The sequence below is a fragment of the Cloeon dipterum genome, chromosome 2 (genome assembly GCF_949628265.1).
Source record: "Cloeon dipterum chromosome 2, ieCloDipt1.1, whole genome shotgun sequence".
NCBI lineage: Eukaryota > Metazoa > Arthropoda > Insecta > Ephemeroptera > Baetidae > Cloeon > Cloeon dipterum.
Window position 1 is genome coordinate 8,122,113 of NC_088787.1, and position 57,311 is coordinate 8,179,423.

Genomic DNA, 57,311 nt, shown 5'->3' on the forward strand with positions numbered 1-57,311 from the left:
TTACTTGTTAATTGAATTTTAGTTTGTTCCCCAAAATTAGTTTGTTTTAATTTAATATGCGGGAAAAATTAGATCAGTCGTTGTGACAGTTTTGTATTTTATTACAAGCTGATAACTTTTTTCTAGCATTAGCCCTTAATAAACGACGATATAAAAAAATTAACGAATGCGAGAATAATAAATAAATTTTGTATCCAAAATTCCTGTCTGTGATTGAATCAGTTGTTCGACAAGATATATTTTTAATTTAAATTACGATATTTCAGTTGAAAAAATAGAAGTTTTGATTTTTTTACGGATTAAAGAAAAAAATAAATTAAAAATATATAAAATATATTAATAATAAATTTAGTTATTTACGTGTCTATAAGTTTAAATAATATTCTAACAAAAAAGGTTAATTTAAACATGCTCTTAATTTACATAATATATTAAAAAAAATGTAAAGAAATCGCAGCCCTGAGCCATTTCTCGAGTATTCACAAGAGCATATATATATGGATTATGTAATTAAAAAGACATTTTGACACTCATATTTCTGTCTAATATCTTTAAAATCAATTAATTTATTCAGAAGACCAAAGTCCAAGCATTATAAGCGTTATTGATAAAGAGAGAGCAATTTTCTGCATAATTAGCGCTTCGAGCATGTGAAAGAGAGGGGAGAGAGAGCATTCTGGTCGAAGGTGTGTAGGTGCCTCAGCAAGAGAGAGCTCCGCTAGACGCACCGAGAGGCAAACGGCATAACCGCCTTCGGCCTGCCCTGCGTCAACTGCAGTAGCGGGAGTAAAACATATAAGGAATTATTTATTTTTAGCGTAAATGCGTGCTTTGCGTCAACTACCGCATTTCAAAATAAAGAAATATAGAGCGTGCAGAAATGAAGTGCATAACAGGAATATAGTGTTACCACAAATTTGTCGTATAAAGCAATTTCAAGAGTGAAATTTTGTAGCCTCTCTGCAACTGATTTTTGGTTAGAGGAAAGAACAAATACATAATATTGAGAATAAATGAACACAACCTCGAGTGGTCGCGCTTATTACAAAATTAGAAAAAAATACTGTTCACAAATACAAGCATTTTCTTCTCTCAAGTTCTTATGTAAATTCAATGAATACTTTTTTTGCTTTGAGCTGCTTGTTGTCGCTGTGGGTTTTGCAGTTGTACACTAAATTTTTTCTGTTTACTCCTTACAAACAGAATAAATAAAAAATTGAAGAAATCTAGGAATGAATTCAATGAAAATTAGAGAGCTTCTGCTATAAGCTGGGCTGACCTTGTTTTATTAATTATTAATTACTATTTACAAATTTTATCATTTACAGAAAGCAGCAAAAGAGAAGAGTCTGTTTCGCTCATTTTTGTTTAATTTTATTATTCAATTAAAAAATTATATTTGACATACGCACCACAATTTCCTCCACCACCACCACCACCCCCGCCGCCTCCGCCGCCTCCGCCGCCTCCACCTCCTCCGTTGGCAAGTGGGTTAGGCTCTACTTCGCAAGGAGTGCATTCGGCATTATTTTCTGCCAAGGTGCATATTTCATTAATTGGATCAAAGCGCATTCCATCAGAACAAGAAAACACAAAGTTTTCTCCATTGTGGCAGTGGTAGAATTTGTTGCAATTTGCATGAGGGTGAAGACCATCCAATCCTGGTGAACAATCAGGTGCTCCCGGACATGAGTCTGCCAAACCCTCAGCTACCAGAATTGCAGTAAGAATTATCCCTGAAAATTACGTTGTGTTACATATTTTAAAAGGAAAAAATAATATTGCAAGCGCTTGTCATTATTGTTAAATAAGGTATAAAAAATATGAAAAACTTACAATTCATGGTGATTAATGCTTAAGGAACGCTCCAGAAGTTACGAATTCTTGGTTGCATTTGGCAAACCACCACGAAAGGCACAGATTTTTTTATTAATTTTCCTTCATTAGCTTTATCTATTGAAAAGGGAACTCCGCCATCATTCCGTTCTAGCATGCACTTTTCGCCTCATCGTGTTTTCATAATATGTGACGTATTTTAGCCATATTAATCAAGTCACGCAGATGTGTAAAATATTCTTAAAACTTTAGAGAAATTTGGCAATAGTTGAAACATTTCAATGTCACGAGGATTTTTCTTACCAGAAACTTAGTTTTCTTTTTTGATATTTCAGGAACCTCATGTAAGCTGATATCCTGTGACATTTTTTAATAAATAAAATTTAAATCTAATAAAAAATATATATTTCTAACTGTCACCTTTGTCAAGGAGAGCTTGACGTGGGCTAGAATCTAACCTTCGATTGTCGAAACAAATATGTCCATACCCTTGCATTTTGGAGGGCGTATTTATATTTCTTGTAACAATGTGTGGATGTGGGGTTCCCTCATAAGCATGAAGTGCCTTGATCTTCATTGGACGTCCACGTGATTATTCAATTTGTTTTTAATTAAGATAAGATTTAATGCAAATTAAAGGTCTAACTCTACACTGTTCAGCGGTACGATAAGGCTCTTCAAAAGAAAAGTCAGTTTCACCGACCAATTAAAGATCTATTATTAAAAAAATTAAAACTACTACAGTTTGTATTTCACCTTGAGAAACAATTCAGGTAACTTTAAACAAAAACTTGATAAGTGTTATGTTTATTAATTTGATTATTTTTCAAAACTTTATTGCATTTGTGTGGAAAATATTTTAAATTTCCTCTCTCTTTTAAATTTATGGTATGAAATTTTGCAATATTCAGTTTTTAACAGCGGGGGCCAGATGTGCGATAAAATTGGTTCGCACTGCGCAGATCCAAGATGGAGTCTGAATGTTGGAAACAAAAAGCTCTCTTTGGATTGCCGTACGAGTGTCAAGAGTTTGTTTTTACGATCCAAAAGACACAATTAGTACAAGTAATGCAAATTTTGTCACAATATTGACGGAAACCTTGGTTCTTTTCGCGCATTTTCGCTAGACCGTTTTTTCGCGCCATACTCCACCGGACGCCATATTTGCGCGTCGCACGAATCTGGTCCCCACTGGTTTTTAATTCATAAAACTGCATTAGACTCCATTTACAAATTTTTGAGGCTGCTTCATTAATAAGATACGTACGGAAACGGAGGTTTCATTTTACAAAAAAATAAATTTAATATCCACCATTCCACATCCAAAACAATTACAGGTACAATTTCTATTATTTATTTTGTTAAAACCCGTTACTTAAATTAATTTCGGTTCCAGGCGATTAATGAAAAGTAAAAAGGCTTAATTATTTTTCTTTTAAATTTCATTAAGGGTCTTAGTTTCTCAGTACTTGTTTACGAACCACTAAAAAAACCTTTGGTGGTGTAAAACTGAAAATAATTGTGAGCCTCATTAGTCTCAATTGTTCAAACTCGAGATAATGTATTTTATGCAGACAAATAAAACGATAAAAAATGTAATCCATCATTTCGAAAGAGATGACCACCGACGGCACAATCCTTTTGTCTGGCGATGCTCAAAAGGAGAGCAGGCAAAAAGCACCTACCTATTCCACCTGAGCGCTCGCACCTGAGCAAGGTGGGGCGGCGGCGGCGGCGGGATAGTGGGGCGGCGGTGAGGTCCTCGGAGGAATCGGCCGAGATAGTTCACCGTCTCACTTGTGCCAAAAGCGATGCTGCTGATCGTAGCCGCGGCGGTGTGCGTGCTCTCGGGGGCGGCGGCCGCCCCCGAAAATGTGACCGTCGTCGTCTCGTCGTCGACGTCCACGTCCACCGACTCGAGGCCCGCGACAATCTCCACGGCCAACTTTCCAAAGAACCACCGGCCCATCGAGGAAGTAGAGGTGCTGCAGCCCGCGGGCGGCGGTCTCGCAATCGTCATGCCGGCCAGCACGCCACGCACCGTTCTCTTCAAAAAGTCCAGGTAATGAATTGTTTTATTGTATTCCTTAAATGCAAATTCAACATTGAATATTGATGCGAAATTGTTAAAATTTATTATAACTTTGACCGTTTTTGAATTGTCCTGTTTGAAAACAATTAGAATTTGAAAACAATTTTAATTTATATTAGTTCATCAAATAGAATGACATTTTATTACTTAAGGAAATTAATAGCTCGCATATTAATTTTGAAATAGTTGTGATGAGGAAATATTGCAATTATTTGTTCGAAAGTGGAAAGTTTAGCGCTAATAATCTCGTGGAGACACACTTAATAGAATGAAAGTAATCATAACATTAGCGCGGAGCGTTTTACTGCTCCCAAGGTCAGCTATGGTGCTCATATATGAGACACACTCCAGCGTGGCTTCAAAGGAAAATCGAGAATGTGTTTACTCCTAAAGCTAAATTTAATTTGTAAATGTGCTGGCAGGATTGAAGGAGCTTTTCACTTTTGTACCGTTGTGTATAAACAAATAAATGCAACTTAACTTACAATATAAAAAATAATTGCTTCAAAATCGAGATGTAAAAATACCTTTTTTGTCATTTTCCTAGAGCCGGTGCAGGCAAGCCTTTTGATATCACATGATTTATTTTCTCATTTTGGCAGTGTCGATGGTTAAATATTCAGGAAGATGGAATGAAATTTAACCTAACCCGTGGATTTGAACAAATAATAACTCTGAACAATCTTATTCGTAATTCTATGTACAGTCAAAGGAGTTGAATCAATTATCTAATTTTTCAAAGATTATTTAAATGTTCACAGATTCCAATGATATTTTGAATGAAACCGTCATAAGTGATTAAATGCAAATTTAAATACAGTATGCACTCAATTTAAAAAAATAATCATAAATTCCCATTCTCAATAATCAGTTGCGAAAATCCTTTCGGGGCCTTCAATTAGATTATTTTGCAAACCTTTCAACAGTTGCTTGGCCTCCGCGAGGCTAAAAAATCTTAAAGATCCTACAAATATTTTAGCAAAATATTTTAAAGCACAATTTGTGGCAAAATATTGCTTGATATGTTTATTGTCTTTTCTCTCCTTCACCAAAACTTAGACATAAGAAATAATAGTCAAAACCAATAGTGACCAGAAGTATTTTCCAGAAATATTTTTTGAGAACGATAGGTTTTTTTGTCTTTTGGTCTAAACGTGTACTGCAAAACGAAATAATTGTTTCTTAGTTAAGAAGATATCCTTTAAAATTTTTTATTTTATTTTCATCTAATGAGAAAATCTACATTATTTCAAAAATAATTCCAACTCAGTTAGGACCACAGATAAAACAGTTGAGGAAATCATAGAGTTTAAATAATTAATGCACGTTCATTGGTAGTGGTAAATTTAAATTCAAGTTTATAAAAAATATTTCAATCTGAAGAGTTAACTTTGTAATATTAATATTTACTTAATTATTTAAATCCAACATGAATTTTTCGAAGTTTGGTAAACAATTTGTGAATATTTTTAGTGCAAAATCTTTTCATTCAATTTAAAATAAAAATAAAAGACATTAAACACTGCATTTTATGTTAAATAAAAAAAGCACAATAACCTTTGCTTGCGTGCAAAATCAGGACTTATTGTGCGCAAAGAAATGTTAAATTGAGATGCTTATTATTTTGTTTTCATGTTTCGCAAAAGCGATTGACTCGCAAATAAACGATACATTTTGAAACGCAGCCGCAATAAAAAGGCACAGGCCGAAAAATGGCTCGTTTATTGATTGAGCAACCCAAGATATTATTATAAAAGATGAGCAGCACTGAGTCAGCTGGGAGAGAAAGAAGATCAAACCGAGATCGTGATTTTCCCACAGCATTTACTCTCTCGATAGAAAGAAAAATCGGCGTGTTATTTTATAGGTCGTTTAAACTATTGCGCCCGCGCGCGCGCTCGATCGCGAGATACAAAATGCCGATAAAATAAATATCGCGAGGTGTTGACGAACAAAGGTCGCGGCACGATCAACTTTTAAATTTCATTTCGGAAGTGTTCATTCGCATATTGCACCGTCATCTTAGAGCGTATTCACAGTTATAATATGGTTTAATTAAAGCTGCAGGAATTAAATTGGGGACGAGATCACCAAAACACGGCGTTTTTGCACGCGCATGCGAAAACTTAATTAAGCAAATCACGAAAAGTAACAATGGGAACTTTTCCAGCGGAAATATTTACCAATGTGGAACAAGAGAAATTAGGCGAACGCCGCGATTATTAAATACATCTGCGCCTTTGTTCCCAATGATCCGATGGAAAGCCACACGCCAACAACCACATTTTCCTATCTCCTCTCAATCATGTTGGGCGTGGCGATTTATAAAAACTCACTCACAATCAACATAAACAGGAGTCAATAAGAAATTGCAATCTTCGCAATAAAAATCCTTCTAGAGACTTTCACAGAATTTTACTTGCGTCATTTTTTTTCTAAACTGTGATGACAAAAATATTTGTTCTCTATTAAATTTTTGATTGCAAACACTGACAGCCTCTTTAAATGAATAAAAAATTACAGAACAAACCTAAACACTTAAATTTCTTTTAGAATTGGTCTTTGTTTAGGCTTGTGGATTGACTAATTTTTCTGAGCTTCCAATCATCCCGGAGCTCTCAAATAAACAAGAATCATTTGATTTTAAGCCCTTTGATCATTACCTTATTTTATCAAAGACTGCTAATATTATCTAAAACCATAATTAATCAGAACTGAAGTACAATTAAATCTTTTGGTTCAAAATTTCGAAGATTTTTCTAAATTTTGTATATCAGTCAGACATAATTAGCCCAAAATAATTTAAAAATATATAAAGTTTGCAGAGTAAATATATTCATTTTAGAATCTTAAACAATCTTAAGAAAATATAAAGGGTGAAAATTAAGATTTTACGATATTAAATTACATAAAAATGTACAATTTTGCGAAAGAATCTTCTGATTTTGACATAACAGTCAGAAATATTATTATATTCCTGGATTGTATTTTGTATTTGATCAATTTTGATTTGTTGAAGCAGTGGAACCGATCCGTGCAGCGCGGACAACCACGTGGTGCTGCAGGACGAGACGCTTCGCAGCTTTAACCAGCCGGTTGATGAAGACGCCGGCGCCCTGTGCGACCAGGAACTCGACCCTGGCTGGTACCAGTTCCGCAGTTTGGCGGGCAACACCATCCCCACCAGCTGCCCCGCGATGAACCACTGCGGCACACACTATCCCATCTGGCTCAGAGGTAACACAAATTCCAAATTCAAATGATAAAAATACAAATTAAATTGAGATAATTATAAAAATAAATAAAAATCTCTTAAATCGGTGAGATTGGAAATGAAATCGCAACATTTAAAATCAATTGCAATAGTTGCCCTCTCTCTAACAAGTTCTCAAGGCTGCATGAGATTTACTTATGATAACATCCAGCTTGCAACTACCATAACAAAGAGGCTGCGGTTAAACGCGTGACTAAAAATGATTACTCTCCAAATTCACAGCATTCGTTTTATTGCAAACTAAAATTTAAAATATAATAAGAAATGACAACAGCTCTTTTCGAAGAGAGTAGCCACGAGTTAGCTCGTCAATTTAGGATGAAAAATTATTTCCATAAAAAAGGCAAAATACCTATTTTCCGTGACTTTATGTGCTAGAGATAAAAACAGATCCTTGAAAAAGGCTTAATTATTGCCGTTAGTTTTTATTCAGAACAAATTTAATGACGAAATTGTGGTTATTGCTCTTTTATTGCACATTGAAATTTTTTTAATTAATATAATTTTCCAATTTTGTTATTAATCTTATTAAAATTGAAACATTAATAATTTTTCTTTAAAAAACTCTTGTTTAATTCACAGAATTTGATGGTTAAAATTTTACTTATATCAATAATATAACACTTTTACCACACAAAATTTTTATATTTAATTACACACGGTGTATCAGTGATTCTTTTAGGATTCTAAGTATCATTAAATTGATTTTGTGTTGTTTTGAAGCACCTGTAGCTCTGTAAATTGACATTTTAACTCGCATGCAAACTTTTTATTGTTGATTTTCAATCGACATGCGACATGGATATTTCATTCAAATATCTAGCATTAAATTTAAATATGTGTATAGGTTATGAAAAATTCTTGCGCACGATAGGAGAGGGAGATGCATCACAGAGAGCTGCAATTTTCTCAAAAAAAAATTCATCTTATCTCTTTTTATTAATGTGATTGATATAAGCCCATAAATAAATACAAAATTAGGACAAAGCAAATTATTGTAGTGAAAACAAGCAATTATTTCACGTGTGCAGATGCAGATTCTAATCAGGCTCCGAATTCGCCTTGATACAATTATTGCAAAGTAATGATGTGTGTTGTTTGCATTATGGTGTATTGGTAGCACACAAATCCAAATGCCAAGTCGGGCGGAAAAGCTGGCCAGCCAGCCAATTTGGAGAAGAGGCGTTTTATTTAACTATGGCCGGCGCACACAAAAGCGAGCAGAAAAAAGAGGAAGTAACGGCGCCTTTTCTCGCGCAAATGACAGCACGCGGCCCGAAGATGAGATTAGCCACACACCATTTCTTGCTCATTTAATGTCAGCGTGCGCCGCGCGGCATTCACCGCACCGCACGTGTGCGTGTCGCTCAAATGTATTTTTCACAAGTGAGCGGAACAATGAGAGACGCCTGCTGATTGAAAAGGGCGCTATTTTCTCGTCAAATTCATAACAGCAGTGAAACCGCAATTTCCCATTTATATAATATATTATATAGCCTAACAATGGCAGTCTTTATGAATAGTGAATTGGGCGTGTGCGCCGCGGTAAATAGGAAAAAATAATATCGGCTTTTTGCTCCTTCGTCACAACTTAAATTTTCAAAAATTTGTAAGCCATGTATAATTAAAAAAATGCAAAGATTTGTGTGTGAAGGATTGTTAAAAATAATGTTTAAGGTTTAATTCAATCTGAATTATTTCTCAGGAGAGAGAGAGAGAGAGAGAGAGAGAGAGAGAGAGAGAGAGAGAGAGAGAGAGAGAGAGAATATAACAATAAAAACAAATAAATTATCGTTTTCTTCAGTCAGTGATTTTTCACCTCAAAGAAACCAATTTTATTGATTATCGATATAGATAATTGAGAATTCCAATAATGATCGTCAGAACGATGAGGTTTGAAATTCCATCCACAAGATTTAATGAACTCTAATCAAGTCTTTAATGCCAATTAAAATCAATTTATTTAAAAGTTTAAAAAAATTAGAACTATATTTTCTATAATATTTCTTAGTATTGCAAATTTAATAAAATAAAAACTTTATTAAATTTTTTAGTAAAATTAAATGCTTTGTTTTTCCAATTCCAATTAAATTTGATTTTACAAAACTGTTGTTTATATATTAACTACAATATTTAAATAATTAGGCCTGTTCTCTCTTCAGTTAGATCTCTTTTAAAAATTTCTACGTCGTGCTTATACTCTTGCACATAAATAGATAACATGCAAATTTTAAATTAAAGAAAAAGCACTAAATAGAGGCTGAACGTCCTGCGAAAATGGTTTTAATTTTTATTATAATTAAAATGCCAATTTTTTCACTTCACAGGGGAGATTCCTAAATTGGACGAGGGCATCGTGAACAGCCAGGGCTGCGTGCACGTGGACGACGAGTGCTGCGGCCACTCAATGCCGATCCTGCTGAAAAACTGCACCGACTTCATCGTCTACTTCCTGCAGCCGACGCCGGCGTGCGACATGGCCTACTGCGCCGGACACATGGTGCCCTGTCCCCTCGGACTCGAGTCTGACACCGGATTCACACCCTGTCAATGTGAGTAGAAAATCTATTTGTGATTCTTAAAATTAGCTATTCATAATTTATGCAAAGAAAATGGCATGAAGCATCAATTTATTTTTAATTTTTTATAACTGGATATTTTGCCGTCCTTCTTAGCAGGAAAATAATTTATGGAAATGAAAACAAAAACGAGGAAAGTTCTGTCTGTCTTTCAACGGATCTAAAAAATGCAACAAAACAATTTGCATGAGCAAAAAAGTCTTGATGTAAAAAATAAGGCTAAAATTTCGTTATGAAAAGAAGTTATGAGAAAATTTTCCAAACGTACAAGGCGGAAATATACGCTTTTCCATGGTTTTTAACAAATTTAGATTGGTTTAAAACTTTTAAGACGCTTTTAGATGTTTTTTTTCAGATTTGGATAGTTGTCGGCGATTTTAAATGGTTCAAATATAATAAAATTGCACGAATTTTGCTAATTTGATGGTTCTGCATGGATTGGAAGCTCGGAAAATCGAACAAATATCGCAGAGCTAATTAAGCACAACTAAAATTCAATGCCTGAAAACACAAGATGATTGGAAAGTTTCAATCTCAGTGAACATTTCAGCCTCCTGCTTCAATTGTGTTACTTCTCTTTCCTCATTTCGCTCCTTGGTCGGTTTTGCAAGAGTGAGTGCAGTATACAAACACACTCAAATCGAGACAACTCTCATAATATGCGAGTAGTCCAATTAGACGCAATAGTCGTACATACGGAACGAACAGGCTTGGTTCTGCGAAGGCGTCGCAAGCGACACGCTGGGTAATCGCCACAAAAATGTGGAAGCCGCGAAACGACCACCCATCGTGCGCGCGCGGTTTTGCATTTTGAAAAGAGCGCACGAAACAAAGCGTGCATTATTCACGTGTATTATATATTTTTTATTTTTTTGTTTTTTTGTTTGCCTCGCTGCCGCGACGAGCAGTGCTAGTAACACAGTTTTATTGCGTAAAATCAATGATGCGCGCCACAATCATTACGGGGCTCGTCTCTTTTTTGCCTGCATGCTTCCTCCTTGTGAATGTGCAGCCAACTTGAAATTAGGTTATTCAAAACTGACGTGCACAATAAAGCATTTGCCGGAGCGCGCGCGCGCGCGGACCACTCTAATCTCGCACCGACTGGAAACGACAATGATTTACTGCATTTCACGCCAATCGTCGCCGCGGTTAATTAACTTTCAGTCTATATATCCTCTCGGTCTTTCCCTTTTGCTGCTCCTTAAGAGGGAAATGAATTTAAATTAGAGCTTTCGTTTCTTAACTCCGAAACGAGAAATTTTTAAGTATGGATCTCAGCTTTGTAAACTGCTGGAAGTTAATTTTTAGCTTTTACATGTTCTGAAAATGTTCACATTGCGTTTAAATTTCTAAGACAAATGGTTTAAAATTTTGTGTTAAATCATCTTATTGAAAATTATGATTATTCAGCGGGGGCGAGATCCGTGCGACGCGCAGATATGGCGTCCAGTGGAGTATGGCGCGAAAAAACGGTCACGTGAAATTCGCGAAAAGAACCAAGTTTTCGTCAATATTGTGACATAATTTGCATAACTGTCTTTTGGATCGTAAAAACAAACTCTTGACACTCGTACGGGAATCCAAAGAGCCCTTTTTGCTTCCCACATTCAGACGCCATCTTGGATCTGCGCAGTGGGAACCAATTTTATCGCACATCTGGACCCCGCTGTGATTAATTTCGCCAGAAGGGAGACTTACTTCTAAATTTACACAATTTTGGATATTATTGCGACGAGAGAAATTGAAATCAAGCCAAAAACTATAGACAAAACCGTTAAATTTATTGATAATATTTTTAAAAACCTTAAAAACTCCCTCCTAATTATGCGCATAAATTTTTTAAAGGTAAATTTCGTTTATTTTAGAAAGCCTAATTATAATTAATTGGTTGGAACATCGGCAAATGAAAAGATAGTCGAGTTGAACACGGCCTTGTTAAAAAAAACATTCACTCACACGCTAAAATTATTTCCGCAGATGATTTTTGAGACAGGAAAATCGAAGCGGGGCTGGGGAAAATGTTCCAGAGACCAAAGCCGACCGAGAGGGCTCTTTCTTAACTATAGTCCTGTCAAAGAAAGAATTAAATATAAAAAATTAACTTCCTTGTGTTCTAGAGGATATATTCATAGAGACTTTTATTTATTTCTTTTCAGTTCTGGTGCAGCTGATTGACGTCAAGATATCTGTCGACCTGAACAAGGCGAACGGCATCGAAATTCGGTGTCAGGCGGAAATAGATCAGGTGAAGGCGCTGGAGACGGTGGTGGTCGAGGTGGACTGGCTGGACAGCGGCATCGTCATCCACCAGCAGAAGTACATGCCCGCCGAGCAGAAGTACGCGGTCATCCCGAGGAAATCGTGGAAACTCGGACAAACGGTATAAAAATTAAACGCCTCACACAGAATATTAGAGTGTCCTTGCGACCATCTATTGTGCTGAAAAAGGCAAGTGATCTCTCCCGGACTGACGCTTTTTTTGCGCCATTTACAGTTGCAGTGCCGCGCCAGGGTGCGTCACATCTCGATAAACACGTTCACGCCTCAGGTGCTGAGCGAGGAATTCTTTGCGGGCATTCAAATCCTCTCGCCGAACCCGATGCAGCTGATAGAAGGTCGGTACAAAAAGACGCGCATTCACTGTCCAACCTGTCAAGGCTTAATTTAGGTGGAGCCCACATTTAATCGAAGTGAATTGTCGAAATCTTTTGAATGCAAGTGAAGGACACAATACACTGCTCGATGAAGTAATCTTATCGAAATATTAAACTCTAAACACATTCAATAAACATTTTATATCTAAAATCATATTATTATTATTTTAAATTGTTATAAAAATATAACAAAATACAAACATTTTTAAATTTCAAATAAACATGCCATCGAGTACAATGTTGAAAATGATAAAGAATAATTATGGACCTGGATCTTGAGGAACATAGATAATCATGATGATGTACTATTATTAATTTCCCATCTTAAATTTTATACGTTAACGCCATTGGCATGGACATTTCATTTCGAATGCAAGTAGTAAAAATGTGTAGGTTTGTTGCACATGATAGGAGAGGGATGTATCCATCACAGAGAGCTGCAAATATCTGGAAAAATTTCGACTTATCTCTTTCCAAAAATGGATTGATAAGGCCAAAAAAATATAAGGACGAAGCAAATTATTTGAATTTATTTTAGGCTTGAAAAAATATGCATTGCAGAGGTTTGGAAGTGTTCAAACTGTTTTGACAAAATTAAGTTGGGACTTCTTTTTGACGATTCGCAACTTTATTATTTTTAAAGAATTGGCATTTAATTTTAATTTTTTCTAAATGATGTAAAATGTTCAAATTCCATTAACATCCGCTAAAAGAAGATAATTCTAACAAATCACAATTTGAATTTATTAAGCACCTGGATAATTTATGAAAAATTTCAAACAGCATAAAATATTTTTAATGTTAAATAATTATTATTAATTTTTTTCTCTCCGGAAAATTGGCAAAATCGTGATTCTGTAAAATATCTTAACTAAATTGTTGCTAAATTAAAAAAATGAATAATATTTTAAGTTCAACAGTGCACATCTTGTAGCTTTTTCTCGTTCTACTTTTTCAAATAATTTGAAAGATATAATTATTTTACTAAGCATATTAAAAACTATAGGAAAATTTAGATTGCTTTTGAAACTCCATCTAGAGCTTATTGTTAGACAAGAAACCAAGTGATACAAATTATTTTTTCTATTCAAATTTTATTGATGCTTCGATCATATTATTATATATATTATGTTTTTTATCTTCCCAGGCGGAAATCCAGTCGAATTGGAGTTCACGTCAACCCTTCCGGTCGGCTGCATCAGAGACAACTGCTGCATCCAACTTCAGGTCAGCGTCATCTACCCTGAGAAGACCTACTTCTGCCCCACAGGAGAACCTTTGGACAGGGTAAGCAGAAGATTCCAAACTGTTTTTTTTTACTAAACATTTGTTCAGCTGGGCGTGATCGACTGCTTGTGGAACGTCTGCAAGGACGATTGGAACGAGACGCACGGCATACCTTTCAGGGTGAGGTACGACAACCTGTACCACGGCAACCAGCAGCTGGAGATCGAACTGAAGACGCACACCCTGGAGCACAAGGACTGGACCGACTACACCATGCCGAGACAACAGGTAAAAATGCGTTTGAATTTAATCGGTGAATTCCATTTTGTCATCTTGATGGGAAACTTAAGAGGTAAATTTAAAGTTAAATAAGAAATTTATTGCATTGACTGACAAAGATTATAATATCTTAAAGTATAGTAACATAAATTTATACACAATTTAAAATATTAGAATATTTAGTTGATACATCGCAGCAATCACATTTGTCAGGAGAATAGAAATGTGCTTGTTATTTTTTTTTAATTCTCCTAATGCTCAAAGTAGCACTACACATTTATCCATTAGATCAAGATCCTTAAAACTTTCAGCTTCTAAAAATAGAACGGCTCCTTTGTATCCGCGTCCGTGCGTTGCACTACTTCCTTTCACTTCCTTCACATTCCAGTCTGTGTCAAATTTTGACCGTACAAGGCTTTTCTCTTTACAAATTAAATCAATTCATAGGAACGAAAAAATCGGCAGGACTGCAAAAAGTCTGCAAATAAAGTCAATTCTCTCATCTGGAGAAAAGTGTGCGGTCATTGTTTCGATCAAAACAACAGACCGTATTTTTTGTATTATAAATGACCGACCGCACGAGAAAGTGAAAGAGTTGAGTGTGTGTGTGTGTGTGCAAATTGCAGGTTCACGTGTTGGGCGTGGACGTGAGCGAGAAGTGTGTGTCGTCGTCGATGATCCACACTTTCGACGGCTTGGTGTACGAGCACCAGCTGCAGGGCACCTTCCTGCTCTACAAAAACAATCTGCACGAAGTTCACGTCGACTACAAGCCATGCCACTACCGAAAAATGTGCAACTGCGCCGTCAGGGTCCAGTCCAAATACTCGGCCTTCGTCGCCGACTACTGCAAGAAAGGCTACCTCCAGATCTGGAGCGAGTCGACAAACACGGACGAAACCCTCCAGGACATCACTATCATTCAGCAGAACGAGGGAAGATCCTACAAGGTCTGTACCAGCTAATTTTCATTTTATTCTATAATTTATTTTTGCTGAAGAAATACTGGAAAGAGCCTAAATATTTCATCAAAAATATTTTTTTAATTTTCATAAGCAGGCCTCATCCGCAAAATGGGTTTAAAAGGAAAACGTTGGCAATGTCCTAAAATATTTGATTCATAATTATTAATTAAAAATATACATTTTTACAAGGAAACTCATGGGATGATTTATTTTAATTTTTGGAAATATTTACGGCTGTGATTTTAGTCGATCGACTATTTCCATATGGTCTTCCATGCGTACCATTAAATTAGTTCAAACCACGCGATTTAAAGCCATTTGAACAATGGTCAAACTTTTTGCAATGTGCAAAAATACACTATTTGATTTTTCACGCAAGGAATCAGCGCCTTGAAAGTAATAAAAATAGATCAAAATATTTTTTAGCCACAAGAGATACATAGTGATTTTAGCAAGGCACGAAATGTAATAAAAACAATTAAAACCCGACTTTTTGCCTAAAATTTACAATATGAAAAAATTATCGACTTTTGCTTCTTAGCACTATTCAATTAATTAAATTATAGAAGATGAGATTGGAGAAATTTTTAAATTCGATGGCGCATGCGAGTTTTGGAACTGCAAAATGGAATAAAATCATTAAGTGATATAGAATGGGAAATGATGTTTTAAAATTTTATTTCGGGGCAAATTTTTATACGGTTTTGTAATTGTGTTGAAACAGCTAACATATAAGATGAGATTAATCGATAAATTTGTTATTTCTTACTTGCTGGAAAAGCCGTAAATATTTATTTAAATAGAATTTTAACTTAAAAAATTGCTTAGAGCTTGTAAAAGGATTAAAAATAATATTTCCAAATTTAATAAGCTAATTTTAACTTGGAAAGCATGTTATAAAATTTTAAAACACTGCAGATATTTTTAGATTTCAAAAAAGAACATTAGATATATTATATCATGTTTAAATTATTCCTATAAAATTAAATTTTTAAAATATAAGAGCGCAAATTAAATCCTTAAAGGACAAAATATATTAATTTTATAATCAATTTGCTTCCAATGTTTGTTCTTTATTCTAAATTCATCTTGGACATTTTCTTAATAATTACGTAATCGCAAAAAATTCAACCTCACAGAAGAATAAAAAATCACTTAAATTACAACTTAAGTGTAAAGTTATATGAGTTTCCCTAATTAGAGAGAGCCGTAAATTTCCCTAATTAGAGAGAGCCGTAAATTTCCCTGTCAAAATAGAAAAAACTTAGTACTCTTCCTGTCCCCTTCATTAAATAATTTTCCCAATCACCAAGACAGGATGAATTTCAGAGGAGAATAATTCATCCACCCTTGAAAGAGTTTAATAGCCTTTGAATAGTGCTGCGCAAGCATGAGCAATTAATCACAGCGTGTGACATACGCATTTGGTTTTGTTTTCCATTGTATGCATATACTCTCCATTTATTTATTTCGTTCTCTCTTTTAACGATTTATCTGGTGCAGCTGGTGTTCCCGAGTGGAACAACAGTGGTGATCGGGCCGTATCTGTCTTTCGTCAACGTGCACGTCTTCGCCACAGACATGGGTCGCACGTCTGGTCTGTGTGGCTCGTTTGACAGAGATGGCTCGAATGACCTCGACTTGCCCAACGGCCAGGGCAGTGCCTGCAAGTACCAGCCACGGGCCAGCTGCGAAGCCTTCTCCCAGCACTGGAGGTAATTTATCATATACGCATGTGTGTGTCCGAATGACGCGCAGTCTGGTGTCTCGTTTCCTCATTGAAATTTCCGGCCAGCGCCAGCGTGATAGACATTTTTGGGGCGTTTCGCTATCTAATTGTCATTTGTCACGTATTTCGTTTCACTCGCTGATAAAGTTTGTATGGGGAAAATGATATTGTATTTTTCTGTGGACCTAAAGATGGTTATCGAAGGGAGAATTTTAAGCCGATAATCGTCTACGGTTTTTTTTGTATCACGAGAAGTTTTAATTTTAATATTGAGATGTTCGAGAAATGATTTTTTCGACAAATTAAACAAACGATTTTAGAGTTTTGGATCAAAAATCCACAAAATATTAAAATACGAATAAAAATGCTCTGAAATTTCGATGTTCCTTTCTAATGTTGATTTTTTATCAGAAAAAAATTATATGAAATTTTCAGGCCCATCCATTTAGTTTTTTACACTCAAAATAGTTTTAGAATCTCGGAAAAAATAATCTCTGTAAATTTAAGCCGAGCCAACAGTAAAAATGTTACAAAAACTCAGATTAATCTCATTTTTTGTCCCGAAGAATATTTCTTCCTGGTCTTTAAATCTCTAAGAAACGCATCATAATATATTTGGACCAAAAATAGTCAGCAAAAAATTGATTTTTTTGGCAGAAATGCGATTAAAATATTCAAATTCAGGTCAGCGGGGTCCAGATTCGTGCGACGCGCAGATATGGCGTCCGGTGGAGTATGGCGCGAAAAACGGTCACGTGAAAATGCGCGAAAAGAACCAAGTTTCTGTCAATATTGTGACATTATTTGCATTACTCTTAACTAATTGTGTCTTTTGGATCGTAAAGACAAACTCTTGACACTCGTACGGCAATCCAGAGCTTTTGTTTGCCACATTGAGACACCATCTTGAATCTGCGCAGTTTGTACCATTTTAATCTCACATTTAGCCCCCGCTAATTCAGGTAATATCTAGCAAATTTGAAACGTACGCGTGTGCTGTTATACTTTTGAAAATGGGAAAATTTCTTTAGCTAACAAAGGGGACATTTTTATTTATTTATTTTTTAAATATTCTTACAAATATAGAGATCATGGCAACCATACATGAAATTTTCAGCGCAGATTCTCTTGCTAAAATTATAGATCTGCTTCGAAAAAATAAAATTAGGCACTGTAGCAGTTCATAAATTTTGCATCTGGTATAATGGAAATTCCGTCTCTTAATTTCAGGGTGAAAGAATTCCAAGTTGTGGACGTGACGGAAACTGGTCAAATCGACAGGTCTGGGAAAGAAGAAGATGAAGGGCTGTACTGCGCGTGTCGCAGTCCGTACAGCAGTAAAATCTTGCCCGCAGCATCTAACATCACACTCGTTTTTCTCGAACACGAGTCAAGTAAATGTTGAACAGCAAAAAAAGTTCATTTTAAATTGATAATTTTTAATTTCAGCAAATGTGATAAAGAAGAGAAGTGACGACGACGTAATTGCGTGCGAGTCCTCGCAATGCTTCCACAAAAACGGAATTGAAATGTCTGAAGAGTACTTAAAATTCACTGCGTCCGAAGTAAGAATATGATAATTTTTGTCTTGAGATTTGATTAATTAAATTTATTTTTAATTTAAGAAAAAATTGAATAAGAATTGGTAAATTTACTGTTATATTTTTCAGTTTTTCACCGTGAAGGATGTGTTGGAGAAACAAACCGATGTGCTGCTAAAACCGTACGAGAAAATCCAATCTGACGACCACGGCGGCGGTGAATGGAATTTGCACGACGCGAAACTTTTCTGCCAGAATTACGTAGCCAATAGTCTTGCTGCCCAACAATGCGACTACGTAGCCGACGTTAAAGTGTCGGATAGAATTGTCGAATGCGCCAACGACATCCACGTAAGTCCTCTGTTTAATTTTTTCTCTTTCAAACAATTTAATTAACTTACAACCTTTGAATACAATTCATCGGGATAAAAATTGTAATACTAGACGAAGCAGTCCACATTTCTCTTCCTGCACTGCATCGTGACCGACCGTTTTTGACAATCGCATAATTTTTTGCCTGCTGTTCTGCAGACGACGAATGACTCATCTTGGGCAGCAGTGGCATTGAACAACCTCAAGTACGACTGCAAAACCGAAATCTACCGCAACCTGTCTCTCTGGGAAGAGACACATGACGGTAAAATCGTGCCGCCGTCCGACCTGCTCAGCTCGCTGTGCATCAACAACTGCAGCGGCACCGGCGAGTGCAAAAATGGTACGGATTAATATATTTTTCTTAATAAATCCGTGATTTTTTTATAAACCTGAGTTATGGTTAATTTTATAAAATTTATTTTTAATAATTTCAGGCGTGTGCATGTGCAAGGGTGGATACGTCGGCAGCGACTGCTCGATAAACCAAAATCTGCCTCCAGTTATCACCGGCCTGACCATGAACCCTTGCGACGTGCAAGAAACCTCGTGCAAGTACGTGATCGTGTCCGGACCGAAATTCGCCGAAAACAATGATCTCCGATGCGGCATTGAAGTCTTCGTCGTAAGCAAAATCACGAGAAAATTGTAGTGTTGTTTATAAAATAATTTTTGGAAAATTTCAGGTGAAAGACAGGGATCACACGGCGATTTCGCAGGGCATGACCTTCTCGACGGCTGAGTTTTTGAGTTTCCAAGCAGTGATTTGCACGGTGCCCACTTTGCCGGTACACTCCGTTGGAAAACATTTCAATAAGGACAGTACAAGGTAAAAATTTCAGATATTTTAGTAAATTAGAAAAAAGTAGAGTCATTAGAGAAGAGTAAAATTAGTTTAGCCAAATTTAGATGAACTAAATAAAGCTCCAGCTTCTTAATATATTTTCGAATTAATTCTCAAAGTTTTTCTCTTTCCCGTCAAACTCTAAATTTAATTTTGATTAGGCTGCAATTTTACCTGCGAATTAACTTAATTTTTAAACCTGTTGAATTAAATGAAAAAATCAACATTCTTCTAATCTTCCTTAATTAATAAATGATTTATCCCTTCTATTTTTCCTTCGGATAATTGTCTGTAAATTTTTATTTGTCTTTTGGTAACTAATCCTCGACAATCCTGCACAGGGCTCTCGTCAAGGTGAGCGTTTGCTATGGAAAGCAGTGCTCGGACCCTCTGGAGCTGTGGGTGATCGACTCGCGGTGTTGGCACTGCGACCTGGAGTCGCCGTGCGAACCGAAACTGCACGGCCCGTGCTTCTTCTACAACCCGTATTACACGGAACCAGCTTCCAAAGAGGCAAAGGCTCAATAGTTAGAGAATAATTCAACTTTGTCAAGCTTTTGTACATTTTCACTTCAGACTTGTGTGTTTTATTTATGAATAAAAATATAATATATAGCTTTATGAAACAATAAATTAAACTAATTGTTCTTTCGGATCGAGGGACATGAAGATGCTGAATGAGAATTCCGTTTTGCACGCGTCCACCTCGTGGGAGACGTTGAATCGGTAAAAATCGTCCGGGCTTACTTTGAACTCGCCGTCGCAGAAGTAGACGCCTTGCCGCGTGAATTTGTCCCATTGCACCTTTTCGTTTGGCTTCGGTGGCTCCAACGGGCCTCCAGTCGATGTGGTGATGTTTTTGGTCAGGTTCCATTCCATCCAGAGCGCAAATCCGTGGCAGGTTCCATTTCTGCGTGAATATTTACAGCTTTCATGAATGAATGAGGAACAAAAATTAAAGAGAAAACATAAAAATGGCAAATCAGAGTTAACTTTGTTTAAAAAGAGTGGTTCTCCTGCTAAATTGATGGAATGTTCTTTAAGGTTCCTTAATTATAAATAAAACGGAGCCTTTTCAAATAACATTTTTAAATAAAAAAAAGTTCAAAGAGCATGTAAAAATCTAACTTATTTTTTAAAACAAATAGAGTCCCTTGATTCAAATCTGGACAAGATGTTGAATGATAATGAGCTCCAGAATTAATTTTTTTTTAAATATTTATTTGTTAAACACAACGTATTGAATTTTAATTTTCAGACAAAATAATGAACACTAAATTAATTATTTGTAGATGATTGATTTTTGAGTTCAATATTTTTCTAATTGTAAGCTCTTGGAGCAGGAAGTGTAGAAATCATGAATTATGATTTAATAAATCGATATCATTAACACTTTTGATGCAAAGCTATACCAAATCTCCCATTCAGGACACAAAATTTATAATTATTTGCTTCCTAATCTTTCTTTACCCCTAAAAGCTGTCACCATTTTTGCTCTGGAAAATATAGAGCTTGAAATCAACGTTTTTCTGGCCATTTGATTCTGAGTTATTTTTTTGGAAGGGTAAAAAACGCGAAAAAAAATCATAATTTTGTGAAGAATTGCAAATTCTTGGATCCCATAATTGTATAAAATTTTAGAGCCGTCGTTTCCTGCTCTGAAAACCACTATTTCGGCCAGAAAATACAAATAAACATCGACCATGAAACTCAAGCCAGATTAATTTCATAGGCTTACGTTAAAAAGGCGCCAGAGTCGCTGTTGTCGAGAGATTCAGATTTGTCGGCAAAATCCAGATTCAGAATATTTATCGGCTTGCCGAGGCAGATAGTTTCATACTCCCACAGAGGTTGAGGCTCCACAGGCTCGTCACACTCCACTATTGATTTCTGTGAACATATTTAATTGCATGTATTTGGATTAAAAAATCACTTATCAAGACTAAGAAAGAAAATATAGTTAAGTGAGGGACTGGTGGGGCGAGATTTATGATATTAAAAACCCGTTATGGGTCCACTCTAGGGATGAGTGGGTGGCAATGAGTAAAATAATGGAAAGGAAAATAAAATAAACACGTTTTTCATGTGAAAGGTAGCTGCTGTTATGGCTCCGCAGTGCTATTTACCTCTAAAATACAATTTATACTCATTTATACTTATTGAAAAAACACCAAATATAAAAAATAAAATTTTAAATTAATGTTATTCAATCTCCTACTCGTGTAATTCTTTATTTACTATTTTAAATTGAAACTGACTCAAATAATAATACTGAAACAAATAACAAATAAACAACTTTATCACGATTTACAGAAATTCCTAGAGCTAATATAAAAATTGAAAATAAAATGTTATAAATTTCTAATCTTAGTCCTTGCAATCGGTTTCAAATAATCTAAATTAAAAATCTTCATGATTTCTTACCATTATAAGTTCATCAAAGTGGTCCATTTTGAAGCCCATGCAGGTTCCGAGGGGCGCCCGAATTTTCCAGAGGTGCGTGAACTGGACAGGCATTGCCCAAATCGAGGCCCCCAGCGGCAGAACACTCTGGCTGCCAAGCGAGCGGAGTTTCTTCCAGAAACGCAGGTTGTGCCACGGCAGAAGCGCCTCTTCAAAGTACGGTTCCGCCAAGACCAGTTGCGCCTTCTCAATTTTCGTGTTCCACTCGACCTCCTTGTCGCTGGTGAGCCTGCGCGACCAGCCGCCATCACCCTCGGCACAGACCTTGCTGCCCAGAACCCTGGCAGCCATGATGGGCAGCAGGGAGGCGCCGCCCAGGTAGACCACCGTGTCTGTCTGATTAAATTTGAGTTTCATCGCGTTCAGGGCGTTGAGGAAGGCGTCCCTGCGAGAGAGGTCATTGATCTGGCCCAGGCGGGTCAACGATAGCTGCCGATGCAGATCGCATGTGCAGGGTGGCGCGCCGTTTGAACTTTTCACTGAGTTCTGCAATTCATGAGACAAAATTAATAAAGTCTAATTAAAAAGGTATTAATTAACAGACATGCTGGTTGTTTAGCTTGAGTTTGATAGGATTGTAATGGCGAAAAACATATTTTTGATTTTAGGAATCCAGAATTAAAAATTTCAAATATCAAATATAGATTTAAAAATTAATTTTTCCCCTGTAAAAATCTAAAATTTGCGGTCGGAGTGGTCAAAATTTCCACTACTGTACTGATTTTTTCTTTAAAACTGCCATTTGCTACCTCAATTTCTCAAGAAAATATCTCTGACAATATTTGAAGTCGAGGACTTGAGCTAATAATTAGAAAAAAAATTAAGCTGAGGTGAAAACATTGCCTAAAAGAAACTGATTTGAATTGAAAAAAAACGTTTTGTTACCACTGAATTGAATTTCTTTTTTTTAATGCAGGTTTTTGCAACCCTGAAACGTTTCTTTTTTGGTTAAGATTAAAATTGCATCCAAAATAGATCAACATAGAGCTTCAAGAATAAAATATCTTAATTCTCACCTCAGTGAAGAACCAAAAGTTGAATTCGTCGTGGCAGCAGGTGACTTGGACCTTCTGCCCCTTGACAACATCAATCTCTTTGGGAAAATAGAAAAAAGACTGCATCCAGTGGTCCCTCCACTCTGGATTTCCAGCCCAATGCGGCGCACAGCTCAGAGTCACTTTCTTCTCAGGGTCCATTTTCAGGTCCCACCAGAAAAATACGCCTGGACAGGATCCGTCCGCGATGGCCTCGATCGCTACTGCTTCAGACCTTTTCATGGCCAGGGTTCCGCTGGTCAGGTCAAAGTCCAAGACGGGCACGGGCTCAGACAGGGCGACAAAATCTTTATTTGGCTCCAACATGGAGATTTGCATGTCGTGCGAGTTGCTGAAGGAGCATTCCTCCATATCTTTAGGCACCTGAAGACAGGAAAATGAAAATTGATTTTTTTTTAAATTACCTTTTAAAAACCCCTTACCGTCACTTGAACCCTTGGCTCTGGCTGCAGTCTCATCCAGTGTTGAAAAATTTGGCCAGAAACTAATTGAATGTAGATCGTCGCCGTGCTTGGAATGACAAAGCTCCCAGGCTGTCCAGAAATTAATTACCATGGAACTTTTAAATTTAACTGTCATTTTACCTCAAGCAAATGGGAATTGGCGTGGCGGAATGTTTCTATGGCCCCTTCGCCAATCAGGTCAGTATCAAAAACCTCAGTTACCAAAATGTTTGCCCGCTGCTCCAGGTCAACGCCAATTTCCATCTTTGTCGAGTGTTTGTTGACCACTTTGATTTTGTGTCCCATTTTATTCAGTTTTATTATCTTGGTGGCGCACTCGGCCATCGGACTGAAAGCCTATAAATTAAAAATATAAATTAAAATTCTGAGCTAAATCCTGATGTGATTTTACGACCTCGCAGGCAACAACCGAGTCTGCACCACACTCTACGGCCATCATGGAGAGCAGTCCTGTCCCTGTCCCAATGTCCAAAACATTGGCTTTCTCTCCCTGTTCGTGCTTCAGACGGATTGCGGCCTTCAGCCCTTCTTTGTACAGCTCGTTCTGAAATATGTATAACATTTTTTTTATTGTTCACAGGTTCAAATAATTTTTAAAAAATATTACTCTGGATGTATCGAAAAGCATGTCAGCAAAGCCGGCTCGGGCAATGTTTTGGTTCCAGTCGAAATCCTCTCCATCGTAGTCGGTGTCAGACAACGAGTCAACTCTTACTGGAGCCATTGTTAATCTATTTATCACAGGAATTGCACGTAGATCTCAAATCCAAGCCGAAATTCGAATAAAAAATTAAAATATCTTTTATCCTAGTGCCGATTTGGTCTCTCGCCGTGCACATGTGTGTGTGCTGCTCAATAAACAAGACAACGAGGGCGTAACCAGGCTTAACGCGACTAACGCGAACGCGCTACCTGGATTTGACCCATTCTAATAGTTTGAATTTGAAGTAAAAGGGCGGCAAAGCATACGCATCTCCATGAAAAATCTCCACGTGACAACTCATTCCGCGCCAAACACTCTTAATCAACATGGTCGCCAGTCGCTCCTCATTATTTTCCTTACCTCTGCAAAAGAAGCAGCGCCACCAACACCATCTATGGGCGGAAACATGTGATTGCCTCCGCAGCCGCATAGACAGCGCATAGCGGTTCCCGTATGCGTTTGTTTGGTTAAATTGCAACATGGCCACCCAAAGTGGAGTCGGTGAGAAGCATTTCCATTATTTTTACGGCCCAAATCCGGCGCAGTTCACGTCAAACGGACCCAAATACCGAATAGGCACTTACATTGCTTGTCCTGCAGCCGAATCGACTCATTTTGAGATAACTGAAGCGCGCCAGGAGAGAAAATTAGCCGCTTAAACTCCTTCCTTTTGATGCAATGCGGGCCATGCGACCCAGAATCGCGATTTCATGTCTTTTTATTCTTATTTAACTCTTTCAAAGCCTAAATATGTTTTAACATTATCAAAAATTTTGTCCGAGCTATGCAGAAATAATGACTTTGAAAGTGACCTTCAAATTGCTCCAGCTGGCCGGAATTGTTTAAAATTCGGCAGCTCCGCCCATTGGCTTCCGATGCCGGCGTAAACGGAACCGAAAATTTCTAATCTTGCTTCCTTATTTGCAGTGGTGCCTCGTAACTTCCGGCTGCTGGAGGAACTGGAGCAGGGCCAGAAAGGTGTCGGCGATGGCACCATCAGCTGGGGCCTCGAGAACGATGACGACATGACCCTGACTCACTGGACAGGGATGATCATTGGACCCCCCAGGGTACGCTTAACATGCCAATCTTCTAATTTAATTAATTTTGGCTTTTTTCAATGAAATTTTCCACCGGAATGAAGGTCTTGCTCCTCTTTTTTATAATAAAAAGCTATTAATTTTGCAAAAAATATTGTTCCCTTAGCTGATTTAAATTCAATTGATTAAAAATGTGTTATGATATTTTTCTCCTAATTATTTTAAAAGTGTTATCTTTTTGTTACAGACGCCCTACGAAAACAAAATGTACAGTTTGAAAATAGAATGCGGTCCGAGGTATCCTGAAGAGCCTCCTAGTTGTAAATTCCTTTCAAGAATCAATATCAATTGCATAAACACCTCTAACGGATTGGTGAGTAAAGCTAAATTTTTAAAAACTAAACCAAAAAAATCCTTATCCCTGCAAAATTGAAATTAATCCAGTGGAGTGGTGACAGAGAAATGCAGGGCGGAGTTCTTTCGCCACTGGTTTTACCCACCTTTTGCCCTTTAATTTGCCCAAATTCTTGCTCTAAAATCGCTAGAAATAATTTTTAATAAAAATGTTGCATTTTATCATAGTTATTAGTTTTCTTGAAATGTTACCTCAGCATGTTTTTAAAAAATTAATTCAACCCAAACTTTTAGATAACTAAATTCATGATTTCTGGCGTATTTACCTTTGCACATATATAGTTCACGTGGGTTTTTGCAGGCTTTAAGTTTCAGTTCTCCAAAGGGAGGTCATTGTTATTTAAAAACCCCTTTTGATATAAACCCTACAGAGATAATTGACGAAATTTCCCTGATTCAATTTCAGATCGATAGTCGGTGTGTGCCAGTTTTATCAAGATGGCAACGAGAGTACACGATCAAAACCCTGCTGCAGGAGCTGCGCCGACTGATGACCGTGAAGGAAAATCTGCGACTCTCGCAGCCGCCGGAGGGCAGTTCATTCTAGCCTCCAGACAGCCCTCCTCAGTTCCCCTGCCTCACCCACTGATATGAAAGAAACCCTGTTTCCCTTTCTCCCTCCCTCCCTCCCAACCCTCTCTATCTATCTGTTTTTTTTTATTCAAATCATATTTTGCGAATCCTTGAACACCCACTCACTCACTCACTCACTGACAGGAAAAAAAAAGAATTAATGAACGGTGGTTTTGGATCTGTTTCCCGGTTGGTTTCAGACAAATCTCTTGAAAGAGCCACGGCGGCGCACGCCAATGGCGACAATGGCGCGTGTACATACTTGTATAGGTTCTCGCTTCTATTGTTAGACACGCTCTCACTGCATGCGCTTGTTCACGGGCGTGCGCGTGTTGATTTTTACTATTAAGATCGATCATTACGATATATTATTATTATTATTATTATAGCTACGGTATAAAAAAAATGCAGATCGTGACTAAAAATTAATCGTGCAAGGATGCATCTAGCTGCCACACCGGCCATGGACAATTTGTTTAACGTGAAGATGGAAGGAAATAAATTGCGAGAGTTGAACTTCTAAATCAGCCTTTTTGTCACCCAAACTACCTCATTTGTGAAGAGAAGTGCGATGTGTTAACGTTCAATTTAAATTAACATAAAGTTGCGTTTGGAAACTACAATTTAAAACTATTTTCTTGTCTGTTGGTGCAATAATTATTTCAGAGTTTTCAGATATAACAAAAGAAGTATTGTTCTACGGATTGCAGGTGTCTGTCCAAATCTAAAGAAATAATTGTCTTCAAATTATATTTTCCTTACCAAAATAAATGCTTTTAAATCTTCATTTTCTTCCCAAGCTATCGTTTTCGCTCTGGAAAAATTTAATACACGTTTTCCTGATCTGAATCCATTAAATAATGTTTTGCCACGATATTTTATCTTTTATGTTAGCCTATCGGCACAAGATATTTCTCCTGAGCGACTGCAGTCACTTAAAAAATATTGCACCTCCAAATTTCACAAAAATTTAAGAAAAACGAAATATGTTTTGCCCTTATTTCACTACATGACAGGAAGTAGCGTCAGAATAAAAAATAATGATTAAACGGAAATGTTCCAAATGACGCATTCGAAAGCGAAGAGGCATTTTTTCGTTTTTTCACATGGATTGAAATATTTGGATCGTTTCAGTTATCGCAATCAGCAAAATTTTCTTGGTGAAAATAATTTTATAATTAATTCCCCATTGGCGAAAACCCTTTCGAAAAAAAAAATATTTTCAAGAGTATTGTTTTGCCAAAAAAATGGAAAATATCTTAATTACTTAAAATTGAAATTCAATGTAACAGTAATGACTGACCAGCTGAGAGTTTGAATTTTGAATTTTTTTTTTTTCCTGAAAAACAATGCTATGACACAGTAAGACAGGAAGCAACGTCAGTTTGGACGCCACGGAAATGTTCCAACTATGACGCACTTCAAAAGTGAACAATGAGTATACTTTTTGGGTGGTTATGCTCTTTCCACAAGTAAAAAGCGATGGGCATACACGTTTGGACCATTATTTGTATCGCAATATGCATGGTAATTATCTTAATTATTATTCAATGCAATTAAAACAGCATAAAAAATTTAATATGTTTGAGGTTGCCATAAGTGCTGACAGAAGCAATGCTGCAAGAATTGTTTCAAAAGGTATATTTCTTCCTGATTTAAGTTTAAAATAATAATAAAGTAATACTGCACACTTTTTCTAAAATGAAATCATGAAACTAGCATTATATGATCAATCCCGAAATTTCCGAATCAAAGGGATGAGAAGAAGAATAATAATTGCTTGCTGTGGAAGAAATTCGTGCATTAACGTGAAGGCAAAGAAACGAGTGGGAAATTGGACAAACAATTCACCTCCACTAGTATATATAGAATATAAATTTCAGGACAAATAATAATATTTTAATTTAGACAACACCTGAAAATGTGACTGGAAATGCAGTTTCAAGAGGTTCAGAAGATACAAATTTTGGGAAAAGGCCGACTAGTATAAATTTATAATTTTCAATTTGTATCTTATTTCTTCCAAAAGAAAATATCTTTGAAGGTCATTTTTTTTTTTTTTTTGCTCTTTTTATCCTTGTCCGTCCGAGGACCGGGAAGGGCGCGCACTGCACTAGCACGAATGCTGAAACCCGGGTCCCAATAACACCGCGAACGGATAACATGGGTGCACCAGGCCGCACAGGGACCCAACCCTCTGAAGGGCCACTTGCCTCCGCACCGAGGACTGCATTGAAACGCTAGACATTCGTCCCGTGAAGCCAAATCACGCATGCTGGAAAGGTGCAAACCAGCAAGTAGCGAGTCGGCGCCGGTGCGCCTCCCAGCCCATCGAGCAATTTGAGCAATTCGAGTCACTAAACTAACCACTTTTTGCCATCTCTGACATTGGGTAGCCAGTATTAGATCTCCGAACTGCTCAAATACCTCACATTGCTTTGACACTCCTGAGAGTGCCTTAACAATGCGAGCCAACGGGCTGGTCATGAAGACGTTTCAACGAAAATTCAGGATTTTTCAGAAGGCAGCAGCGTGGATGTGGACGGAAGCACCAGCAATTCTAAAAATTTGCTAGTAAAAAATGTTTTTCAATTTAAATAGATATACATCTTTAACTAAAAATCCAGCAGGGTGAAACAACGTTAATAGCACCCGTCGAAGAGAAAATCACAGAAAGCACTTTGACAACATCAATAATTGAAGCCCAAACCGCTGGAGAAATTTTGTCGACAAGCACTTTGACGGAGTCGATGACCACCAGAACTACAGAAATGTCAACAAAAACTATTGCTTATTCAACTGTGGAACCCACCTCCTTTCAATCCCTCCCCAGTAGTACAACAATTGCAGCACCAAGTTTTACAACTACAATCGAGAAAATTACCATTACGGTGCCGACGTTGACGACAACGACGACTCACACAACTAGGTTCGTCTATTCCGCTCCGCCTGCTGCGACAACGCAAAAGGCGATGGTCCAGCCAGAGTGTCGGAGAAATTGCTCGAAATATGTGGGGAAATTAATTTTCATATAAACAATAATTAATTAAGTCGAAAATTCTGTTGTGCAGGCGCCTTATTTTAGGACAGATGGTACTTTGGAAGGTAGATTTAAATTTTATAGATATTGCTTTAATTTTTTGAACAGAAATAGTTGAAAGTAAAAATTGTTCCCTAGAAAAAAAATGCCATCACATATTTTTTAATACAACATTTTTAATTAATTGTTTTGTGAGGAAATTACTGGACGGTAATTAACTACTGGCGCCAAAGTTAAATTATAAAAGCAATTGAATGTTTATTAAATGCAAAAGCCATAGAGAAATTTGTCGAGTCGAAGCCCAAAATTCTGGATTTTGCTCTTTCTTGGTCTTTTAAATTGTCCAATGCGTTTTAAAATATTGAGTTTCATTCCTTAAAACTCGCTAAAGTCTAAATCTTCACAGACCCTTCTCATCATGGATTCTGGGTTGAGGCGTGCAATCAAACCTTCATGCTCGGCAAATCACTAGTATTAAAACCAAATATAAATACACAATTTTCACTGTTGAAATTGCTTCACAACAGGCCAATTGGGAACAAAACGTAGATAAATGCTGCCGAATTGGCATGAAACCAATTACTTTTGAAGACGAAATTAAATGGAAATGTTTCAACGGTCTAATAGATGGTGAAATTTCCCTGAAAAAAGTTTCTTTATGATTTTTTAAAATTATTTTAGGATATAAATGGAAATACAACTCTTTGTATTGGACTTTCGGCGTGCGCACTTCGCCAAAAGAATTCAAATGGTGCAACACAAACTTTGAAATTTCACAGACCATTTGGAACAGGACGCAGGAGGACAAATCGAATGGAACGAAAAACTGCGTCCAGCTTGTAATCAGCAAAGAAAAGAGTAACGCTTCTCTTCAAGAGCGCCGCTGTGACGAAGTTAGAGCCTTCGCTTGCGAGGTTTAGTTGATACAATTTACCCTTTTAATTAGAAAAAAATTAAAATTTCATCTCTGTCAAGGGTCCAACGACTCCGAAGCCTAAGTGTCAATCACCAACCTGCTTGTCTAACGTTAATTGCACCAAAAATGTAAATAATAATGTGATTTCTGGTAAAATTATTGCTAGTAATAGTTTAGAAATTTAAAAAAATAAAAATTGGCGAACAAAGCAAAAAACATCTGAAAAATAATTATCCGTTGTCTCTATCTAGACTTTTGTAGTTTTTACGATTTTAAAAATGACAGTATATTTTCATTGAGACTCTTTTCAGCCTGCAAACTTTAATGTACTTGTTGATGGCAGGACAATTCCTCTAAAAGGTTTGGGACTTAGAGAATTGTGGGGCTATTATAGATGTAATTTTAGATATAACTAAATGGGGATACTGGATCACCATCCTACGTTCAAAGATTTACGTCTTCAGCGATCCCAAAGACTTGCGAAACGTAAAGAATTTTTGTTTTACTTGTGACTTATAATTTAATATTTTTATTCTTTTTAACGCACAGTATCAAGATTCTACAATACGATGCTGTTCGTTCGGAATGAAATTGCTTAGTCTTCACTTCAGTATGGCCTATGATCACATCGTTGAGGCATACAAAAATGGTTTGCTCCTTAACTGAAGTAAAAAAAAATATTTTTCCTTTGCTGAATTGAATTAAAATGTGATGGGATTGGATTGAGCCCGATAAATAGAAAATTGTAGAACCATTCAAAGCAAAGATCAATCTGATGAAATAGAAATTCATGTGGTTAATTATTTTAATGAATATATATAATAATCTCTTTCTCTAGCTTCATGGCCGAAAACTGCGTTTTGGACCTCAGGAACAGATTACGGTTGCGAAGGTTCGTTTGGCTTTTGCTCCACCAACACTCTACTGCGTCAAGAAGCTAAGTGTGTTTAATTATTTTTTCATCTGTAAAATCGATACAAAATCTGGAAAATCTGGAAAGATGGGCTGAGGGTCAGCCTGACAATGCCAACGGCACAGAACACTGTGTTTCGGTAGAGGTGCAGAATAATTCTGCCCTCTTGTATGACGAAAACTGTCTCAGCAAAAAGCGCTTCATTTGCGAAGTATAATGAATATTTATGATATTTTTCTGCAAATAAATTGCTAATTTTGTAAAGGGCCGTGTTCAATCTCTTATCGTTGCAACGGCGGTAGAAGAGGAATGCTCTATGATCTACGGGCTTACTAAAGGTATTAATTCGATTAACATAATTTTTATTTGCGTCTCAAACTCTCTGATTTGCATTTTTAAAGAAAGAAATTTATTTTCAGCGGACGTGCGCAAGGTATTAAAAACTGGGCCATCGAACTTGAGGGAAAAATGCTTCATGAAATGCTTTGGAGAAGCAACAGGACTTGTAATTAATATTAAAAGTTAACTTGTCTACATAAATTGCTTCAGTATATAAATGGAAAACTTGTGGAGGAAAAATTGTACGCGATGTTTTCTGACATTTCCTCTGAAGATGTTGCGCAGTTAACTAAAATGTACACCACAATGGACTACTGCTCCAACATGACACGTAAGAAATTAATATTTTTTGGAAAATTTAAAGATATATATATAATTTAAAACTCAATTTTGTTTCCTTGATTTATATATCCTGCGTGTAAATGATAGGAGGAATGGACATTTGTGACAAAGCTGCAGAATTGTTTCGCTGTGGAGTAGAAAATGCTCCGGAAGTCATGGCTGAAATCGTAGACAGAATGGAAAAGACAATAACCGTAATACTATATTTTCCTAGAAAAAATTAAACAAAATATATTGTGCTGATATTTAAGGAGAGCCCCATCTTGCTTCCTGAAGCCAAGTCCTATTGCCCACCACACAATTGCTATATACAAGTATTTTATTTATATTGTTTGGCTTGATTTTAAATCTCAAAGATTTAGACCGAACTGAAAACGCTTTTTGACGCAGCGCAAAACAGCACGTACATCGCATTTCCAGGTGGATATGGATATGTGACTCATACCTGCGGTGGCAAATTCTTGACGGTAACCTCTACTAAAGAGGAAGTAAAGCAATTAGTTTTAATGTTATATAATTAATCTACATTTATGACGTTTTCATGCGTGTTTAGAAAGATTTGCCTGGTGCTCTTGAAGTTTGTTGCTGGTTTGGACTGCGGCTAATGGTGATCCAAACAGAGCAAAAATACGACTGCTTGATCAGCAATAAAATCAGTATGCATAAAAATATTTTCTTTATTGGCTGTATAACCAATTTCTTGTTACTTAATTTCGCAGATGGAAATAGAACTAATAATTGGTTCGTAGTAGCCGGTTCTCGGATTGGATTCCCGACAAAACCGACTTGGTGCTTCACTGGGGATCTGGTTGACCTTACCATGGGTGAAAATAGCATGGGCACACAAGGGAGTCGGTATCCATTTGTCACGGCGTTTACATTCGCAAAAAAACAATTTGGAGCATATTCCGAGAGCCTTGCAGAAGTAGCGTGCGAGTCTTTTTAAAAGTTTACTTTATTTTTCCGCAGTAAAGAATAAATATATGCATTTTTTAGTGTTTGCCCATACTGATACATCAAAATGTAATTCAACTGAGATTGCAGAGTGGATTGATTCTTCTGTAAAAATGTTACCATAAGAGTAACAAGTAGCTTTAGCCCCTTTCATGTAGTGTGTTATATACTTACTCCATTATTTTCTTTCTTGAACTTGGGAATCATGGAACAATTTGATCTTTGTTTGTTTCTAGCAACTTGGAGGCAGCAACAAATAAGTAAAATAATCAAAATATATTAATATTCTGATTTCATAATTATGGCATCTTAAATTCAACTATTAAACTGATTTGTGGTGCAGCTGTCTTTGCAATGTTGCGGCTGCCCTCAAGTTGTAATTACAACAATACTGTACAAACAATTCATTTTATTTAAATTTTGACTGCAAAATCTACTAAATCGTTGAAAAATCTTGAATTTTGACTCTGAACTTTCTCCCAAAAAATGACTAAATCATTTTCCTGGTCTGCTTTTTCGTTAAATAGCAAATTAAACATAAAATTAGGATTCAAAATAGCACTGGTAAAAATCTCTGACACAAAAGGAAAGAGGTACATACATTTTCCCTGCTTGTGCTCTCATAAAATTAATCGACTTGAGCCACCCCTGAGAGCTGGGGCATGAGTCATCCTCTCCCAGTGTAGCGTGTTAAATCTTGCGCACGTTCCAACAATTTGCTTTACTTCACTCTTATTTTTTCTCACCAGTCGCGTTTAGACACTGTCAACTTTTCTTTTGCAATGCTGTATAATATCTCTGCTGTGTTTTTTTCTTGTGAAAACTTTTTATTTAAATTTTAATCTTTATTACGAGCGATGTTTCCGAGTGTTAATAACTGCTTTAGTTCTTTATAATGTAATAAAATGTTGGCGTCCTAAAACATTGATTTTCTTTATCAAGAAAGTCTCCCTGACATGCCCTTCCTTTATAAAATGGATCTATGTACGGCAACAATGAGAAACATTTAACATTTTTAGCTCTGACAAATAAGAGGTCCATGAAATTTAAGGTTTTTTAATTTAGAATAAAAATAGATCAAATCAAAATAAACTGAAAGAGTTTAACTGTCACCGACATTTTTGCGTTTAATTTCAATTCCTCTCTGTTCAATCCATCCAACGATGTGCGAATTATCATGAAAATTCTCCTCCAGGCGAAATAAATCATTAATTTTAATGGGGATACCTGCTCACCGCTTGAATAGCATACAAAATTTTGAGCCAACCTGGAACCAACTTTCTCTAAAATGTTAATCTCCTAATTTTCAAAGAGTAAATTAAGCAAAAAATATATTATTTTCCAGATTTTTAGATTCTCAAGTTTGTCTAAAGACCACTTAAAATTCTAACAGTTTTTAAAGAATTGTAGAAAATGTGTGATTTGTTTACTCACTAACCAAACTATAGCATTATTGTTTATCAACCAAAAACATTTAAAAACAAAAAAAACAACAATACAAAGCTTAATTATATCATTTCATGATCCAAATATCAAATTAAAGTGGAATAATACTGGGCAATGATTGAAAATTATTTGAATTGTTGGATGCCAAAAACAATTGATCGATAAACAATTTGTTCAAAAATTAGCAATAGTAAAAAAGAACCTTCTTACAGAAAAAATTCAAATTTTGCCAATTTTCTCCAAAATTTACAGTGCTTGAACATATTTTCTTGGCATATTCCGATTCCTCTCGTCGAGATCTGTCCAACGGTTTATGCCACTTATTGGGGAAATTCTTGGTTTGGAAATTAAATCGGATTTCAAGTAAGGAGACAGCCATTACCATTTGAAAAGCACGGTAACTTTCCAGCCAATTTTCTCAAAAAATTACACTGCTTCTTAGGTCAATTTAGGCTTTTACTGAATCCTAAGGGATGAGTTTATGCATTGGCAACAAGCATTTTCCAGGCTTTTGCAGTATCATTCCTCTTTAAATGGCGTTTCTTCCCCTCTAATTCAATTTCTCTGTCAAAACCAGATTTGAAAAATTTTCATCTAGAAAATAATAGATTTTATATAATGATTAAAAGAGCCAGTAGTCTAATTCAAAGGAATAACATGCTGATCTGAGAGGAATCCGATAAGTACCACTCTGGTATACAGCAGCATCCCCATCGCTCGAGAGAACAATCGACTGGAGCAGTGGTGAGTCATCCTCTCCCGTTGCAGCGAATTGCGAAATTCCGGGCCGCTTTTGCGCGCGCGGGACCGCAAGAGTTAGGCGGCTTGCAGAGTGTGCGCGCGTGCCCACTGCAGGCGGCGGCCGCGATTGATTGGGGCGCGCGAGTCGCAGCCAGCGCTCACCAACCAACACTAGGACTCGGTCCATTCACGCAGGGAGGTCGCTTCGCAGCAGCCCTTGCAGACACCGCCGCCAGCAGCAAACAGCCAGGTGCCAGGTACGGACTGCTCCTTTGTGTCTCGAACTCGGCGTCTCGCCGCCAAACACCTGTTTGTTCATTTGTCTCGAATTTCCATTCAAGGCTCGATTTGTGGGTTTGAACGGATGGAGCATTTTATTTGGGCTCGCTCCGTCGGGGGTTGCGCACCCCAAATATCGATCTGCCACTTGCTCTTTCGCGCTTCTGCTCTGTGTGTGTGTGTGTGTGTATATAAACTGCGCGCGGCGCCTTTTATTCTTTATTTTGGTGCGACGCTCACAGATAATTGCGGCCCAACGGGTGATTGATGAGCATCAGGACAGGCGAATTTCCGGAATTTCCTCTGTTTTTGTGATGAAAATTAATATGAACCGTTTTTAGCAGCAAAATCTTTGACAACTTTACGTATAAATCTCTAAAAATCGGGGGAAATAACAAATTTTCTTAGAGCACTGTTTGAATTTCTGAACAATCACCATCTCTGTACAGTGCATTTTATTTATTTATTAAAATTTTGGCTTGCTCTGGACCTTAAAGAGGATTGAAACAGGAATTGAAAATTGCCACTTTCCTCCAACATAAAATCTCTTGGACATATTATATTTTCTCGGTAAATTTATATTCCTCTCATCAAAATCTATCAAAAGGCCGGTGTATGCCACTTATGCATTTTTAACAATGATTTTCGGGTTTTCAATCTTCTTTTATGGAGTCTAATGCGAAATTTTGGTCCGTGTTTATTCTGTGACAATCCACTTTAACGCAAAAAAAGTTTGTTTCCATGTTTTTCCCACCTGAGCAATTAATTTAACGGTGCAATTTTCGTTGTCTTATCTTTTTTTCTCTGCATGCGAGCGAGGCTTTCGTTAAGCGATAAGTGCGTCTCATGTTTACACTTCTTGGTCGCGTCGCGTGCGTTTTTACGGCTGCTTGCGCGAATACCGACAGCGTTGAGCAATCTTCCAAAAATAAAGCCGCTGCCTGCAGCAGAAACTGAAAACGTCTCGTAGTCGTCAGCGGTGGCGGTGGATTTCCATCTTCTCCAGTAGCTGCTTCTTCTAATTTTCAGCCTGTCACTGTGTGCGCGCGAAGCAAATATTGTTTCTCCTTGTTTGATTAGCACGCTTCAAGGCACACACACACTCCTCCACCAGTTTAAGGTCAGTCGGTCGATTTTCTCTTTTTCGACTACCAAACACGTGATTTTAAATGATACTGGAAGTTTTTAAACTGAGTTGATGGTGAAAAATGCTGGAAAGTGATTGTTGCCAAGGCATAAACTGATTCTTGAGGCTTGAATTAAAAAATTTAATGTTTAGTTTTTAGAAAAGTGGCTGCAAAAAGTTCGCATGATTTTCGAATGGTGAGGATTGTCTCCTTACTTGAAATCTGATTTTATTTTACAAGAAAGAGTTTCCCTAAAAAGTTTCACACGCTGTTGGACAGATCTCAACGAAAGGAATCGAAATCTGCCGAGAAAATGTGGTCAAGCGCTGGAAATTTTGGAAAAAATTCTGAATTTAAACTGAAGCAAGGTCCTTTTTTAACTGTTGCAAATTTTAATCGACAAACTGCTTATTGCAGCCAACAATTCAAATGATTTTCAATTGTTGCCCTTTACTTATTGACGGATTGAGGGAAAAGAGCCACACTGTTCATCCACGGTTATCTCTGGTGTCGCAACAATAGCAGAGATTAAATACCGAGATTAGTGCCATTCCATTGCACGGGACGTGCATGAATTCTTTATTATTGCACACGCGCATGCCTTTCACACTTTCAGTCCTTCTTATTCATTCCTTCCGACCTGCTTCATTCTCTTGCACATTTAATATTTATTGTGATAAAACGTGCTTGGGAAAGGCAAGTCACGAAAGGGAGCTAATTTGATGGACTCGCTCGCAAGCACGAGTGCGACACACCCCTAGCATTAGCAAACCTAAGGGATGGTGGATTGCTTCGCGTTTATTGCGCTCTTGGAAACCTACTTGAAATGGCGTTTTAAATTAAGCAGTTTCAATTAAATAAGACCGATTAGATTAGTGAGTAATTGCACGACTTCAACGAGTGGTGATTGGAGTTGATTACTTTAGAGATTTTATCTGTATTTTTCTCACAAATTAAAGCAGAACCAAGGCAGCAATCATTTCGAATACTGTAAATCCTAAAAAGGCTCATAGTCACAAAGCACAAACGATTTTTTTCTATTTATCTTCTGGTCATATCCTGTGTGTTTTTGCGCGGAACTTCCTGCCTTTATAATCAATCATGATTTTGAAAAGGAATATTGTCCCTAGCAATTAAAAAATTATCAGCTGATTTTCCTAATAAATTAAAAACAGGTTGGCAAGTTAACAAGTTGACGCACTAATGTAAGAGCTCAAAGAAAACGATCGTACGTGGTGGAATATTTAAAAATGTAGAAAAAAACGCAGTTTTTAGACTCTATTTTTGTCGTTTAATAAGCTGGTAAAATCAAACTCTACAATGCACGTTAATAAAAACCAGAAAGCCAAATATAATTTAATGCTGAGTAATTTCGTTTTAAAAGTCAGCTCACCTTGATTTTTTAGGCCATTTACCTGCCTTATTATCATAAGAATACCTCTTTGCTATGAGATGCAAAATTCAGATTTCCAGCAAACTGACAGGTTTTGCATTATTTACCTCTAAACCTGTTTTATTTTTCATAAATTTTATTAAAAAAATATTTCCTATTAAAGAGGAATGATACTGCAAAAGCCTGGAAAATGCTTGTTGCCAATGCATAAACTCGTCCCTTAAGATTCAGTTAAAGCCTAAATTGACCTAAGGAGCGCTGTAATTTTTTGAGAAAATTGGCTGGAAAGTTACCGTGCTTTTCAAATGGCAATGGCTGTCTCCTTACTTGAAATCCGATTTAATTTCAAAACCAAGAGTTTCCCCAATAAGTGGCATACACAATTGGACAGATCTCGACGAGAGGAATCGGAATATGCCAAGAAAATATGTTCGAGCACTGTAAATTTTGGAGAAAATTGGCAAAATTTGAATTTTTATTGTAGGAATGTCATTTTTTTATTATTGCAAATTGTTGAACAAATTGTTTATCGGTCAATTGTTTAAGGCATCCAACAATTTAAATAATTTTCAATTGTTGCCCAGTATCATTCCACTTTAAGACTAACACATTCTATTTTTTTTTTCTACAAAGTTGAACTGTTTTACAAATTTTTACAATTTTATCACATTTTTGGGTGTTACAATTTCCAAAAATCTTGAGAGCTAAATTCAAATGGTTTAACGGTGAGATTTATATTTTCCCCCACTGTCAAACCAATCAGAATGAATTAGTTAAGATTCTTGGTCATAGGATGTCGTGACACTCTTTGACTTCTCCGGGCCTTAACTGTAATTGTTCTAAAATCCCCAATTTCACTGGGCTTATTTTTATTATAGAGGTAAAACAATTTTTTTACGATTTTCCAAATAAAAGCAACTATTTTTAATTTTCCCGGAAAATCGATCCTTATAATTACCGTCAATAAAAAAGTGAGTTCTGATTTTCGACCGCGTAATAAAAGTCGCGAGGTGGAAATCAATTTAGCAGCGTGATTGGGGCGTGCAGTGGCGTTAAAAGTTGAGCGAGCGCGGTCGGATGGAATCCACTTACTGTTAGTATACTCTATAACGCGCGCGCTATCGATTTCCTCGTCTGCTCACCTGGCAAAGCGATTAGATCAGACTGACGAGCCGCAAGAATTTTCCACTAGCCCACTTTTCCCACTCCGCCCTTGCTCAACCCATGCCTCGCGGGCATACGCATCTCATCCCCCTGCCTGGTCGCGCGCGCAGGGGTGCATAAATATACACCCTCTATTTCGAATGGCTGCTGAACATGCAAACACACGCAGCAGCTAGCCGTGAACTTGAACTCGTTTTCTCTACAGCAACACGCAACGCGCGCTTCGAAAGCTATTTTTTTTGTTTTTTGTTTGTTTTGACGCTCATGCATGTATGGAACGTGTAATTTGTACCCCCTGGTGTAAGTTTTGGCGCTATTTTTAGACAGGAAGATTGCAAGGTTTTGAAGGGGGAGATTTTCTTTGGCAAATATAAGAGAGACCGAAAGAGGGATGAGTTTTTTTTATTCTGCGAGAATTTTACAGGGCACTGAATTGCTGACTTTGTTTAATTTTCTTTTAACTCTCATTGCCATCTATATAAAATTTGTTGTTAAATTTATGACCTCGCATTGAGGCTCTTTGGGTCATTTTTGCCATTTAAAATAGAAACAAAAGTTAATAATTAGAATTAATATATTAATTACACTGGAACAAGTCACATGATTTAGTTAACCTCTATAGTTTCTCAAATTTCACTAACATAAATTGAATTAATATATTATTTAGCCATTTGTAAAACGGAGAAATGAAGTTAAAACAAAGAATGAATTTTTAAACTATTTATAAAAAAACATTTTTGCACACAAGTAGTCTAAAATTTATAAATTATCATTCTTGATTGCTGCTCGGAAAATCGGAGTACTCTTAAATTAAATTTAATCTGATTCGTCATTTAAATTTTTCTGACACAATCTCTTTAATTTACTAATTGAAATAAATATAAAAAATAATAAAAATGATGCGGAAAAACGCAAAGATTCAAATTCAGACAGTCGCTCTATCGAATCTAGAACAATATCAGAATATATTTATTATTTTGATAGCTCCATTTCCTATAAATGACCCAAATCCGAGTGACCGATAAAGCAGTTGGCCTTCATCACCTACCAAAATGCTTTCTCGTCAATAAATTTCAGAGTGACGAAGCGCCTCTTTTGCTTTATCTCCGAGACAAACAAAAGCCGTCAGGTGCTTTTAAAAAAGCAAGAGAGCAAGATCAAACACTACACTCTCTCGCCAGCAGGCAAAAAAAAAAAAAATAATAAATCTCGCCTTTTCGATTTTCACAGATGTCGGACGAGGCGAAACCAGCAGCAGCAGCAGCCCCGGAAGCGGCCAAAGTGGCCGAGAAAAAGCCGGAGGCCGAAGCAAAGCCAGAAGTTAAGCCAGAAGCCCAACCAGAGGCCAAGCCGGAGTCCACGTCGGATGCCAAACCGGAGGCCAATGGGGCGGCCAACGGCGCCCAGACGCCCAAGTCGACAGGCGGCAACAAGTTCAAGGAAAACTTCCGTGCCTTCTCCAAGTTTGGGGACACAAAGAGTGACGGCAAGCTGATTACGCTGTCGCAAAGTGACAAGTGGATGAAGCAGGCCAGCGTGATCGACAAGAACGGCATCACCACCACCGACACGGGCATCCACTTCAAAAAATTCAAGTGAGAGCCAGAAACACTCGTGAAAAAATTAATTCTCCTTTGAACCTTAGATATATTTGCTCTCAGTCTATTTTGAAATTCACTAGTTGCGTAAGCCCTTAGTGTTCAAAGCCATTAACAGATGGCGCCACCGTATAATTTATTAATAAATTTTATTTCAGGTAATTGCGCTGCGATTTTAGACTCAATCCTGCTGCTGTGCATTCTTTATTTATTATTGTTTTCTTTTGACGTGCTGAAAACCAAAATCAGTCCAGTCATTCGCCATAGAAACGTTGGAAACTATTTTATATTATTTAAAAAAATAGTTTTTCGCTATTCTACGGCGATTGGCTGGACTGATTTTGGTTTTCAGCACGTCAAAAGAAAGCATATTAAGTGAAGAATGCACAGGAGCAGGATTGAGTCTGAAATCGCAGCGGAAGTGCCTTAAAATTAAATTTATTACGAAATTATACGAAGGCGCCATCTGTTGGCATCTTCGAACACTAAGGGCGTATACAACTGGTGTTATCAAATAATAAAATTATTTTATGGAAGACTTTTTGCCCGAATTATTGGCCAAATTCTTTTAGAAAAATCAGGGTTTGTTTTAAAAGTCATTTAGAAGATGCAAATAAAAATATCATGGTTGCCTTTAGGTCGCTGAAAATCAATCTTGCTGATTACGAGAAGTTCATCGCAGAGTTAGCCAAAGCCAAGAAAATGGAAGCTGAAGATATTAAGAAGAAAATGGCCGAGTGTGGAGCACCTGGTTTGACCGGAACTGCTGTAAGATCAAATTTTTATTTTATTGAAAGCAAAATAGAAACAATTTTAATAGAAAATCTTAATTAAGATATATCATCATTGGCATTTGAGGTCGGTCGAAAATATTTTTATGAAGATATGACGAAGAGCTAGGCAGGTTTTGCTGATATTTGGAAATTAAGTTAACAGAATATTTGTAAAAAAATAAACTTGAAATAGTTTTTATTTCATTCTGATTTCGTTAAAATGAAAAAAAAACTTGCATTTTTGGCTGAAACTAGGCTAAATACACATTCTGGCATATGAAAAAGTCAGTGATATATGTATGGAAAAATTACTTTTCATAGTATTGGAACGCCTATTTAAATTGCAATAAACTAATTTATTCACTTTTATTTGGCCATCTTCAAATACCTCTCTTACATGCTATCGAAACGGACAAGGCATGACGAATTTTTGTATATTTTAGAAGATGTGTAATGTTCGGGGGTAGCAATAGCAACGCGTGTCCTGTTCTTGATTTTAACTCCAAATAACTTAAATAAATGTCTACAATTAGAAATGAAACTGAATTTCACATGGAAAAAATCAATTTTACTGGAAAAAACCGGTCAAAATAATTTCGAGCTAAACAATTCATAAGAAAATCTTAATCTGTGAGAAAAAAATACTAGAAGTTAAACTGAATCATGCATGTTATTTCTTAGGACTGCCAGCCGGCTTAGACTGTCTTTTTGACGCTTTTTAGACGCTTTTAGATGGTTTAAATTGCATAATTTGATCATCCCGTGACGATTGGATGCTCACAAAAATATGGTTAACTGTCTAAAATTACCAGCCCCATTTTTATAATTAACAGATCTTGAATCATGGCAAGTAATTGAATTATTTTTCAGTCTGGGTCGAAAGTTCCGAACGCGGTGGATCGACTGACAGATGTTTCTCGCTACACTGGTTCGCACAAGCAGCGCTTCGACGAGACGGGCAAGGGCCGCGGCATCGCGGGCCGCAAAGACGTCAAAGACAGTTCGGGATACGTCCAGGGCTACCAGAACAAAGATTCCTACAGCAAAACCCACTGAACTGCAGGATCGCACTCCTCCGCTTTTTATCGAGCCGTTTTTGCTGTTGATTTCAACTGCTTTGTGATGATTTGTAGAATTGTATTATTCTAATTTGTCGAAGACTCGCATGAATGTACAAGAACGTTTGCGTTGAAGATACATATACATATTATATATATCCAGAGCCTAAATATTAGGAAGAATGATGTGGAGCCGAACGCTATCGGTTGTGAGCACAAACAATTCAAAATAGTCGGTAATTTTCTACTTTGAAACGAATAAACTGTAGCTGGACACATATATTGATTACGTAAAATAGCTCCCAGACGGAAACTTTCGCTGCACCGGTGCAAAATTTTTGTCATTATTCCGCTGTCATGTGTATAAGAAGGAACATTCTCGGAAGCGACGGTCGAAGTTACCTGAAAAGTTGTGCGTAGGCAGTCCGCGAGACGCGCAAGTCGCGCCGCTTGCCTACCTTTGTCATTTTCTCTCTCTTTACATACCAACTTGTTCTGCTTGTTTCTTTCGAGCGCTGCACCAGCAGCTTTTAACGCAGTCTGTGCGACTAATTTTTAAATTTTACACCATCCGATGATGCAGTACAAAGAGTTTTTTCGGCGCGGATTTCTAGTTAGTCGCACAAAAATCAATTTTAGATTATTGTACCTCAAAGACTTGGGAATTTCAGTCGATTATGCACATAAACAAAGACAGCTATAATTTAAAAATGGAAAGAATTGTAGAAATTTGATTAAATTAAATAAATCAAAGCTAATGTGGACCAAATATAGAAAAAAAGTATCCTAGATGATTTAATTTTGACATGCATAATTTTTAGGCTAGTAAAATGAGTTTTTTTTGTTATGCGTATTTATAAATTTCAATTCCTTGATTTTTGCTGTTAATCTTCTTGATCTGGATCAAAGGGAATTGAAATAAATCGCATTTTTCTGGCCAAAAACAATGGCTGCTGCCAGGAACATTTTGCTAATAAAACCAGCGTGTTTTAATTGAGTTTTAAGACGATTTACTGTTTAAAATGAATATGATTTATGAAATATTTTATTTTGAGACGATGACAGTCTAATTATATGAAAGTTTGGTCACCATTTTCCTCCTTTCAAGACCCTTACGGCGGCCATATCTGCGCAATGCATTTTTTTGTATGTATTTAAAAATATCGGATTTTCGGACTGAAATTCCCAAGTCAAACCCTACCCATTGTATAAACACAAGTTCTTTTGGTGTTTCAAAATGGAAATAATAAAAAAATGTGAATAAAAAGACACGTACAAGAATAAAAAATAAAAATCGACTTTCGATCCGTCAAGAACGAAACCCTCTTTTGTGCGAAAAGTACTACTTTATCGTCAGACTCACTTGGCTGGAGGCGGAAAGGATCCGCTGTGTGTGTGTGTGTGTGTGTTTGCCGAGCGTGGAGGGGCGCATGATCGAACAGGTGCTCGTGGGGGCGGCGCGGGGGTGGCGGCGGTGGAGGCGGAGGCAGCAGCTTCAACCCCGTTATTGATTGCGCGGCAGCACCTCGGTCGGCACTCTCGCTCCTCTGCTCGGCTCGGCCGGCCCTTCTTCACGCCAGCACGCTGCTTCACACCGCTCTCAGGTACACCCCCACGCACCCTGAGTGTACCCTGATCCAAGGTCGATTATAGGATGACAGCAGTAAAGTGTTGATTTTTTTCAGTAAATTATATAATTGATTTAATTCAATGGCAGGGATTCTTTAAATTAATAATTATCTGATTATGAGTGCGACATTTTTATTTATTCATGTTTTCAAAATTTCTGCTCGGCGTTAAAAAGTCGTCACGCCGTCTTGCTTCCGGCCGAAAAGGTCAGGCGGCGAGGCGAGATCGATTTTGTTTTGTGTTACAATGAAGGAGGCAGAGGCACATTACGCCGCCCCGCAGATTACAATTTTCGCCTGCGTTATATATGTACACATTTCTTTGCTTTTTCTGCACTCGCGTCACGAACTTCTCTCTTTTCCTTCACTTCATCGCTCGCACTCTCAGTATTTTATTTTTTATTTTTACTTCCAACCCCGTGGAGAGAGGAACGCGGATTAACGTGCTGCATTCTTCATCCGCCGGCGTCGACGAGCATTTTTCCTGCTTGCTCGACATCTACACGTAAAACACTTTACAATCAAGCAGTGTCCACAAAAGCTAATCGATTCTGGTCGGAGTACACGACGAGCCTTTGACAACTAGCCCGCATGTGCATGTATCAAAGGCAATAAAAAAAAAAAATATGCAAATTGAAACAGGATTTTTCGTGTTTGCTCGTTTCAGTGCGAAATGAGAGGGCAGAAGTAAATCAGGTTGAAGAAGGGATTGACCACCGCCGCCGGCCTCGAGCAAATCACTTTTTATTTTTAGTTTTTGCTGATATTCGAATTTGATAAAAAAAAAATGGCGAATGTGGCGCATCTGGTGCGAAGGCAGAGTTCGCGCGACCTCAACCCTCAAAGGTCGCTCGACAGGGTGGAGCTCAAGGACATGAGAGGCAGACTCGTGCGTCAGCAGACAGGCAACGCGGTCAATTACGGCACCACCAACGCCGCCTTCGAGGACACCAGCCCCAACACGCTGGCTTCCGTCACAGAGGTATTTTTTGCACAAACTTTTTGGACTCTTCGTAATTTTAATTAATAAAATAGGACTGTCCAAAGACTGGGGAAACCAAATTTATAGAACACAAATTTAAAGATCAAACTTTTTCAAAAGGGTTGAAATAAAGTTGAATATTTATTGTGTCGAGCCTGGAAAAATAAACAGCAGTTTGAACCAATTCAACCCTCTTGAGCTAGAAAATGTATGTTAAGTGGAAAAAATAAGTCAGTGGTCTTTCACTCGGGTTATTTTTTGTCTCTCAGACACGTGCTGGAATTTTCCCCTTTTATAAAATCAGAGCAGTCGATGAAAATATCTTTTCGAATTCCAAGAAAAACATCTTATCATTAAAAGTTTAATCCGTAATGCACGCAAAACACAATTAACTCAAGGCTGTGAATGATTTTATTCACTGTTTCAATTTTAATTTCGGAAAGTTGTATGTTTTGTCTGAGGTTGTGAGAGCAGAATCGTTGCTCATTAATGTTATAAAACTCGAACTCTTTCGAAAGGTGTTTTATAGATGGTTATATAAATCACGAGTTGCTATAGTCAGATTACAGACCTATTAATGTTCTTTCTCTTTTAGCAACGATGGATTGAGTTCTGGGATTTTTATAATGGTTGTTGAATTAAAACATCTAACCCGAAAAAAAATATTTTTTATTCTAGTTCAAGCTATTCAAAAGCAATAATTATAATTCCAAAATAAATTTTAATTATAAAACTCTTAAAAATAAAACCAACGACTAACTCTATTATTTTTTTAAAGAGAGAAAAGATAGATTTAAAGTTCAAAGCTCAGTTTTCTAATGGTATAAAGTTTGCGGCATTTTTAGTAGTTTAATATTTTGAAAATGCAAAAATAAAAATCAACAAATTTTGGATGGAAAACAAGTCTCTGATTTGCATTTATAAACACATTTCCTTGCTTGATTTGCTTCTTTTTATAGAGAGGTGAAAATCTCACGTTTCTTTTTATTCAGAGAAACGTGCAAAAATATTCAGTGATGTCTATTGAAGCGGGTTAGCGTGTGGTTTTGATTCGATCAGTAGGACCAAGAGAAAGGCTGTATTTGTGTTCAATCGGAAGCTTTCAACCTTGCCGGAGCTCTCTCGGGCAACGTGCACACAAATGTATGTTTGAACAGGAGCTCAAGTGCATCCGAGGCTAACAGATCAAAGGCCCGCCGTTTCCCCACACTATTGAGTTCGCGCTTTTTTCTTTTTTCCCTATACGATCGAATAAATTATTATTATTTGCATCTCTCCAAATTTGATTTATTTTTATTTCGTGATTTTCAGGCGACGGTGAAAGACGTGCGGGACGCGATCGAGGGCAAGGACGAGAAGAAGACCTTTTGCCCAGAGAGCGGTGGCGAAGGCGAGGAACGAGAGTCGTGGGACAGCAAACTGACGTTTCTGCTGGCCACGGTGGGCTACGCCGTCGGCCTCGGCAACGTCTGGCGCTTCCCTTACCTCGCACAGAAGAACGGCGGAGGTGTGCATTAATTAAAAGTGCAAATTAATTCCTCAAATCCTATATATTATTATTGTTTTAATTAAAACAATGTGTTTAAATTAATAATAATTTAGGAAAATTACTTATTATGAATTTTTTGTATCTTTACTTAAAAGTAATAAAAATAATTTAGTTTTTAATTAAATATAATTAGTCAAATTCTCTTGTTTGAGCAAATAATTTAGAAATTTAGCTGATTCTGTGACCAATTAAAGTATTGTCAAAATTGACGGTATCTTTATGCGTTGTTTTTTTTTATATAAATTGAATAGTTAATTATTAATATGAATGGCATACATTTTAAATGCCGTATCAATTTTGAATTGTTTCAGGCGCTTTTCTCATCCCCTACTTCATCATGCTGCTGATCGAAGGGATGCCTATTTTCTACCTGGAGCTGGCGATCGGACAGCGGCTGCGGAAGGGCGCCATCGGTGTCTGGAGCCAGGTGTCGCCGTACCTGGCCGGCATCGGCATCAGCAGCGCCGTCGTCTCTTTCAACGTCGCGCTTTACTACAACACCATCATCGCCTGGTGTCTCTTCTACTTCGTCCAGGTACAACATAAAAATAAAAAAGACGAGGCTCTTGCTGTTGGTCAAGAAAAGTGCTGAAAGCTTTTACTGCAGTAAACCTCAATTAAACATGATTGTTTACTTCATTGTTTTGTAATACATAAATTTATGTTTTATCCGATAAAAATATCAGTTCAAATTGAAAGTAAAATTTAGAAACAATTTTTCTGAGTTGTTGATTTTTATAATACAGAATTGCAAATTATTTCTACCAGAAACTTTGAAATTTATTAATTTTAATATAATTTAATCTGACCTATGTAAATGAAACAGACATAAACTCGATTATTTTTCTAATCATGGATTTCAAATTTAAAAACTTCAAGGTTTGAGCTTTTTTCCTCCTTGTTTAGAGTTTCCAGGCCCAGCTGCCGTGGGCCGAGTGTCCCAACAAGTACTACTCGAACGGCTCCTACGAAATGGAGCCTGAGTGCGCGGTAAGTACCAAATTTGCACGCATGCACTAAGACGACAGCCTCTGAAAATTGACTGTTAATAAATAAGTAGGAAACTTAGCACTTGAGTAGGTAACTGCACAACATTTTTAGAATTTTCTTAAAATTTAAAGAGCATGACATCCAGAAGTAGGCGTAAACCAGATAATTTGGACCACTATGCCTCCTAAATTGTTTAAATTGATTCAAGAGAACAATTTTTTGCAAAAATTACTCGTATTTTCTTTAAAAATCACTTCGAAAAATTTATCTGTTAAAATTAAAAGCTTTCAATTCTGTTTAAAACATTTTTCTGCTCCGTGAGTGAGAGTTTTGGAAAGGTTTTAAATCTTTCGGAGAAGATAAAAAGAAATTTAAAAAATGAAACGTTGCAAAATCATGAGCTAAATTTCTAAATATGTAAAATTGATCTAATTTAAATCTTACTAAAAAAGAGCTTTAGAGTTGTTTTGTTATAACTAATTTGGGTTTTGTGCTCATATTGATGAAAATTCGGGAGGGTTTTGACACTATCAGGCTGTGTTTGCTCATATTTCTTAGTAACTTTCCTTTGCTAATAGTTCACATATATGCACGAAGTAGCGATTTTCGTACACTGTTTCTGACTTAAAAAAGAGCTCTTAGCAGATCAAAATCAAATGGATCTCAATGGTTTGGGCCAGTAACATGAGAGCTGCGGAATTTTTCTGGGTTTTCCCCAATGAGGCTATTAAGATGAGGAATTTTCACGAGTTATTCGCTATCAGGGTGTCGCCCATCTCGAACTAGTTAAACCGTCGAAAAAAAGAGTTAAAATCTCAAACACAACGCAATTTTTAGGTGTTTGTCAGGCTTCTCAAAGCAATTTGTCCCGAGGACAGTTTAAAACATCTCTTAAATGGCATCTTAAAGTAAATCAGATCATTATCTAAAATTCCCAACCCAGCTACGTCTCCAATTTGTCAAGTTTTCAAATTTCTTATTTTAGAAGAGCAGTCCGACGCAGTATTTCTGGTACAGGACGACGCTGCAGGTGTCGGACGACATCAACTCGCCGGAACACTTCAACTACAAAATCGTATTCGCTCTGGTGATCGCCTGGATTCTGGTCTACATGTGCATGATCAAAGGGATCGCGTCTTCGGGAAAGGTGAGCGCGAGTGTTTAGCGTGCAAACGCGAATAACGCGGCGCCGCGCGAACAATTACTCCCGTTTGCTAAGCAGTAACATGATCCTCAAATTTGTTGCGCACGCTAAAACAGGTGCGAAAGCTTTTATTTGATGTCGAATTTGTTCGCAGGTCGTGTACGTGACGGCAACGTTTCCATATATCGTGCTAATCATCTTCTTCTTTCGCGGAGTCACGCTAAAAGGCATGTCGGACGGCCTGATGCATCTTTTTAAGCCAAAGGTACGCTTCTTTTCTCAATTAATTTCACTCTCTTTTGGAAAAAGGATACTAAAGGTCTAAAACTCACTCATTTAATTCATGGATATTTTCAGAAATGCTTACAAAACTTTTAATGATATTTTTACGGTCAATAAGAGCAAAAGCTAAGGATTTTATATATACATTGATTGACAATAATTAAGTGTTTATATATTTAGAAAAATATTTTAATTACAATTTTTGACAAAACATAGTTAGATTAAAAATTTTAAAGTTTATTCAATACAAAATATTAGATAATTTGATTTAATATACACATATTTTTTTCAAATTACTTGAAAAAGAAATATGATTTTTAATTTTATATCAAAATCTAAGTAATTATAAACACAAACAACTTAAATTTAATATTATCAAGCAAATTTACAGATTTTTAATCCTTTACAAACAGAATAAATAGACTGCTTCATTAAAAAAAATCAATTTGGACTACATTTGCCATACAAAGCAATTTTTTCTGCTCTATGACCAATCAATAAAATAAATGCCCTCTTTTACGCTATTAAAAACTGATTTTTTCCGGTAATATAAATCTCGCTTGCTATTTTCAGTGGTGGCAGCTGACCGATCCAGTTGTATGGCTGGAAGCGGGCACCCAGATATTTTTCTCACTGGGTCTGGCATTTGGCGGATTAATCGCCTTCTCATCGTACAACCCGGTGAACAACAACTGCTACCGGGACGCGATTCTGGTGTCGCTGACCAATTGTTTCACCTCCATGTTTGCCGGCATCGTCGTCTTCTCGATTATCGGCTTCAAGGCACACATGGCCTTCGACAAGTGTCTCGAGGAGCGAAACGCAACCATTCTGTCCGCCATGAGCAACGGCACTTCGTATGCGCTCGCTAACTTCCAAACGCCTGAATGCGACCTCCAGAAGGAACTGGACAATGTGAGAGACTATTTGAAAATGAATAAAAATAGGGATGATTTATTCTTTTTTAGCAAAATTCTGGAGATAAAAAAATTGTTTTAAGAAAATCATAATTGAAAATGTGATCAGCTGTCCAAAATTTTGATGATTTTATGCTGGAAATTAATTTAAAAATCCGTAAAATTCTTGATTTCGAGCATATTTACCTCTTAAAATTTCTAAATTTATTTTCTTTAGCAAGGACACGTTAAATTTCCCGATCTTTTTCAATTTTAATGAACACACTTCGTTGGTAATCAATTTTCCAGACCGCATCCGGCACAGGCCTCGCGTTCATAATTTTCACGGAGGCGATCAACCAGTTTCCCGGAGCCCAATTCTGGGCCGTCCTCTTTTTCCTGATGTTGTTCACCCTGGGCATCGACTCTCAGTTCGGCACCCTGGAAGGCGTCGTCACCTCCATCGTGGACATGAAGCTGTTTCCCAACCTGCGCAAGGAGATCCTGACAGGTAAGGAAATTTTATTGTTTTTTTTTCTTATGATCGTTGAAATTTGCTCTTCAGGGAGTATCTGCCTGGTTTGCTGTCTGATTTCGATGGGATTCGCTCATAGCGCTGGTAGCTATGTGTTCGTCCTATTCGACAACTTCAGCGGAAACTTTCCCCTGCTGATCATCGCGTTTTGCGAGTGCATCGGCGTATCCTACGTCTACGGATTGCGAAGGTGAGCTTCAAATTCTTCTCTTTTATTTGAGGGGGGAAGGTATGCATCGTTAGTTTATATTTTTTAATTTAAAAAAAGGTAAAATCCAACCACAAGTGCTTCAGGATAAAGACGATAGAGATTAGAAAATCTCAAAATCCGATAGAGTACTCGCAATTGTTTGATGTTTTTCAGTTTTTCCTTTGTTGACTATGTTAATTATAGCGAGCATTTGATTGAAAAATTTGCCCCATTAACAAAGACCGTCTTTGACGAAGTTTCTGAGCATACCAATCGATTCTTGAGGGTCGAAATTGGTAAAGTGGATATTTTTTCCGACCATAAAGTCCAGCGCGACGTGCGAAATATTTTTCCCGCCAAAACAATATGAACGTATATGCGAGAACTGCGCATGCGTCAGGGCTGATTTGAGCACTTGCAGAGAGACCATCATTACGAATGACTTCTTTGTTAAATCCAGCCAGCTCTCACGCATGCGCAGCTCTCGCATATACGTTCATATTGTTTTGGCGGGAAAAAAGTTCGCAAAAATATCCACTCTACCTAATTCGACCCTCAAGAATCGATTGGTGTGCTCAGAATCTTTGTCAAAGATGGTCTTAAACCAAACGAAAATTTTCCCAACTGATTATCATATAGTAAAGACTGATAGCTGGCGCGAAATTTGTTGATTTAATCTGAATCAGAACTTCAACTATATCTCATTTCAATATGTGTTGCAATTTCTTCCTGATAGATTCGCGGACGACATAGAAAAGATGACGGGTCACCGGCCAGGCCTGTACTGGCTGATCTGCTGGAAGTACCTGTCGCCTTTGGCCATGATATCAATCATGGTGGCGACATTCGTGCAGATCGCGATGGACGGCAGCGGCTACGACGCGTGGGTGTCCTCGGAGGGAACTTCCGAGCGGCGCAACTGGCCCACGTGGGCGCTCGTGCTAATCTTCACGCTGATCCTGATGTCGGTGCTGTGGATTCCGGTGGTGGCCGTCTGCAGGGCGTTCGGCATCATCATCATCGAGGACGAGGAGAAGGCCTGGTTCCCTGGCTCTGAGCTGGCAGAGTTCCACGGACTCACCCACCACGAAGCCACGCCGACCGAGAAATTTCTCTTCGGTTTCAGGGACGATGGCTCCGAGGGCATCTGCTGCCCCACCGGTGGCAACTATGAGCAAGAGGAGGAGGAGGATGATGACTAGTAAGCTGTGAGAATTGTCACCGCGCCGTTACAGAAGTAGGCTTGGGATTTTATTTTGGCGGGAAATCATCATTTGTTAATTAGGACGAGAAATATAAATATTTAAGCGTTCAAATTTGGTTTCTGATTGGCTAGACGCTTTCAGACGCCATTTTCTTTAGGACCCAGCATTTAAAAAAGTAATAAGGGGAACAAAAAACGCGAAAAAAACTTGATTTGCCGGACTATTGAAGACGCCATTTTAAAGGACATTGTAGGTATTAAAATATAAATTTTATTTGGAGCAAACACCTCTGAAAATGAGAGTAGTTTTGTATTTTTTGGCCTTTGAGATTGCTGGACAAAGAGCGCAGCTAGTACATTGTGACGTCGTTGCTGCTCAGGGTGGAAAATATGTCGATTTTAATTGATTTTGGGCTGATTGTTCGATTTTCCTTTGTCTATGCTGTTTTCAATCAGCAATGTACATCATAGACAATTCCAAAAATTCCAATGACAATTTGATTTGCTGATACATTCTAAGTAAAAAAATTAAATAATATTTTATTTTACGTCATTTGTCCTTAAAGTGGTGGTTTCTGATCGAATAAACGCTTTCAGACGCCATTCTCTGTGTATCAGGATAGATTAATTACCAAAATTGACTGACCTTATGTCCAAAATTTAATAATTTTGTTTAATTTTGGAAATATTACTGTCGTCATTTTAAAAATCTTTGCAGAAACGAAAATGATACCAAGCTTGATTGGTTATAATCGAGAAAAGAATCCAAACTAATAGAAATTCGACTTTTAATCAGATGTAATTTTAACCAGTCTACATTTCCCAAGTCTAATCATTAATAGAACCAACATACTCATTCACTGGAAAGCGGACATATCACTAAAACGATCCAACACTATATACATATTTTGGTTCGTTCATCGGTCCCTTTTATCAAATTCACATACAAGAACAGAAAATTCTGATCTGAGCATGGCCACGCTTATCCGGCGCTCAGCCTGACTGCTGCCTATAGTTGTCGAGAACGTAATTGCAGAACAATAATATATAATATTATATACACACACACTATATGTATACATGGATACGGTTTTGCTTATTGAGACTTAATTTTTGAAAATGTGTACAACTTGACTGCCATCTCACCTATCTATATTCAGTTTTAAGACAATTTTAATCGCCAAAGTCGAGCTACGTGTACATCCTTCGATCTCGTTTCTTCCACTGCTGAATCTTGTTGATTAAAGGACAATAAACTAAACTAAATAAAAGAAGGCAACGCAAAGGCAACAATAATTGTTACATAGTACGTGTAAATACATTCAATAATTGTATAGTAAAAATATCACTTTGCTGCGATGCAGTATAGAAATTTTATGTGGATGTTGGTATCAAAGAAGATGGATTGTTTCAAAATTGGCAAATTGTTGAATTATGAAGTTCGTATGATCAGGAAAAATTCATTTTGATTTATACCGATAAGGCTGTTGAATTATTTACATTTAACGTCAGACTGATTTTGTGCGCGACAATAAACAATAATTTCACTGCAGGCGCGTAAAAAAGGGGTGGAAACTCGCTATAACCGTGATGAATACAATAAAAACAAACATATAACAAATGTGTTCCATAGAAATAAATAGTACTGCGGAAAAATGCTATATATTTTGTAGTGTGTATCTAGAAATGAACTAGACACGATTGCTTTTCGCACTTTTTTGCCCCCGAGTTGACCTGCAATAATCGAGACCGGCGCGAGAAGCAAACTGCGTAGTTTCCATCGGCATTCATTCCGCTGAGGGGCACAAAAAGCAGCAGAGTGTGCGGCTCTGACAAAAAGTACACAAAAAGCAATGACTTGCAGGCATCACGACGTCTACTATACGACGACGACGAAAGGCCGGCCGGCCGGCGTGAAGCGAAAAAAAATTATAAAACGAATGCCACAGCGGATTTGAGAATAAATTATAATATCCCAACCTTCCTTCGCTATGTCGATCACTCTCTCGCGATTCCTCACAATAATTAGTTTCCCCCGAAAGCAGTGTGAATAATTATGTAAATATTATTAAATGTATTTGTTGGTGTGCAGCTTTTGCAACTTCAATTACTGTGTGTGCGTTGATTTCTGAAGGCTGAAATGTAACTCGTGAATGTACAATAACTAAAACAAATAAATAAAAATCTGTTCCGTGTTGATTGCGTTATATAGCTGTTGTATTGTAACAAATTCTCACAGGAGACCGAGTTTCATAGAGCAATGTTATCGAAACACGTTGTTGTTGAAATCCAAAAAATAAACCATAAGCGAAATTGTGTCAACTGTTTCATTTCTCGATGACAGACTTCGATTAGATTATATTGGGATTTCGCACACATATACGCGGCGGCTCTTCAGCGCTGACACGAATTCAAATCTAATCTCCGCGGGAAGGCGGATTTCTCGCTTCACGATTTTGGGCCGAAGAATTTGCAAGTCTACAACGGGAGCGAGTCGTAATATAATAATTCTGCACGACCTTGGGGGAATGTCGGCGCAGGTGCTGCAAGCCCACTCGTCCTAATTATATCTCCTCCACCCGGCTGTCTGTCAAATTGGACCTGAACTTGAACACGCGTGACCTTTTCGTCAAATATAGGAAATTACTTTTCGGCCACAGCAGTTTCTAAAATTGCTGACAAGACATTTAATTAACAATAATTGCGGTGCTGTAAATACTAGATTGCGTTTTACACGCTCTTCAAAGACTTCAAGAGCGTTTCGTATTGATATAAGATAGAAAAAAATTGAACGCCAGCAGGAGATTTAGGGTATTTAGTTTATTTTTGGGAGTAAAAGTAAAATACTGTCAGGAAACAATTAATTAAATTAATTCAAGCGCGAAATTATCAAGGAAATCAAGAATTCAAAGCCAATATAATTTACTTTTCAAAGGAAAATGAAAATATAGACCAGGCCATTGACTGTGGTTGTTTATTAATTTATTTATTTATTTTCTTTCATAAAACGCGTCATATTTATCAGAAGAAGGTCGGAGACAAAAGCAATTTCACGCCTTTTTGCCGTTTTCGCAATGGACACCCATTCCGAAATGCAGCTGGAGTGGAAAATTTCCAACAACAATTATCATACTAAGCGCGTCCCTGTGTGTTGTCAACGCATTCGGTATTGTGAAAGACAGCACACTCGTCTAATCTATGCACCTGGATTTATTTTCTGATTCACGAATTTCCCTTTCTCTCCCCCTGCACCCCTGTTGTGCGTCTTAACAAGGGATGGTTGTGTGTTTGTGTTGGCGAGACAAAAGGAGCAGATATATTAAAAAGCTGCTTGTGGAGAGAAAAAAATAAATGTTCTCATATTATATAGAGGAGACGAATTTTAAAATATATTTAGACACGTGTGTTTACAGTAATTTTGGGTAAACAACAAGGCAATGAACGGAATTTTCTTAAGGTTTGAATTTTTAAAGTTTTTCCATCTCATGCCTCGTGTCAATCTGAAGAAATTATGAGCTGATAAAAACTGTCCAGGTATTTTATTTAATTCGACGAAACAACAAAATGGCTCAATTTTGTATGAAATCGTGTTCCTTAGATATTTTACAATTTAAATACACATTTATTAACGTAGAACCCAAATTGATTGTAGGATTAAGGATTACTGTCACACGCACGATTGCGTTTAATAAATTCATTCACAAAATGTAGAACAGGAGCAATTGAAAACACAAAATTTTGATGAAATAAATTATTATTTGAATGTCGTTTCTGTACTTAAGAGTTTCAGGATTATTTTAACTTGTTGACTTTGATTCATTAACAAAAAACATAATTTTCTCATGTAGCACAGTGTGATTTTTCACCTCTTGTTTGCTTTGAAAATAAATTTTAAATGTAAGAAGCCAACCAATGTTATAATTTTTAGTTAAATTATCTTGCTAAACTGTCTCAAAAATTAATTTTAATTGTATCTTCAACTAAAACTGTTAAAAAATAAAATTTGCTGATTAATAGTCACTAAAAACGTGCCGGATCGTTTGACTAGATTCATTCAGGAAGGTCGAAAGGTTCATTCAAAGAAAATAAAAGCAACTCATAGAGCGCCTTTTCTGTGAATGAAAAATATATATATGAATGAACAACAAAAATTAAAAACTCAATATTTAAATGCGTTTTTGGTCTTTTTAGTAATAATATTTTCTACTCTTGGATTGATCGATAAATTTAATGAGGAAAACGTCAAAGAAATTGCAATTATTTTGATGAAATGATCAAAAATCTCGTAAACGGTCTCGATCTAAAACTGTCAACATTTATCCTGAAGCCATACACAAAAAATTCTGGATTTTACTGCCTATTTTTTATCACCAAAATATTTTGAAACATATATAAAAACAAAAACATAAATCTGACCAAATTAAAAAAATATATATTCCAGCCAATTAAAGAGGCAGCTATAGTTTATCACCTTTAAATCCCATCACAGCTCTATTATAACTAGTTCACGCGGAGCAAACACACACACCTTTTTGGTTGGCAAAGAAACCCCTTGGGTATTTAAACTAGTTTGAAACCGCGTAGAATGCACGTGAGATTATAGTGTGTGAGTTGTGTAGTGCTGCGGGCAACACGATGTTGTGTTCTTTTTTTTCGTGCGGCGCCAGCACAGCGCACGTCCGGCAGGCACCTTGCTATATACTACTACAAAGCCTAGCTACAAACTCGGCGTCACCACGCACTCGAAATTAATCCCAATGAAAGGGACGGACGCCCCCCGGAGGGAACGGCGGAGGCGAGAAAGGGGCAGGTCAGCGGGAGAGCGAGCCAGAAAGAGAGAGAGAGAGAGACTAGCCCGCCCAACAGGTTTCCGCGCACGATCAGGGTCGCTTGTTGCATTGCTTATATTTATAATATTTTTGTTTATGCGAGTTCAATCTCTCTCGTTTATCATCGAGCTGTCTGAAATGTCAGGGAGACTGAGTTAATTTTCTAGAAATAATAAAAAGATATTAAAGCGGGGAACTAGGGGAAATCGATTTCATATTTTTGTGATTACAATAATCCGCTATACGTGATTTGATAGTTTTTATCTTAATGGAACTATTGTTATTTTTAATATTGTCAAAACTGTTTATGATGTGATGGAGATTTCCTTATTATTTATTTTGATTTTCCACTCTCCACGGCACTTGTTGCTTTCCAGAAACGGTTTTGAAATCGGACAGTGGGCAGGAAACGAGGGAAACATCGTCCATTAACGTTATTAAAAAGAGAGCGTGTGTTTCGGATGTTTACATTTTTTTCTCTCATTCAAATACTAAATATCTGAGGTTTTTAAACTTTCGTGCCTTTTATTAAAGTGCAACAGACCCACGTCAGTAAAGATAATTTTTGTTTCTGTTGATATCCTTAAGACAAAACTTTCTTTTTGCTGTCGTTAGATAACTTAATTTGGTTTCATAAGTTTTCGTCTCTTTGCAATTAGTTTCGAATTTAAACAGCGAGGAGAGCGATTTTTTAAACATTTTATATCACGTGTTTTGTCTCGCGAATTCGATTAAAATCAAAGTAAGCCATTTTTTATCTTGGTCTCAATAATTAACTCAAGGTCGTGCAGGCTGATAATTTTCTCATTATGCAATATGTGTTGCTCCATATTTCTTCATCTAATTTAATCTATTTTGATAATCATTATGCGCTGATATTTTCTGATTTAAT

At 37.1% G+C, this 57,311-nt stretch overlaps 6 protein-coding genes across 8 annotated transcripts; 5 read left to right on the forward strand and 1 right to left on the reverse strand.

Moving 5' to 3' along the window:
- The first annotated feature begins 3,608 nt into the window (after positions 1–3,608).
- LOC135935376 (von Willebrand factor D and EGF domain-containing protein-like) lies at positions 3,609–19,938 on the forward strand. 2 transcript variants are annotated; one of them, XM_065477646.1, is made up of 16 exons: positions 3,609–3,898; positions 6,948–7,165; positions 9,530–9,754; positions 11,941–12,164; positions 12,279–12,399; positions 13,586–13,725; positions 13,774–13,953; positions 14,571–14,894; positions 16,413–16,624; positions 17,869–18,032; positions 18,088–18,203; positions 18,309–18,530; positions 18,711–18,894; positions 18,989–19,176; positions 19,238–19,380; positions 19,737–19,938. In XM_065477646.1, the coding sequence occupies exons 1-16, from the start codon at positions 3,648–3,650 to the stop codon at positions 19,921–19,923; spliced, it is 3,099 nt and encodes a 1,032-aa protein (XP_065333718.1). In that variant the 5' UTR covers positions 3,609–3,647; the 3' UTR covers positions 19,924–19,938. The 2 variants fall into 2 exon arrangements, with proteins under 2 accessions (XP_065333718.1, XP_065333719.1); XM_065477647.1 differs by having other exon boundaries at positions 6,951–7,165.
- Positions 19,939–19,945: 7 nt separating this feature from the next.
- Art7 (arginine methyltransferase 7) lies at positions 19,946–24,217 on the reverse strand. The gene is made up of 8 exons (XM_065477650.1): positions 23,985–24,217; positions 23,772–23,921; positions 23,498–23,713; positions 23,336–23,446; positions 22,875–23,276; positions 21,820–22,344; positions 21,134–21,285; positions 19,946–20,305 (listed from the first exon to the last, which is right to left on the reverse strand). Exons 1-8 carry the CDS (start codon positions 24,099–24,101, stop codon positions 20,029–20,031), a joined length of 1,950 nt encoding a protein of 649 aa, XP_065333722.1. The 5' UTR covers positions 24,102–24,217; the 3' UTR covers positions 19,946–20,028.
- Positions 24,218–24,476: 259 nt separating this feature from the next.
- Positions 24,477–26,631, forward strand: Uev1A (Ubiquitin-conjugating enzyme variant 1A). Its single transcript, XM_065477649.1, has 4 exons — positions 24,477–24,581; positions 25,008–25,150; positions 25,368–25,493; positions 25,941–26,631. The coding sequence occupies exons 1-4, from the start codon at positions 24,560–24,562 to the stop codon at positions 26,079–26,081; spliced, it is 432 nt and encodes a 143-aa protein (XP_065333721.1). The 5' UTR covers positions 24,477–24,559; the 3' UTR covers positions 26,082–26,631.
- A 4,014-nt stretch (positions 26,632–30,645) lies between these two features.
- On the forward strand, positions 30,646–32,603 carry LOC135937455 (uncharacterized). The gene is made up of 11 exons (XM_065480606.1): positions 30,646–30,712; positions 30,902–31,004; positions 31,064–31,187; positions 31,242–31,314; positions 31,396–31,481; positions 31,526–31,646; positions 31,745–31,851; positions 31,909–31,971; positions 32,020–32,145; positions 32,211–32,313; positions 32,377–32,603. The coding sequence occupies exons 1-11, from the start codon at positions 30,649–30,651 to the stop codon at positions 32,601–32,603; spliced, it is 1,197 nt and encodes a 398-aa protein (XP_065336678.1). The 5' UTR covers positions 30,646–30,648.
- A 2,312-nt stretch (positions 32,604–34,915) lies between these two features.
- Positions 34,916–43,484, forward strand: ringer (ringmaker). Of its 2 annotated transcripts, none has more exons than XM_065479350.1 (4): positions 34,916–35,055; positions 39,992–40,356; positions 40,998–41,127; positions 42,003–43,484. In XM_065479350.1, the coding sequence occupies exons 2-4, from the start codon at positions 39,992–39,994 to the stop codon at positions 42,186–42,188; spliced, it is 681 nt and encodes a 226-aa protein (XP_065335422.1). In that variant the 5' UTR covers positions 34,916–35,055; the 3' UTR covers positions 42,189–43,484. The 2 variants fall into 2 exon arrangements, with proteins under 2 accessions (XP_065335422.1, XP_065335423.1); XM_065479351.1 differs by lacking the exon at positions 34,916–35,055 and adding an exon at positions 36,030–36,197.
- Positions 43,485–43,678: 194 nt separating this feature from the next.
- LOC135937822 (sodium-dependent neutral amino acid transporter B(0)AT3) lies at positions 43,679–52,170 on the forward strand. Its single transcript, XM_065481077.1, has 11 exons — positions 43,679–43,794; positions 44,486–44,800; positions 46,112–46,307; positions 46,661–46,884; positions 47,256–47,339; positions 48,325–48,486; positions 48,638–48,748; positions 49,339–49,680; positions 49,971–50,172; positions 50,227–50,386; positions 51,123–52,170. Exons 2-11 carry the CDS (start codon positions 44,606–44,608, stop codon positions 51,586–51,588), a joined length of 2,142 nt encoding a protein of 713 aa, XP_065337149.1. The 5' UTR covers positions 43,679–43,794; positions 44,486–44,605; the 3' UTR covers positions 51,589–52,170.
- Positions 52,171–57,311: the final 5,141 nt, after the last annotated feature.

Coding starts and splice junctions, on each gene's coding strand:
- LOC135935376 (XM_065477646.1), top strand. CDS start 3,648: ATGCTGCTGATCGTAGCCGCGGCGGTGTGCGTGCTCTCGGGGGCGGCG. Junction 18,895..18,988: donor CACCGGCGAGTGCAAAAATG/GTACGGATTAAT, acceptor TAATAATTTCAG/GCGTGTGCATGTGCAAGGGT. Junction 19,381..19,736: donor TTCAATAAGGACAGTACAAG/GTAAAAATTTCA, acceptor AATCCTGCACAG/GGCTCTCGTCAAGGTGAGCG.
- Art7 (XM_065477650.1), bottom strand. CDS start 24,101: ATGGCTCCAGTAAGAGTTGACTCGTTGTCTGACACCGACTACGATGGA. Junction 23,714..23,771: donor ACTCGGTTGTTGCCTGCGAG/GTCGTAAAATCA, acceptor TTTAATTTATAG/GCTTTCAGTCCGATGGCCGA. Junction 20,306..21,133: donor GACTCTGGCGCCTTTTTAAC/GTAAGCCTATGA, acceptor ATATTCACGCAG/AAATGGAACCTGCCACGGAT.
- Uev1A (XM_065477649.1), top strand. CDS start 24,560: ATGGCCACCCAAAGTGGAGTCG. Junction 24,582..25,007: donor GGCCACCCAAAGTGGAGTCG/GTGAGAAGCATT, acceptor CCTTATTTGCAG/TGGTGCCTCGTAACTTCCGG. Junction 25,151..25,367: donor TGATCATTGGACCCCCCAGG/GTACGCTTAACA, acceptor TTTTTGTTACAG/ACGCCCTACGAAAACAAAAT.
- LOC135937455 (XM_065480606.1), top strand. CDS start 30,649: ATGAAATTGCTTAGTCTTCACTTCAGTATGGCCTATGATCACATCGTT. Junction 31,005..31,063: donor CTACTGCGTCAAGAAGCTAA/GTGTGTTTAATT, acceptor AAATCTGGAAAG/ATGGGCTGAGGGTCAGCCTG. Junction 31,188..31,241: donor AAAAGCGCTTCATTTGCGAA/GTATAATGAATA, acceptor AATTTTGTAAAG/GGCCGTGTTCAATCTCTTAT.
- ringer (XM_065479350.1), top strand. CDS start 39,992: ATGTCGGACGAGGCGAAACCAGCAGCAGCAGCAGCCCCGGAAGCGGCC. Junction 40,357..40,997: donor ATCCACTTCAAAAAATTCAA/GTGAGAGCCAGA, acceptor GGTTGCCTTTAG/GTCGCTGAAAATCAATCTTG. Junction 41,128..42,002: donor CTGGTTTGACCGGAACTGCT/GTAAGATCAAAT, acceptor ATTATTTTTCAG/TCTGGGTCGAAAGTTCCGAA.
- LOC135937822 (XM_065481077.1), top strand. CDS start 44,606: ATGGCGAATGTGGCGCATCTGGTGCGAAGGCAGAGTTCGCGCGACCTC. Junction 44,801..46,111: donor CGCTGGCTTCCGTCACAGAG/GTATTTTTTGCA, acceptor CGTGATTTTCAG/GCGACGGTGAAAGACGTGCG. Junction 49,681..49,970: donor TCCAGAAGGAACTGGACAAT/GTGAGAGACTAT, acceptor TCAATTTTCCAG/ACCGCATCCGGCACAGGCCT.